The 69,250-nt window shown below is 47.6% G+C and overlaps 4 protein-coding genes across 6 annotated transcripts; 2 read left to right on the top strand and 2 right to left on the bottom strand.

Moving 5' to 3' along the window:
- Positions 1–18,609: 18,609 nt before the first annotated feature.
- NSDHL (NAD(P) dependent steroid dehydrogenase-like) lies at positions 18,610–30,723 on the bottom strand. 2 transcript variants are annotated; one of them, XM_068408852.1, is made up of 8 exons: positions 30,687–30,723; positions 28,909–28,959; positions 26,443–26,604; positions 25,380–25,526; positions 23,856–23,984; positions 22,503–22,645; positions 20,864–20,966; positions 18,610–19,671 (listed from the first exon to the last, which is right to left on the bottom strand). In XM_068408852.1, exons 2-8 carry the CDS (start codon positions 28,927–28,929, stop codon positions 19,336–19,338), a joined length of 1,041 nt encoding a protein of 346 aa, XP_068264953.1. In that variant the 5' UTR covers positions 28,930–28,959; positions 30,687–30,723; the 3' UTR covers positions 18,610–19,335. The 2 variants fall into 2 exon arrangements, with proteins under 2 accessions (XP_068264953.1, XP_068264954.1); XM_068408853.1 differs by lacking the exon at positions 30,687–30,723 and adding an exon at positions 30,603–30,661.
- Positions 30,724–31,092: 369 nt separating this feature from the next.
- Positions 31,093–36,958, top strand: LOC137667777 (centrin-1). Of its 2 annotated transcripts, XM_068408856.1 has the most exons (6): positions 31,093–31,149; positions 31,399–31,557; positions 33,075–33,203; positions 33,897–34,034; positions 34,551–34,682; positions 36,878–36,958. In XM_068408856.1, exons 1-5 carry the CDS (start codon positions 31,147–31,149, stop codon positions 34,638–34,640), a joined length of 519 nt encoding a protein of 172 aa, XP_068264957.1. In that variant the 5' UTR covers positions 31,093–31,146; the 3' UTR covers positions 34,641–34,682; positions 36,878–36,958. The 2 variants fall into 2 exon arrangements, with proteins under 2 accessions (XP_068264957.1, XP_068264956.1); XM_068408855.1 differs by lacking the exon at positions 36,878–36,958 and having other exon boundaries at positions 34,551–34,722.
- On the bottom strand, positions 36,309–41,665 carry LOC137667776 (glutamine amidotransferase-like class 1 domain-containing protein 3, mitochondrial). The gene is made up of 4 exons (XM_068408854.1): positions 41,431–41,665; positions 39,240–39,411; positions 38,266–38,467; positions 36,309–37,021 (listed from the first exon to the last, which is right to left on the bottom strand). Exons 1-4 carry the CDS (start codon positions 41,536–41,538, stop codon positions 36,829–36,831), a joined length of 675 nt encoding a protein of 224 aa, XP_068264955.1. The 5' UTR covers positions 41,539–41,665; the 3' UTR covers positions 36,309–36,828.
- A 3,215-nt stretch (positions 41,666–44,880) lies between these two features.
- On the top strand, positions 44,881–52,274 carry LOC137668086 (uncharacterized). Its single transcript, XM_068409381.1, has 9 exons — positions 44,881–44,941; positions 45,701–45,814; positions 46,247–47,932; positions 48,523–48,622; positions 49,306–49,454; positions 49,626–49,738; positions 50,509–50,598; positions 51,172–51,294; positions 52,080–52,274. The coding sequence occupies exons 1-9, from the start codon at positions 44,881–44,883 to the stop codon at positions 52,272–52,274; spliced, it is 2,631 nt and encodes an 876-aa protein (XP_068265482.1).
- Positions 52,275–69,250: the final 16,976 nt, after the last annotated feature.

The raw sequence follows: 69,250 nt of genomic DNA, 5'->3' as shown, positions 1-69,250 counted from the left end.
GAGGAGCAAACCCCAAACGTGGTGAGCAAATGCACCCAACTGCAAAAGACCTCTCATGGGCTGAATCAAACCGGCTGCTGAATTTCTGAAGAAATAGCTCCACAAAAGCCCGTCTGTGTAACAAGGTTTAATGGAAGGTAACAGACTCAAAGGGATGCTGTTTCCCAGGATAAATGCCTACAGGAGTTTTCATCTTCTGATCCTTAAAACCCCCAGGGTCCTGTGGACAGCTTACAAGAACAAGCCCTTACTGAAATAAGTCTGGAAAAGCTACAGCAGGATGTTTAGGCCCCAAGCAGTAAAGGTGAACCCAAAGGAAATGCAGTCTGCAGACTGGAAAAAGCTGGGAAAAATAAAAAACAACCCAGAGGTTCACTCTGTAATGAAGGGAAGAGCCCTGAGCCATTCAACGAGTGACTGGGAGCCTGTTACAACAGGGGTTAACTCCAGACTGCCTTAGATTGAGGAAAGGAAAACCAAGTCCCCAGGTGCCACCTGAGTCTATTTAATAAAGAAGATAAAAGAAGAGGCCCAACAGGCTACCCTGTGCCCAAAGAGAACACCTGCCTCTTTGCTGAGGGGGGGGACATGTCCTGCACAAAAGCCACCTTTCGGGGTCTTCAATCATGCCCCACTGCTGGCATGTAGGGAGGGGGCATTCGTGTGTCCCCCCACCATAATCTGCTTTTTCAGTGTAGCAGAGCAATGTGAAGAGGCGTGGGAAATTAGTGGGTTATGGGCTTACTCATTTCTCAGGCATCATCAGGAACAGGCAAAAAATGGAGGATTTTTTATTGGCTGATTGTTTCCAGCGTAGAAAAAGGTTGTTCTGGTTCGACGTGAGAACAGCTTTCAGGAAACGGAAAAACTCAGACAAGATGATGACAAATCAGCCAAAGGATTTAGTTACATGTTATGCTGCTCTATAGGTTTTAAACAAAATTAAATTCAAATTGAAACTGCCATAAATGCCTTGGTCCTACGTGGGGGAGTAGTGGCACGCTGGCCGCTGGACAGAGCAATTTTTAAATTCATCTCCTCTCCCCATGTTCTCACAAGCCCTCTGTGAGTCAGGATCTGACCAGGTTCCAGGCAATTAAACCCACACTGCCTCTCCCCCATAGCAGGTCTCAGGTATGTAGCACGGGTGGAGCTCCACGCTGGTACACTGGAGAAGGTGAGGTTGATCATCTGAGTGATATTACCGGGAGAACCTCTGTTGATAAGCCAGGTTTCCTTCTCCATCAGCTACGCAGGGCTGATTTCAGGGAGTAGCAGGGAGGAATTTGGCCTGATTGTGACAGCTTACAATCTCCTTAGCTCTGCAGAACAAGCCAGTGTCACCTCCAGGCCTGCCCCCCTCACCCCCTCCTGCTTCTCTCTCCAGCCCTTCCCTGTAAGCACCATCAAGATATAGGAAACTGGATGCCCATCCCTGGGCAAGATGAATACACGACAGCTGGATACTCTTCCTGATATTTGAAATCATCTGCGATGTACAGTCCAGCTCAGCCTCACGTTTCTAGTACAATATGGCCAAAACACTCTCACTGCAAGTCCCTCAACATATCTGCTGGCTGGTTGCAACTAGTGCTCAGCTTTCAACCACCAGCCTCTGGGATATAACACTGGGATGTCCCAGGCAACAGGAGACCCATAAAAATGGGTGTTACGATGGCTAAATTCCTCCTGACAAAGCATCCAACATGAGCACCTCAGCACAAAAATAAATGTTCTGCCTGCACAGGACTGAAATCCTATTAGACCATGTCCTGAGACCACGTGCTTCAAATGGAGCTGCTAGCTAAGCCCGTGCTAACTACTTACCCAAAAGCCCTGATTTCCAAAGGCACGGAGCACCACCAGCACCCCCTGAGCAAGCACGGTCCTCAAAATCACACACAGGTTACGTCCAGCTCTGGGAAGCCCTGGGGTGCACAAGCAGCTTTGCTACAGGGCTGGCCAGGCGGAGAGCCCTCACCTTGGCGTCCGTCTGCTGACTGCAGGCAGGGCACGGTGCCTGCCAATACGCTGCCTCCCACTGAAGACACTAACTCTGAAGATCCTCATCACGTGAATGAAAGCAATTACAAGCTATTTAATAAGGAAAGGGGAGCTGAAACCTTGTTTAGATTTTAATCTCCAGGGCGCGTTCGTGTGCAGGCAGCCAGCGAGCTCAGCGATCCCTCTGCACCCTGGGTGCTCGGCGGTCCCTGCCTTGAGTATTTCAGTGTGCTTTGAGTTTTTAAAGTAGCTTCAAGGTACACCACCGCTGCTAACAGGATACTCTCTGCCTCTCAGCAGCGCTTCAGAGAGTCCCTGCTCTTGTCTGTCCCCCATGGCCACCGCTCTCCCCCAGGCTACAGAGGCTGCAGCTGGCAGAGGGTGATCTGTCCTTGCCCACTCACCCAGTCCTCTGCGAAGGAGCTGATGTACCCCCAGACCAGCACCCTTTGCTAATAAATCCTTCAAGTGCCTGAAATCAGCAGCCCGTCGCTTAATTGGGAACGATTCTGCTTTCCACGTAAGCCACTTAAAAAGCTGTAATTATACCCCAGGAGATGAAACACTTAGGATTCTTTAAAAGCTGACTGCAGCTCCTATTACCTGCAAACACACAGAAGGAAAACCTGCCAGCCACCCTCCTTTTTGATGGCTCAACTGCGACTTTAAAATGTTAATAACAATTTTTTAGCCTGCTGTCGTCAGGAGTATGTGGGGCGCTTGCGGTAATAGCCGCCTTGCCCTCCGTGCATCTCAGGGATGAGCTGGATCCGACGTTGGACCTAGTTCTGAGGACTAAATGAATGCCCTGGGAAAGGAAGCAGAGCTGCTTTGATCCTGTAAATACAGCCTTCCTGGAGAGGGCCACAGGGTGCCTCTAGCCTCGCGAGCTGTCCGCGCAGCCCAGGCCAGCCGCCAAGTTCATGTTACAGCACTGCTGTTCCCAGTGCCTCGCTCCCCGCTCCCAGGACGGGGTGGCCCTTTGATGTCCGGGCCACCAGGCTCGCTTTACTGTGCTGGGCCCTGCAAGAGCTGCACGGTGAGATGCTCTGCGCCAGAAAGTGCTGGATCAGTCAGACCCTTTCTGGACAGGTACCCCACGGCTGCCCCATGCACTGAGTCACAGAATCAGTCAGGTTGGAAGAGCCCTCTGGGATCATCGAGTCCAACCATTGCCCTGACACCACCATGGCAACTAGACCAGGGCACTAAGGGCCATGTCCAGGCTTTTCTTAAACACCTCCAGAGATGGTGACTCCACCACCTCCCTGGGAAGCCCCTTCCAATGGCTAATGACCCTTGCTGAGAAGAAATGCTTCCTAATGTCCAACCTGACCCTCCCCTGGCGAAGCTTGAGGCTGTGTCCTCTTGTCCTAGCGCTGGTTGCCTGGGAGAAGAGGCCGACTCCCGCTGCGCTACAACCTCCCTTCAGGTAGTTGTAGACTGCACTAAGGTCACCTCGGAGCCTCCTCTTCTCCAGGCTAAACACCCCCAGCTCCCTCAGCCGTTCCTCGTAGGTCACTGCTGCCTTCCCTAGTCCATGCAAAGGGGAGTTCAACTCTCGGTGCCTCAATAAAAAGGTCACTAACAGACGACAAACTGTGTCCTAAACCAGCGTTACTTTCCTTCAGCCCAAAGCCCAGGCGACATCACTTATGCAACCAACTGCAAAGCAATCCTGTCCCACCTACAGCGATCCAGGACCTGCACCCGTGCTGTCACGCTGCTGTCCAAGGAGCTCTCGTGTTCCTCCTGTTCCTGGGCAGATGCACAAAACTCATTGCACCAGCTAGGAACTCGTGTACTAATGGAGGACTTGGCCAGCGACCTAAATGCTGGCCCTCAACCGCAAACAGGACTGAGGTCAGTCAGGAGGAAAAATATCCTGGTTTAATGATAATTGATGCCTATTCTGACCTTCACGGTCCTCAAATTAATATGTATTTAAAGCTTGCAAAAGGTTTGAACCTTCTTCATTTGAACCTCCTAAAATCTGCTGAAAATTTTGTCATCTAGCCCTAAATCAGGGCCCAAGTCCCTACTCTCCAGCCCATATGGTGAAAGGTAAGATCTTGGTTTAACACTCAGCAGACCAAACCCAATTTTGACAAACCCCCAGGAAGGAAAGCCAGGGAGAGAAAGCTTCTCCACGTAGGTTACGTGCAGCCACGAGCCACCCTGCCCCAGTATCCAGGCTGCAGGATTGCTAATCCAGATCTGCGCTGTCAGGCTGCCCTCCAGTGATCTGGGTTAGGCGTGGGCACATACTTGCATTTCTCTTGCATTAGCCAGAGCACACAATGCAAACTTTGTGCCAGTGTTATGCTTTTATGTCAGCTGTTACCTGATCTGCTGTGAAGTGCGAGCAGCGTGGATGGACTGTACCTGATCTAGCACAAACCCTGCCAGAACAAAGTTAACCCTGGAAATTCATTTCAGCAAGTTTGAACCTGTAAAGGAAGTTTATGCTGGATTAGCACTTCGTGCCCAGTAGCTGTGACATTTTTGAGGCAGCATTCTTAAAACTAGATGTATTTCACCTTTGAACTCCAATCTGAATGACGTCCTGTGCCTGGGAAGGGTGGACGCTGCCGTCCCACTGTCTGCACTTGGGGAAACGAGTGGCAACAGGAATTACACTTCAGGCTTCACACCGTGCCCTCACAACCTGCGATTTAGGATCTCATCCCACCTCATGCACGCAGGTGGCTGAACGTGTTGGAAGTGGGAGGTTGTCAGTCAGTCCCTGGAAGTCCAGACTCACAGCCTGAGGCACGCTCCAGGACTTGGACTGCGCCTCGATGGCAAAGCACACGTAGTGTCCCGCTGTTGCCCCGGTATTAGGAGGAACTGGATGGCTGTGGGCTTTCAAATGGAGAGAAACTCCCACATAACCACCTCTGGACAGCAGCAAGGCTTATAACGCTAAACCCCAGCTGGATGGTCACGGTGATGGGTCCTCACACTTTAGACAATGCTTCGCTTCTCTGAAAGACCAGCTTTGTCCTCTTGCCTTCCCCCTTTTCCACGCAGTGACTATTAACACTGACACTGTTCCATACACACTTGGTGGCATTTAAGAAGCACTAGGAGGTTTCTAAAGTCAAGCTTGTGAATGATCAGGAATGACACAGCTGAAGCAGGCCAGGCAACCTTAAATCAACCCTTCTAGGCTCGTGCAACACAATAGCTCATCGCTACAGCGTTCGGCGCACGCAGAGATGCTCTAAGGAGAAGCCAGGCTACAAGAGGAGGCTCTTTTCTGCAGGAACCACTGCTCGAGGTGTTGGAGGTGTCAGCTGGAGAGTATGATGGTTACTCTGCTGCAGGTGACATTTTATGCCTCTGCCACAGTTCTTCCATGATGCTAGTCAATTTAAACTGCATCACAGTCATCAAAGAACATGCCCACCTCTTTCAGGGTGTCTGACATGACCCTGAGTACGAATCACAGAAGCACCAAGCACTTGCAGCTGCAGCAGAGCCTGGCTGGCTGTGCAGGGCCTCTGTGAAGAGCCTCAGCCCAGCACCACAGTGGTTCCTCAGGGTCTTGGTCACCGCTGCCTGGGGACAGCGAACGCCTCTTCCTCCCCGAGCATGGGGAAAACAGAGATGAAAACCTGCAATCACCTGCACTGAACTCATTAACCCGAGCAACGCAGACACGTTCCAGCTGTGTTCAAGACAACAGCTGTAAAGCTACAAATGCCCAATTATAATTTCTTTTCATTCACTTGCAACCACATACCCCACAAAAAAAAAAAACAACTCGCTCCGACCAGAAGAAGTTGGCAAAGATGGGAGCTATTGAAGTCAGGAAAGTGTGGCATAAACTTAATTAGAGCAGCACACAAACCTGCCTATGCCAAGGGATCGTCTCGGGGCCCTGTTGTGGTAGGAGCTGTACAGACCTACACAGCACGACCACCCCCAAACCCAAAAACTCGCTGCTGTTACTGCCAAAATGTACTAGATCCTTTTTCACTATACTGGGTATACAGATTCATTAGTCTAATTACAAGGCATTAATTCCTAATTGCTCAACTAATTTCTGTATTTGAAAAGGAAGGAGGATGTAAAGGATGTTTACCTCACCCACATGCCATTGACCTTAAGCCTTGATGTCTGCAGATGAAAGGAAGAAGGAAGGAAAAGTTTGTTTTGCTCTCAAAGGCAGAGCTTTGCATTTGTGTCACAGACCCACCAACAGGACAGGACAGAAAATCTCACTGAAGCTTCATGACATCGCAGAGACGGTGTTTTCCCAAGAACAAACAATGTTTTTGCAAAAGAAAACTAAAATCTGTCATTTGTGGAAATTGGGGCTTCCAATTGAAATATGATCGATTTTGGGGAACAAATTTAATGCTTTTTCTTTGGCTGGATGAATAAAATAAACTGGCCTAAGTACAATATCCTGATCAATGTGATGAGGGAGGACATCTCTGCTCCCTAGCTCACCGTGGAGCAACCTGAATCCAGCTCAACCCCCTGTTAGGGGTTTGTCCTGGAGCAGCCAAGGGCTGAGCAGAGGAGTGGGGACAGGGAAATGGAGAAGACATTCACCAAGCTTGGAGGTAGGATGAAGCAAGGACTGAGGGAGGTGCTCGTGTCCTCTGTACCAGCTTTACCACTCCCATCCCTTTCTTTCCAGGGTGCTGATTTCATACTAATTCAGAGAGAAACAAAACAAGGCAGAGCTGGAGAGAGAGAAAAATATCTGCACGCCCCTGCATCCCACACAAGGGTCCTGGGGAGGTGGGGTGGGAAAGGCAGATAGTGGTGCAGCTTACCCCAAGCCTCTCAAGAGGTTGTCAAGGGTCACAGGCTCAAACTTTACCAGCGTTGTCCAGACTCTGCTCACTCCTGCCCACACACAGACTTTTCCCGAGCTCGCTCACTGCCGTGCCCTCTGCTCTACCTAGTAAATTAAGAGGGGGACAGATTTTAGAAAGATGTGGGGCGATGGGCAGGGAGGGAACTCAGTGATCAGACATGGGCAAGCAACAAAGACCCATACCCAAACCTCCCCTCTGCTGCCTCATTCACGTACTTGTTCTAACACCATCCCTGCAGTACTCAAGTACCATTTTAGATCCACACTTTGGTCCAACACACTACAGAAAAGAGCTTAATTTTCCCACGCAGGAGAAGGATTTAAGGTATCAGTCCAAGTCTCCCTCATCCCTGCACCAGCAGGTTAGGAAAGGACAGCCCTCCTCTTCCTCCCCCTCCCCAGGCAGAGAGCACAGGTGAAGCAGGGAGGGAAGCAGCACCCCAGCTGCCCTCTGCAAGGCTCAGAGGAGCAGCCTCCCTGCCCAGCCCTACCTGCGGAGGCTCCTCAGTTGTGGTTTCCCCCCAAAAGGCCGATGCAGAGCAGTCTGCAAGCAATCTCCCGGCACTTTCTCCCCCCAAGGGCTCGCAGCAGGTATCTCCGATCCTCCCTGGCAGCAAAGGTGGCTGTGGGTGAGGCTGAGCACTTACCTGCCGGGCGGACCGAGGGGGCTGGCTCTTGGAAGCCAAGCCTTGTTTTGAGGAGGAGACTTGGGTGTGTTTTGCCCTTCAGGGGAATCAAACAGGTTTCTCCATTCAGACGCAAGGTCTCCCCTCCCTGTAAGCTCTCCTCTACATTCCTCACATTCTCCAGCAAATGCCGTGTTCCCCAGCCCTGTGCTGCAATGGGTCAGCAGAGAGCAGCCCCCCAGCTCTCTCCCCACTGAACTGCTCCCCAAGCCCAGCATTGCCAAGCCAGGCTCGCCCCCCAGGAAGGGGGAGCAGGCACCCCACTGCTACTCAGGTACAGGCAAGCCCTTGAGTCCCAGAGCCGCTTACAGCAGCGGAACCCAGGTAGCATCAGGGACCAGCACTGTAATTAGCACTCAACAGTGACTGTCTAGTTCTAACTAATTAAATGAGGTACACAGGTGTGATTATCGCTATTCACTGCAGAGGAAATTGCCAGGTACTCACTCTCACCTTCCCCAGTTTATTCCCCCTTCTAATTGCTGTGGTCACCGCAAGATGCCCAAGGCCCAGCTTTGGTGAGTCTCTGAGTGGACACAGCAAGACCCTTGGATACACTTTTTGCCAATTCCTAATGACCAGTGGTTGGGGATGTGAGTTTAGAGCACTTCTGAGATGTCAGGGCTTCAGCCCGGGACTGCCACACATTGGTAAGTAGAAGATGCCAACCAGGCATCTGTTGGGACCTCTCCCCACCTCTGTACCCACCAGCACACACTTTCCCCTGCCCCTACAAACAGATCAGAAGTAACACAGGGTCTGTAGCAGATGAGCTGCTGGAGGGAAGAGATCTGCTGTAGGATGGTGGGCAAACCACCAGAGGGCTGGGCTGGGCTATAACAGGGCTAATAACCCATCCCTGGCTCCCAGCAGCACAGCGAAGATAAGGTCTGAAAAGCCCTGATGTCAACGCTGTTACTCCAACCCCAGATCTTTCTCGCTGATCTACTCATGCTGCAACACCAGCAGCAGCGCAGGCTCAGCTGAGCTTTCTTCCCCAGAGGCTGCTGGTGATCCCAGCTGAGATAAGCACAGGAGAGAAGAGGTAACACTCACAAAGCCGTACCCTGAGCTCAGAGTGGGCACAGAGGGGTGTCCAAGTCAGGAAAATTTAGAATGTTTAAAGTGGGCTGTTTAAAACACAGCCTGGTCCCTACCTCAGTAAAGCATCCTCTGCTTCAGGGCTCCAGCTGACAGTGCAGCTTTATTTCAGTAACCCCTGAGTCATCCCAGTGTTTGCTGAAGGTTCGTTCAGGTTCTTTCCTGAAATAATAGTGACTAATAGCCTGGCCAGCCTTTCAGGTACAGTAGGTCCTCTGCCAAGCAAGCAGAAGGGACACCCCAGGGTCTAAGGACTAGGCTTTTTTTTCCAGCGTGAACACACTGTTCCAAAATGAATGTTCAAAAAAAAAAAGCACCTATTTATGAGCACCTTAGTATGAAACACCAAAAGAAATGGATAGGGAGATCCTAAAACAATACTCACAAGCTGAGTGTTGTTTTACTAGACGCAGACAACTATTTTGTTGAACTGGCACATACACAGGCTAAAACATTAGCTGCCTATCAGCATTGCTCTCTTCCTCAGGAGAAAGGAACACAGCAAAGAATTGCTTTTCTAATTAACTAAGAGGAGATAAGGGCAGTATTAAGTAACATTTTGTTATTAGCTTGAAAATACAGGTTCAAGCATATGTACAAAACATCCAAAGACAGGTCTTAAAGTCAGGGGTGTGGTGACGAGGTAGAGCAGCAGAGAATGTACTTCTGAGCTGGCAGCTCCATCACAACTTGGGTGCACAAGCTGTTAGTGCTGCACAGCACGTAGCCTAGCGAGATACACAGAAATGCCACGCAAGACACTTCTCCTCCACAGCATGAACCGTTCAAGCCCTGTCAAACTCGACTTTGGTGGTGTCAGGGCAATGGTTGGACTCGATGATCCCAGAGGTCTCTTCCAACCTGGTTGATTCTGTGACTCTAAACTCCCCTCTATCTTCAGCCTCTGTGTTCAACCTCCTGATGCTACCCAAAGCCCCACTGATTCAGCACTGACCTTACACAGCCTTCCTCCACTTCAGGAGCTGACCCCCTCGCTACTCCAGTCTGAAACACGTCTCAGTCCCACACAGGGTTCTCCACGCTGTGCTAATCCTGCAGAAATGCTCCTGAGAGAAGGGACAAAAGGAGACATTTTATTTCACTTAATTTAGCCATGGTTTGCTGGTGCAAACACTACCTGTGTAATTTCAGCTGCTGGCTGACACAGTTGTGAGACGTAAGGCTCCCAGCAGCCCCTGTTGAGTGAAGGAGAGCATTTGCCTACTCACTGCTGTACATCACACTGCCCACACACAGCTTCTTGAGAGCAAAGCAAGAGGAGAGTTACAGCTTGTCTGGGAAAGCCAAGGGAGAACTATGATACTGCTACAACTGCCACACGTGGACAGCCTACGTCAGAATAAAAGGGATTTTTATTTACTCCCCCTTTCAGCTAATTTCCCATTTAAACGGGCTACAATTTCATTTTATTTAAGAAGCCACAATTTACTTGTGAACTGCAGTCCTGGGGAGGCGCAGGAGCACACTGCTGCTCCTCCCCCTTCTGTCCATGGTCCCTCCATGCTGAGGTACCCACGTCTCCTGCAAGTGCGTTGCTCCACTATGGCAACTCCCGTGGTATGAAAGGTACTGGCTTATCATGGTGATTAAACCTGAGGCCTATCCAGCAGCTCCAGTCGTCTCTCTCCCATCTGTTTTGAAGCAATGAAGCCCTTCAGGGGAGTTGCTTTCATATGCAGTAACGTAATTGCAAGGAGAATCAAGCTCGTGCATTTGAGAGACTCAAGGCCTGCACAGGAGGATCACCAAGGGTACCATCACGTCCCTAAAACACTGCACCCTCATCACCAGTTAGCACATGGCTGCCAAACGCCACGTTCTGCAGAAAGAGTAAAGCAAGGAAACTCTTGTAGCCATGGCTGTTGCTAACGAGGAGCAGAGAAGTGGATGCTCCAAGGACAGCATGAACGTCACAGACCTCTCACAGAATCAATCAGGTTGGAAGAGCCCTCTGGGATCATCGAGTCCAACCATTGCCCTGACACCACCATGGCAACTAGACCAGGGCACTAAGTGCCATGTCCAGGCTTTTCTTAAACACCTCCAGAGATGGTGACTCCCCCACCTCCCTGGGCAGCCCCTTCCAATGGCTAATGACCCTTGCTGAGAAGAAATGCTTCCTAATGTCCAACCTGAACCTCCCCTGGCCAAGCTTGAGGCTGTGTCCTCTTGTCCTGTCGCTAGTTGCCTGGGAGAAGAGGCCGACTCCCACTGCGCTACAACCTCCCTTCAGCTAGCTGTAACCTGCACTAAGGTCACCTCTGAGCCTCCTCTTCTCCAGGCTAAACACCCCCAGCTCCCTCAGCTGTTCCTCATAGGTCAGACCCTCCAGACCCTTCCCCAGCTTGGTCGCCCTCCTCTGCACTCGCTCCAGCACCTCAACATCTTTCTTGAAGTGCGGGGCCCAGAACTGGACACAGGATTCAAGGTGCGGCCTCACCAGTGCCGAGCACAGAGGGAAGATCACTTCCCTAGACCGGCTGGCCACACTAGTCCTAATAGAGGCCAGGATGCCATTGGCCTTCTCGGCCACCTGGGCACACTGCTGGCTCATGTTTATCCGGCTGTCGATCAGCACCCCCAGGTCTCTTCCCAAGTCTTTTTCTTCTCAGGGAGTGGGTTTCCCAATTAACAGCAAGAAATAGAGAGAGCACTTTAAAAAGTCTGCAAAGAAGGAAGTCTCAAGAACAGGTGTCTTCCAGGACTGGCAGAACATGGAAAGGGACCTTCTCTCTTTCTCACATGGGCCAGGACCACACCAGAGGGTACAGACATTAGATACCACAGGAAATGTAGTACATAGGTATATACATGTTACTACACAAAGTACACTAATGTAACTACAGCTTTGTCTTTTATTTCCCAGTAAGGAGAGTAGGATAGGAACACACTTTTTATTTTTCTTTTTAGTCCCTGTAGAAAAGGCTTTTCAGACTCTTTGTTCAGCTGAAAATAACCACGGCTAACCATGCAGGCAGCTTGCCTTCAACTGGAGATGTCCAGCGCTGTGGTGTCACCACAGTTCACAGCACTCCCATACTGCACACAAAGCTTAGCGAGTACCTCTGTGGCGCTCAGCAGCTCCAACAGCCAGGGACAATCAGTCCCAACCAAGTCTTTGTGGTTTTATCCCAATTAAGCTCTTAGATAAACCAATCTTTCCAAAGTATAGCTGGATGGCACTCACACCAGCAGGCACAGAAACCCTGATGGGTGTTTTTCTTCCTCATAATTACAGGAGCACATTCAGGTTTTAATGACATGGCATTTCAAAATCACAGCAGTGGCCAGAGGCAGAAGGTTTTTTGCCAGTGAGTGGCAGACCTGTGACATCTGGAAGAGCACCACGCCACAGGGCCGCTGAAATGCAGCACCACCACATCACTCCAGACCACAGGCTAAAAGACTGTCCAGCAAGTCTGTAGGGGAAGTCAATTTACTTCACTTTAGGCACTTAACTGAGACAATCACATCAGGAGCATCATCTCTCTAGCTTCTAGAAGAGCCTTAAGGATAAACCTTAGGGTCTGACCTACGAGGAATGGCTGAGGGAGCTGGGGTTGTTTAGCCTGGAGAAGAGGAGGCTCAGAGGTGACCTTATTATAGTCTACAACTACCTGAAGGGAGGTTGTAGCGCAGTGGGAGTCGGCCTCTTCTCCCAGGCAACCAGCGACAGGACAAGAGGACACAGCCTCAAGCTTCGCCAGGGGAGGGTCAGGTTGGACATTAGGAAGCATTTCTTCTCAGCAAGGGTCATTAGCCATTGGAAGGGGCTGCCCAGGGAGGTGGTGGAGCCACCATCTCTGGAGGGGTTTAAGAAAAGCCTGGACATGGCTCTTAGTGCCCTGGTCTAGTTGACAGGGTGGTGTCAGGGCAATGGTTGGACTTGATGATCCCAGAGGGCTCTTCCAACCTAATTGATTCTGTGATTCTGTGATAAAGACTCCAGATTTATGTTAGGAATCCATTCAATATGTAGCGTGTGTGTGCGCACATGTATGTGTGTGGGGGGGAGTAAAACTGGGTCTTTTTGCTAATATCTATAGCAACAACCACAGGCCGACACTACTTTGAAGCCAGCAAAACTCTGACTCTTACCACTGCAAGACGTAGCGGCTTTTCCAAGCCAGCAGCTACAGGTTAAATAGTGACAAATTCATGATGCTTCAGGAGAAAGCCTCCAGTCTCACTGGCAAGACCAGCCTCATCTGGAAACAGCACAGTAACCCTGCCCACCTCTGGCACAAACCCTGCAGGTACTGAAGTCAACCACAAAAAGTCCCTTATCTTCATCAGTCCAGGAGCAGAATCCGAGAGGGGCATTTTTTCCACGTTAAAACCAAGAGGGGCTGGCTTGAACCTCCCCGACCCTGCTGCAGATCGGGACTCCCTCCTCGCCACGAGCCAAAGGTGCAGCTAAGGCCACCATCCAGGTGTGGCGGAGAAGCCAGCCCAGCCCAAAGCAGGAGGAACGTCCTGTCGCTCTGTTTCAACCCCACAACCTTCTCCAGGGACACACACACGCTCCTGCGGCAGGGGAGGAGGGAGGAGCAGGGTGGAAGCGCCTTGTTTCCCCATCTCCAGTTAGGAAACATTATTTTTCTGTAAAAACCATAGGTAAATTTCAACCTGGAGTACCTGACTTTACAAGGAAATGGGTTCTCCCCGAATCTCCTTTACGAGAAAAGCACAAGCACCTCTCATAAAGATGTTTCACAGTTAGCACTGGCTGATGCTTGTTTCACTGCTGTTTATCTGCCTCCTTTATATTCTTAGTGCACTGCAAAGCAGATCATTTGTGATCAGCAAGACATGAGAATTACATCACACAAGGAAGCTGCAGCCACAGAAACCACTCACGGGCTGGATAGACACCTAACAGCAAAAAGATTTAAAGGACTCGGACTGTTCAGGTAAAAAAAAAATTAAAAATAATTTCAAAAAAAATAAGCAGAAGTGACTTGACCATAGTGTAAGAGAACTATCCAGGAGAGAAGATGGCAAGTATGAAGGGCACTTGCATCCAAGAAATAAAAACAGAAAGATGAAGGACTGAGCTGCAAACTAGATGCTTTCTAAGGAGGTTTTTTGTTTGGGGGTGGGCTGGTTTTGGGTCTTTTTTGGAAGAGCAATGAGCATTAAGCACTGCCAGTGCTCTGAAACATCAACAGATGAGCTCTGCATCTCTTGAAGTCCAGAAGCTGTCCCCGAGGGGATCCCTTAGCCAAACGGCAGCAGATGAGCCATACAGAGGCAAGTGCAGGAAAGCCCAGAGCCAGCATTGTAGAAGGTCTGGCTAGCAGGTTTGGCTGGCTGGCAACTGCAGTTACACCTACACTGCAGCCTCTTCTTGCTAGGGTACATCAGCCTGCTCTGAGCTCTCTTCTGCCATGGGCACACTGCTACCACTTCCAGAAACAGTTTAAAAACCAGTTTCCATAACTCTACAGCACATTCCTTTCCAGAGGTGCTTTACACATACCTTTAGAAACAGGGATGTCTGCGAGGTAGGAACCTGCTCAACTCTCGAAATCCAGGCGGCCAATCTTAGGGGAAGGTGGTTGTGCTGGGTAGCACAGCAATTCTTGTCATTCTGTCACAGCAACGGACCTCTGCCCAGAGGCATGCAGCCTCCCTGACCAGTCCAGCTTGTATTTGAACAGTTGCTACAATATATTCTTAAAAATTTTAGAGTATTTTCTAGTCATGAAAAGTTAGTCAACACCACTCCAGAGCACTGAACTCCATTGGAACATCTCCTGGTTTTTTAATAACACTTTCTCCTGTCGAACCCCCTGGCCCCCATCCTCGCACTGAAGGTGGAAGGAAGGTGACTAACCCATCAATCCTTTGGGCCTTTGCCAAGTTGACAGAAAACCAAAGCCTCAGTAGAGACTGAGCAGAGCTGTGATGAGTAGAAGGGTGTAAAACCACTACACCCATTTTTTACAAGGGAATCAAACTGGTTTTTCGTGAGGTGTCATTACAAAGCACTGCCAAAATGCCAGACCTCACCTTCCTAATAGCAGGTAGGAGAACAGAATCGTAGATCCTTGACTACTTAGTGCTAGAATACAATAATCTCACTCATGGACATGAAGACACACCTGCAGAGGGGGCCAGAAGCTCTCAGTGCTGAGACAAAATGATCTTGTTAGCAAATGCAGGGCAAAAGAGAGGCTGGGGCTAAGTGCCAGCCTGGTGGCATTGCTAAGGCAGGAAAACATGTGCCATCTGGTAGCAGAAACACCTCAAACACGCTCTGTTGCAAGTAGGGAGATGCCTGTTTATTTCTCATCGCCAGCTCAGCAAGCTTCCTCTGGGCTCTGAGGCAAACAAGTCGCTTTCCTCCTCCCATAACAAGCACCAAGTTGCAACATCACTTATATCCGTGGAGCTGGCACTTTCCAAGGGCTTGCACAAGCATCAACGAAACTTGGTAAACAATTCTGTCAAGGAGCAGAGTCCAGCCCCCTCGTGCCATGTTTGGCTCTACCGTGCTAAAAGGCGTGGAAACTCATGCTACTGCTTGGTGGCCACTAGCATCAGCAGGTTTGAATCACACACACAAGGATCTACTGAGTCAAAAGCTGGGGTTGTTTAGCCTGGAGAAGAGGAGGCTCAGGGGTGACCTTATTGCAGTCTACAACTACCTGAAGGGAGGTTGTAGCGCAGTGGGAGTCGGTCTCTTCTCCCGGGCAACTAGCGATAGGACAAGAGGACACAGCCTCAAGCTTGGCCAGGGGAGGTCCAGGTTGGACATTAGGAAGCATTTCTTCTCAGCAAGGGTCATTAGCCATTGGAAGGGGCTGCCCAGGGAGGTGGTGGAGTCACCATCTCTGCAGGGGTTTAAGACAAGACTGGACATGGCACTTAGTGCCCTGGTCTAGTTGCCATGGTGGTGTCAGGGCAATGGTTGGACTCCATGATCCCAGAGGTCTCTTCCAACTTGGTTGATTCTGTGATTCTGTAAAAGGTCTCCCTGTCACCGTTTCACAAAAGGCTGCACTCGAGCATCACAAATGCATTGGAGGTGCCTGTATTGACAAGTCCCTGAAGGTACTGGCCTTCCACAGTGGTAACCACATGCTTGCGTGATGCAAACGTTATCCTCCACCTGAAACTTCCTACATACCCACCTCAGGCTTGACTTAAGTTTGCCTCCATGCCTTTTTGCTCACTGGATATGCAAGATGATTTCTGACCTCCTTTTTCATCAATTGCTCCTCTTATCTGTTTCAAGTAATTACAACCAAGCCACCCCTTTTCCTTTTTGGCACAGAGGTGTGTCTGGGCAAGAGCTTCCCCCATACTCTACAGGCAAGACTGAAAGGTATTTCTTAGACTGTAACACTCCTCCTGGGCATACGTCCCCTTTGCAATCTCTCTGTAAGAGGGGAAATGGGGTTCTTGGTCACCTTAACTCCACCTAGAAAAGCACTTTTACACCTCTCTCGCTTTCCCTCCCTCTCCTGTCTCTAGGGTAAGCCACAGAAGAGATCTCCTTTATCTCTCCCACTGCTTGTCAAACAAAAAAGTCTCAGGTCAGCAAAATTAGGAGCTGCAACAAGAAAAAGCCAGGAAAGCAAAGTGAGAGAGATAAGGAGCTTGACAAGAGTGCTATAGGAAAGCCTTTGAAGTCTTTAGCAGCTCCTGTTGAGCATCACTAAGAACGACAGAGTACAACTGCGTGTGACCCCAGATATTTGGAAGGAAGCTTTGATAATGGCAGTTTTGCTTGGTAGCCTCCTGCTTGCTTGCTGACACACACACACACAAGATACAGGTTGCACAGAGGTGGCATGACAAACAAAATCACAGGTGGGAAAGTGCAGAAGGATCTCCTTGGCTTGCCCAGAAAACACAAGATGGGACTTACACAGGTGCGTAGTAGGATGAGAAAATGTGTTGAGAGGAGGCGGCTTGATCAGGGATAGACGAGGCTATGGATAAAGCAAGGTTCCTCCTCTGTTGTGGCCAGGGGTATAGGCACAGCACTGTCAGGCTCCGCCACAGCCACAACGCTTGTTTACTTGTTTTGGAAAACAGAAGCTAGTCAGCCTGCCAGAAGAAATGCTGGGAACTGACCTAATTATATAGGGAGCACCAAGTCAAACCAACTTCAGCATGATGCAATGCTTCTTTCCATGCCCAGCTCTGGGAAACTGCTCACCCCCACACAAGCAAACCTCTGGTTTACCCTCCTGTATTAACCCTATCGCCTGCTGCTTTTATTCCAGCAAACTTGAACTTCCAGCACCTCTTGTTTCTGCAGTACCTTCTGGTTACCTTCACCTCTTACCTTGACAGTCCTCCAAAGACGCAGCGAGATGAGTAACCCTGCACTGGAACTGTGTCCAAGGACTGAGAGACAGCATTTTTGGGACTGACTGAAGCTGCAAGGCAGATCTAGCTGGGAAATGCCATCTAGAGGCCAAAATCTGCTTTTACCTATTTTTTAGGTTTGACTTCAAGTAACTGTAGTGCTTCCTCCTTTCTCTTCAGTTCCATCTATTCTCTCACCACCTCTCGGTGTGAAGGCAGGGTTATCCCTGCTTCACAGATGAGGAGCCCAAGTTCTCTGCTGTGCTGCACCTGAGTCCCCAAAGCAGCACCACCTTTTCTGTGCAGCACAGCATCTGAACTAGAACACGCTGTCCCTGGGGCTTTCTGTACTCACCAGCTTGGGTGAGCAGCCACCTCTACTGCTAGAGGTCCATCTGCGTTGTCCACTTTCACAAAGGCCATTCTCCTAGTAACGAGCTATGAGTTTAGCGTCAGTTGAGTACATTACAACGACTAGAAGTGGGCCCAGCTTTACGGAAAGGAGCAAGGAACAAACATACTCCAGGCCTTCCTCCCCCCTTAAAGCAGGTGAGATGCCTGGCCTTTTACATAACCTTGGGAATAAAGCCATGTCTCCGAGCCAGGTGTGGTTTCACCATGAGTGTTGGTTTTATATGTCACAATTTTTGTTTTTATATAGATGAGGCACTGGTACACACTTAAAGAGACAGCAAGGGAAGAAAACGTCTTTCCTTTAACACTGAATTTGTGCCAGCACGTTGATGTATCACATGGAGGCTAACACAGCTCAGGTCTTTGAGAGCAGCACCTGCCTCCCACTGAAATGGGATGTGGGACAACACAAGCAGATTCCAGAAAACCTAGGAACCACAAGGCTTTATTTTTTGAACAACACGCTGCTGAAGAATTGCACTCTAGAGTTCAAGCTTTAGACATTTAACCCTACAGGCTGGAAAAAGAAAAAGAAAAAAAGGCCAAGGTGGCTGACTGGTGCAAACCAGAACTGTGTGAACTGGCCCAAGCGACTGGCTAGGATTTACTTCAAGATCAAGCAAAGCAGAGGTTGGTACAACTAGCTAGCTGTTAAAGCAGCAAATAAAAATTTCCAGGAAAAAAAAAGCCCAACATTAAACTCTCCAGAAAACAGCCAGAAGTTAAAGTAAAACTAAGTTCTGTAGGATTCTAGCAGCATATGGAGCTCCCAGATGAGGTTAAGGCTCACTGAGTGAGGCACTTCCCCTGCTTCTGAAATTTGAAACACCAAAACTCCTGGGGAGCTGGCAACTGGCACGGAGGGAAGTTCTTAACTCTAACTTAAACTCTTCATTTAAAAACAAAACAGAACTGAAGTACTTAGATTATAGGGTAAAGTACACTTAATATAAATGTCAAACTAAACAGCTTGGTGAACACAGTATCATGATAACCATTTTCTTGTGGAAAAGTTTTTTTCATGTACTAAGTGGTCAAAGTAACAATCACCATTACCAGCAATAACATGTCAGACAAGATGAGAGCTTTGTGCAGTAGGACCTTCCAACCAGTGTAGCTCTTAGGGGAAGCAAGTGAGCTGTGGTAAAATAATGTGTGCTGACTGACAACAGCCACAGCAAAGACTTCTCCCCCCACAAAGGGAGTGATTAAAATCCTGTTTATGCTGAGATATTCAGAATGGGATCTGCCTTTTCAAAGATGGAACACAAAATTAGGAAGTCATCTTTTCTTCATTTATTTGAGTTATTTTTGAATAGACTCCTGCAGAAACAAAGGCACATGCTTCCTTACAAAGAGAGGCCTAGCGTGCCTTTTCTCAGGTTTCCTTCTGATGCCTCAGTAAGAAGCCAAATCACCCACCAATCACAGATGGAATAACAAAATTAGCTTCAATGATTTAAGAGATGGTGGTAGAACAACTTTTTGGCATGAGTCTCTCCTTCATTGCTCTTGTATAGAAAAAAGCCAAACCACAGAGAGGAACCAGTCATGAGAAGTGTTTCATTAACCAGTCTGCAGCTCTGAGAAGAGGCGGCTGTTATCACCAGAGCACCAAAACAGAGGACAAGGGTGGAGAGAGAAGGCGAAGGAATGCCAGTGTGCTGGGCTGGGATTGAAGAGGGCACAGCAGGGTGTTTATTCATAGTCCATAGGGTTCAGCAGCTGTTTCAAAACAAGAAGTCACATCAAAGAAAAGAACTGTTAGCACAGCTCCTACATGAGTTTTTTTCAACCCAGAAAAAGCATCTTGATAATGGTGAGAAGGAGGAGGGACTTCAGGAAAACCCCTTGTTCCAGAGAATTAGTGAAATTTGCTTCAGTGTTCACATTAAGATGTCCAAGCAATTACAAAAAGCAAGTAGAAAAAAATCCATCTAGGACTTCTCAGGCCTTAGCCCGGCGTAGATGGGGGTAGCTCTGCAGAGTCCTGTCTATTGCTTCATCCAAGCTCACCACTGGTTTGTAGCCCATGTCTCTTTTGGCCCGTTCACAGCTATAGTAGTGAAACGTTCCAGCTAACGCTACCCGCATGGGGGTAAAAGTGGGCTTGATGGTGACCAGTGGACTTAGCAGCCACAGCACCAGAGACAGGAACAGGGCCAGGTAATATGCCAGCCAATAGGGAATACGGTACTTGGGCGGATCGTAGTTCAAGCCAGTCAAGATACGGGACATGAAAGCCCAGAAAGGAACTGGTTCATCATTTGTGATATGAAATGCCTGAAAGAGAGGAAGATAAAAAGCCAGATGATAAAATCATTATGGTTTTCACAAATGTGTGTGATGGTCCATCTCACAGAATCACAGAGTGTTGGGGATTGGAAGGGACCTCGAAAGATCATCTAGTCCAATCCCCCTGCCGGGGCAGGATTGCCTAGACCATATCACACAGGAACGCGTCCAGGCGGGTTTTGAATGTCTCCAGAGAAGGAGACTCCACAACCTCTCTGGGCAGCCTGTGCCAGTGTTCGGTCACCCTCACCGTAAAGAAGTTTTTCCTCACATTTATGTGGAACCTCCTGTGTTCCAGCTTGCACCCGTTGCCCCTTGTCCTGTCAATGAATGTCACTGAGAAGAGCCTGGCTCCATCCTCATGACACTTGCCCTTTACATATTTATAAACATTAATGAGGTCACCCCTCAGTCTCCTCTTCTCTAAGCTAAAGAGACCCAGCTCCCTCAGCCTCCCCTCATAAGGGAGATGTTCCACCCCCTTAATCATCTTCGTGGCTCTGCGCTGGACTCTCTCTAGCAGTTCCCTGTCCTTCTTGAACTGAGGGGCCCAGAACTGGACACGATATTCCAGATGAACAGATCTCATGTTCATGCTGAGGAGACTGACATCCCTGACTTGCCTGAGAACACATCTTCATGAGAAACTGCTTTGTACTAACCACCTCTGTCTTAAAAAGCCAGCTGCTTTCAACACTCCACAGGGTAAGACTACTCATAAATGGTCAAACAATGACACAACACAACGCAGACACATTACAGCATCCTACCTGTATGCACAGTGGTGCCATGAAAATCTATAAAAGTTTTTTCTGTTCTGAACTCTGCTGTAAAAGCTAAATAACTATGTTGCTGAGGTACGCATCTTGGCTGCCCACAATTCTGCCTGGATTTCCTTTCACAAGGAGTTTTATAGCATGAAGTTCAAGTACATTCATACATCTTAGCCCATGTGGCTGCACACAATGGCCACCAGATGAGCAACCATTTATTATACCCACAGACAGAAAAAAATTGACCTATTTGCATGTGCTGCTTCCACTCATCTCCAAGATGAATGTTCAGTACAGACAAAAATCAGCATGAACTACAGAGCAGACACATGAAGCCAAGCGAGGCTCGCAGATGAAGTTCAGCTAGGGGACACCCACTCCCCTCCCTTCCCTAGGTCCTTCCTTACCTTCCCACACAGGGGAGAGTCCTTCTGAAGGTTTTCTGCAGCTAGGATGTGTCCGTGGACCACGTTTTCCACATAGGTGAAATCTACCAAGTTCTTTCCATCCCTGCACAGACAAAAGGAAGAAGTTTAGCCCTGAGGCAAGTTACGCTGACAACCTGCTTGTGGCAAAAGGAAGGACTTGCACACAAGGTATATTTATTCCAAGTTTCTTCTTCTCTCACTCTCTTGTGCTGCGACTTCAGGCTATACCCTGTCAGAGAGATGAAATCGCTACGTGTTATTCTGGAGACACAGGAAAGGCTGTTGTTGTCTCAGCTATTGCCAAAGCCCTCAAAGTTTACATTCCTGGAACAGTACTATTTTTAAACCTCACAAGTTACCAAGTTTCTAGGTGTTGCACATCCTACAGGTCTCAGAATCAGCAGAGTGATCCACAGAGGCAGAAGAAATAGAAACAGAGTGATGACTAGCACAAAGACAGTCACTTAAGGACAAGCTTTCAGTTATGAATGTCTTGGCTCATGAAATTCTAACTTACTCCCTCAATAAGCCAACTCCACCCCTAGCTGAAACAGATTAAACCCACTGTGTTAAATCTATTTCTACACAGGTACAGAAGATGAAAATGAATCTGCATTATCACTTCAAGAGTCCAGTTAAATCAAACAAACGCTTTGTTACAAAACCATCACCACACTCATTTGGCCATAAAAACAGTATTGCTGTGACCCAACGTTCTGAGAAAGAATAAATTCCATTTCCTGTGTTCATGGATGAATGGCTATTTTATTTGCTTTCTTGGAAGGGACATACAGATCTCTGTAGCGGTAGGAAAACTCAAATGAGGGATGCAGGTCTGAGCTGGAAGAGAATGCGGACTTCCACAAAGTGGAAACCTTGAGTTTGTGTAGGTTTGCTGCTCACAGATCAGTTTGAGAGATCAATTCAGAAGTGAACTGTAAGGAAAAACAAAAAAAAAAAACCAAACCCCAACACCAGAAAACCCACAGTCCTAGTCCCTTTCTTGCTTCTACCCCAAACATGTATTTACATGTGCACATATACACACAAACCAGCTCCTTGCATGTAATTAAAATCTATTATAAATTAAAGAGCACATCTCTTTTCAAGGGCATAATATAATCAATAAAAATATCCTTAGTAGTAACTTGAACTATTTCTTGCTCTAAAATTTCAGTGGTCCACTAGAAGCTCTGCAAGGCTCAATAACAAGGTAAATATCTTTGATCTTATAATCAGAAATGTTAAAACACTGCCATATAGGCTTTTTAATTACAAGAACCTCAAATTATAAACTAAATTAATTAAATTAACAGCAACTAATCTGAGCTCTCATATTTAAAAGGACAGCTCTTCAGACAATGCAAACAGCTCAAGCTATGTCAGCTTTCCCCACTTTCTTTTTGCATTATGAACACTTACCATCCGAGTTCATGAGTCCCTGACACAGAAGGATTTTTAAAAAAAGAAGCCTGTATCAGAAGTGAAAAATTAAAGAAACATACTTTTTTCCATGCCATGACAACACTACTGATTTAATATTATTCCCTTCCAAAAGGGCTTTGGAGGTTCAGCACCAATTTTAATAAAAGCTATAAAATGACTGAGCCTTGCTCACCCAATTATGAACTTCATTTTGCCGCTCTTAGCTGCTTGGATGAGGATGGGAACCAGCTGAGGGTCTCTAGGACCAAATATTCCATGGGGACGAATAGCAGTAGTGAAGAAATTGTTGCCTGGGTCATTTGCACTGAGCACTTCCTGTAGGGGGGAAAAAAAAAAAAAAGAGAACCAAATCAGGAGAGAAATGCTGTGAAGGAAAATATGGCTTAGTGATATATTCCAAGATCATCACTAAAGGGGGTGGGTGCTGCCCCTTGTCCTTGGGAAGACATCAGTGGAAGAGTTACTGTCCACCTGTATCTTTACAGATGGTCTTGCCTTTGTTCCCATCTCTCTGTAATGAGAAAAACAGCCAAAAATCTGTTTTCATTATGGAACACTTAATGAATTGACAGGCAAAGGAAAGGAACTCTTCGCCTCTCTCATTTAACACCAGAGAAGCTTTGAAAGTTCCTTCACTCCACGAGTTCTTTATGGACATGTTGGAGAAAGGAAGGGCACTAAGCAATTCAACCTCTGTGTCTCTCATCAGTCAGCAGATTTCCATCACAGGCCTTCTCGATTGCATTCAGAAGGGGTGTGATCCCATCTTCCCAGCAGCACCAAGTGTTAAGCAGATTTAGCAAGGCATCTCTGAAGAAGATTTAATTCTATTGGGAGTTTCCAAACATGTTCTACTAATTTTTAACAGCTGCTGGATTTTCTGGAAAAAAAAAATCCAACAACTCATACAAATAAACACTGAATACTTTCACTGTTTCACCACCTCTGTAGCATAACACACTATTTCATTCAACTTCCCTGGTAATTTATGTCACAGCTTTATTTTATTCTCTTTTTATTAAGTGAATACACTACTTAGGAGATTCAATAGCCAAGGAATACATAACTGGGTGCTTATGTATTTAAACTGGTAGCCAGCTGCTAGGGAAGCATCCCCTGGCCCAGCCCATCAGCATGCCTAGGGAAAAGGATGTGGGTCGCCTGTGAAAGGCAGCAGCCACCTGCCATACTTCTCTATCACAGCAGAGATGAATCCACAGCTCACCAGCCTCCACGCTGAGAATAAGAGGGCTAAAATCTGTCAGATTTGTCTAAAAGAAGGAAATTTTCTATTTCAGTTATAGTCTGAAAACTCTGGCAGGCATTGCTACGTATGCATGATCCTGCGCAGATTTTCTTTGCAGCTGTAAGAATGAGAGACTTCGTTTGAAAGAGAGATTCTGGAGGACAAGAGCGAGCTGTTCAGTCTTGAAGAGTCTGTTGTGTCCCTTAGGGCATGCCCTACTTTTAGAAGGGCAGATTTAAGCATCAAAAATAACAATGTTAACCATATGATGACAAATACCTTCTCCTGTAGGATCTTCGTCTCTGTGTAATAGTCGATAGGTTTTTTTGCATAAGGGAGGTCTTCTGATCCATTTTTTATGTCTGTGCCTTCAAAAACGACACTGGCACTGCTAGTTAACACCAGTTTCTGCAACATGTGAAAGAAAACAGTTGCTCAAAGCCTAAGACAAAAGGGTCATTATTTACAGAGGCTGAATAAAGACAATAATAATGTTTAATCAACTGATTCTACAGATAATAAACTGAGTCTGGAAGAACATGGGCTGACAGAAGATGATCTGAAACTGCAGGTAAGAAAACTCTCACTCTTTTAATTGACTCTCTCACGTTATTTAGCGCTACCTAAAGGAGATTAAACATTTCAACAAACATCCAAGGGGAAAACAGCTCCAGGAAAATCAGAGTGCCCACTTGGCTTGGCACATTTTAGCACTTAACACACAATGAGTGTTTTTAAGATACATTTGCTCATCTTGACGACAACAATATCACGGTAGATTAAACCAAAGAAGAATTCTTATCTTGGATGTTTTTGTTGGATAAAAACGTACCCTAGTGTATCCAAACCAGCAGTGATGTCTTTGAGTAATCAGAAACATGAGGTTTTAAACAAGATCTACATTGTAATATAAAGATGACTAGATCCAACAAGTTCCAACAAGACTTAACTCCTTGCTCTGACAGAATCCAGACTAAGCCTGAAGGTAAACACCGTGTGGCCCATTTCCTACAACAGCTTATTACACGAGAGGGAGGAAAAAACCCAACAAACTGTGAGGCTGGGAGTCCTATGTGATAGACATCACTCAATCCTAAACATTCTCACTTCCTTATTTGTACATGGACACTGTGCAAAATGCATGCTTTGGAGGCAACACCTCTGCCCAGAATAAGTAAGAGATCTTCACATGCATTGCACTCGAAAATTTGCTAAGAATTTAAATGAAAACTCATGTCATATCAAAATTACATAAGGAGGAGAAAAAAAAAAAAGCATAACCTTGCCTGAAGAGCAGCCTGGTTTCCTCTGGCTCTTTCTTTTGTGGGCCAATGACTTTCTAAACCAAATTACACTGAGATTGTGGCACAAGTGTGTTCCTTCTCATTATATGTCAACGAATTCACATAGGTAAGAGATGCCATGAATACTTCCACTACTGGAAAAGCTATCTTTAGAGCTGTCCCCTTACTAAAGCAAGAAAGAACCCACTTGTCAGTCCTGGTTCTCCCGTAGGTGATTCCCAGATGTCTAGTAGGGCAAATTTTAATGGATGCTTTTCCTGCAGTCAGGAAGATTGCAGTGTGTAGGTTTTCTGTGGCAAACATGGATTGAGCTTACACCAGACCTAAGTGGGAGACCAACAGAGTGTCTCTTTTCCACTAATTTTCACAGAACCAGTAGGAATTCAGAATCTCAGAGACCTTTGCCCTTCAATCAAACTAGACTGAAATTGGTCCATGTTGCACTTGTTATAAAGTCACGTCAGCGTCTTGTACTCTCCATGTGCTTTTCTACCCTTACCTGCACTCCAGCTTCTCTGCAGGCTTCAATGACTGCTTTGGTTCCCATAAAATTCACCTTATAAAACAGTTCCCTGTTGTCACTTGCAGGTGCTGGCGATGCACAATGAAATGCCACTGACACACCTTGCAAAGCTGGGAGCAAAGCCTAGAAGATACATCGCATGAGACAGCAATGAAGCAACAGGAATAATGCCTACTCAGAAAAAAAGAAAAGGAAGGAAATAAACCACAGTTCTTCTCATGGAAACAAAACAGCTAAATTTTAAGGCATGTTCCTTCCATAAAGGTGAGCAGCTGGAACAGGATTGACATCCAGGATCTCCACGATGTCCTCTCCTTCTTGCTAGGCAAAGCAGCATTACACCATCTTTTCTTTCCAGAGAAGAACCTGGGAACTTTCTGAGACCTGGAGGCTATCTAGACTTAACTACCTGCAGTAGTCTCAAGTGTAGGCAGGAGACTCAAAATTACCTGGAGATGGGAATTAGAAAACTCAGCAAGCAGCAGGTTTAACAGCCAGCAGTACTGTCTGTGAGATGACTGTCATAAAGCTCTGAGACGTGATACTTTATACTGGTGGGGAGACGTCTCTTCACATTGCACACACATGTTTTTGCCAAGGCTCACACACATGACTGAGTTAAGCCAAGAGGTCTCAGTGGGCCTTAACTGTGAGGACTAATGCATTCTGCCGTTCTCACACGGCTGAGGTTAACGAGGAGAGGGCCCACGTGCAATTACCAGCAGGGGCTGTAATTAGACTGTATATCTGAGCTAACAGTAATGCAAATCACAACACAGAAACAAGTTCTGTTCTTTTCAGCTTCAAGGAGACACCAAGTATATTTCTTCAGATGTTCTAGATGAGGGTTCCACAGAAAATTGTTTAGGCTACTGACTTCCCAGGGAAAGGCTGGGGGCCATACCTGCCATACCCTTCTACAACCCATACAATGCCTTCGGGTGTTTAGTGCTTCAGGCAAGGCTCAGTACGCGGTTTGAACAACATTTATTTAGACAGACGTCCTTTCTATCTACCCATGCCTGTCGTTAGTCTGTACCTCTTTGTCGCAGAGGTCTCCCAGGAAGAACTGCACTCTGTCATTGTCAAATCTCTTCTGAATATCAAACACGTTGACCACGTAACCCTTCTCCAGGAGCTGCTCCACCATGTGCTGCCCTAAGAATCCTGACCCGCCGATCACTGTGCATTTCTTACCAGCCTGCAGAGACAGGGATAGAAGCACTTTGGCAAGCAGACATACACCAAACTGCACAAGTCAACCAATTTGAACTCCCTGAGATCTTAATGTCCTGGAATTTTGCACAACTAGTCAGTAGCTAGCTTAATTAGAGTCTAAATTCAGATATCAAAACACTTCAATATGTCTGTGCTATCACAGTAACTTAAAAGTTCAGACATGCTGATGGCCCACAGGGCTCACGTGCTGGTTTGTATTTGGCAGGACTCTGCCCCATAACCAGGTGGCTCACGTAGTAGGGAAGAAAGAGAGGACTGGCTCCAACAAACTCTGCCCTGATGGTAAAGCAAACAGAATTTGCCTCAGCCACAGGGCACAGATAATTCAGAATACTAAAACTGGCACCATCAGCAAGGACCAACCTATTTTCAGCGCACGTGAAACTTGAGCTTCTCCAAACCAAGCAAGCAATCAGGTAAATGCAAGACTTATCCTTTTTAGTTAGTCATTACTTCTTCCTTTCTTATTTCAAGCTTTTTAAAATCAATGGCTAGAGTCACTAATTAACAGATTCTGGTCTAATCACTCGTTTAACCGGACTGAGATTGAAGACCTTACCACCAACACAGAACATACGAGTCTGAGGAAGCTTTTGTACAAAGAACGCTCTGTCCTGGTTGGAAATAGATTTGCTCCTTATTGTTGCTAGACAAAACCCCACCTCTGAAGTTATACTATTGAGCTGAAGGGAATTTTAACCCCATGAAACCACACAAAGATGACAATTGTTCAGAAGTTTCTAAGTACTACATCCTTAAAGGTTCTACAGCACAAATGAGACAGTCCAGGTTTTTATGTTTTTTCTTTTTCTGTGTGGTGTTTTTTTTTTCCTCCTCTGTTTTCCACTCACCCAAGTATAAGGACAGTATTCTAACTGGTGATAAGAAGCAGTTTTAAATTATTTTAAAACTTAAATTATTTAAATTATTATTTAAATAATTTTTAGTGCACATTTATAATATGCAATACAATCTAGAACACACATCTCTTGGGAAAGTACTAAATGAACCAATTCAACGACCACAATGAGTATAACTGCAGCTAACAGTGCTGCACCTGGATTAATCAGCTGGTTTTAAGAATGCAGGTAGAAAGACAGGGTACTCATGATCATATTGATTTTAGGATATGAATTACAACCTATCTAGTGTTGTGCTGTGAAGGTACCTTGGTTTATTTTTGGTTTCTTTGTGTCTTTGTTTAGCCCACACCCAGGGCTAAACAATAACCAGTTGTTCTATCACCCAACACCCCTCCCCAGCCAAGAAAGGGAATGTGGAAAAGGAGGGAGACTCGTGGGTTAAAATTTAAACAGATTTAATAAAATAAGAAAACCAATATCAATGCTAATACAAAACACATCAAATTATACTTAGCCTACAGAGTGGTAGCAAGTTGCTCCAGGGATAGCAATCATTGAGAAGGAGGAAAAAATGAGGGGAGAGCAGAGCAAAAAGAGCCCCACCCCTCCCCAACAAGCTTTCCCATTTATAGTAAACCTGACCTTAATGTCCCAGCACACACCTGTGGGCCAGCCTGGGGCAGCTGCCCTGGGTTTAATTGCTGATGGCCTCAATCACCATCCCACAGCTGGCCACAAACTGAAACCAAACATCACAGAAACTTGATTCTATAAATTTTATCACCACAAAACCAAGACACTTTGTTTCCCAAACATCTGAATTTCACTGGTCTCCCATAAATTTCAAAGGAAATAATGAGGAAATAGTCCAGAAGGTAGAAATTTCTGTATAAACCAGAACCACAGGTAATGCGAGAGAACAACTTAATAAATTGTGCTCCTAAGAGTAATGTCCAACCATCTCTCTGAGCCAAGCAAAATGTTACTCTTCCCATATTCTAACCTCCTGCATTCAATGCAGTAATCACAGAACGAGGTTACAATGGTCTAGTAGATCTTTGGGACCGCAGCTGGGCCCCTCTCTGCACTACCACACAGAATAACGTTATAAGGCACATAGAAATTATCCTGGAGTAATTAAATCTCCAGACCAATTGATTTGGCAGCAACGACAAAGCCACTGGTGTTCTTGGGGGGTTGGAGCATTCCTGGATCTCTCGGGAACTATAACAGCAGCAAACTATTCCTTGGTAAATCACATTTCCCCCAGCAATATCTCTGGAGTAGGCATTAAGGCAGAAAGAGTCTCATGTCTTCTCTAGCAATGTTCAGAAGAAATATCTATGAAACTATGTTTCTGCAAGACAAACCTTCATAAAGCATCACTGAAGTCCTCAACTTACCGATCTGAGGCGTGGGGCCATTTCTCAGATGACTCACTACCAAGTTGATTCCTTTAAAAAAGGAGAATATTATTTTATTCACAATACTTAAGCATGCCATTACCATAAGCCAAACTTTTTTTTTTAACCAGGTTTCTAGTTATAGAAATCAAGGTTTGAAGCCATTATGCTGAAGCAGAAGGATGGAAAGTGAACTAATCCTCCCTGCCCTGCTGAACAAATAAGCAGTACAAGAGTAACAGTGACATCAAATAGCTTTCTCAAAGGCATAATTTTAACATAATAAAATATTGATAACAAAGGCACCGTCTTGTTTTAGCTAGTATTATCTTCACGTACATCCTTTAAGTCTGAATATTTATGCTCCAAATAACATGAACACAACTGCAGGTTTTGGCAACGTCCTCTGCAAAAATAGAGCTGCTCAGGGGTGTTGGGAACAACAAAATAAAACTGAAATTCAAGCATATCAGCAGCCCCATGCCTGCCTGTTCCACAGGAGCAGACACAGCACGGGAGAAAGGCCAGCACTCACTGGTGCCCATCGGTGAAGAGAGGGGAGCCAGTGGTGAGATTTTCCAAGTTTTCACATCACAGGCTGTTGATGACCCCAGTCTCATTAAAATATGCTCTTCCTCCCAGCAACAGCAACCAAAATTCCCAGCTCAGCTGGGATCCCACTGTGTGGGGCATAATTGAAAGCCAGAAAAAGACAACATGCCTATTTAGAACTGTTTCCAACATAAAGACAAGCTGCACACAAAGACTTCTGATGGCTTTATGGTCACTTTAGACCATCACTGTGAAAAACTACTGCTTTAGAGGCTGATTTGATTCTCCTTATTCCCAGTCAGTGCCTCCCACTACTCCTGCACTGAGATGGATCAAGGCTATGACTAGCTGAAAATTAATCACTTTCTGCCTGGGCTGTTTTTCAGCCAGAGCAGCTCTCTGACCCCTCTCACTTCATGAACACTAGTGCCAACACAACTAGGTGAGATCCAGGAACAGCTACAAAATATATATTTTGTGCTATTATATGTGCTATAAAATTATCACAGTACCATGCCTCACGCAAGCAAATATATCTGTTGGACTGGCTCACTCTGCAAGCTACACAGCTTAGCACTCTTTGGTTTTTATTTTTCTGAAAAAACCCTTGAAATGGCAAGGAAAAAGCCAAAAAAAAAGCAGGATGGGTGCCTGTCAGCCAGGAACACCAAGCTGGTTTGGAAGTGTGGGCACAGAGTGATCCTCTCTCCAATTAACCCCTCTTCTACCGCGACACCTCCCTTAACACAGGCCTCACCCCTCTCCAAAATGCGATTTATGAACTGCTCTGTCTCCAGCTTCCCTCCAGCTTTCAGCCCCCCATCCCAGAGCCCCCCATCCTCCTCCCACCCCTTCAGCCACTCCGCACACCCCCCCAGTTTCTCCCACCACCAGCTTTCCCCACACCCCTCCACAGCCTGCCCTTCCTCACGCCCCTGCAGCCCCCGCTACCCCCAGCACCTCAGACCCCAGCTGCCCCCTCCACACCCCCCACGTCCCCTCACACCGCCCCCCACCCTGCCCCTCCACACCCCCCACCGCCTTCCCCACACCCCAGCCCTCCTCACAGCCCTCAGGCGCCCCCAGCTCCTCTCCCCACACACCCCACAACCTACCCCATGTTCCCCCACACCCCCCCTCACCTCCTAAGCTCCCCAGCCCTCCTCACAGCCCTGCAGGCTCCGCAGGCCCCCTCGCCCCCCTCACCCCGACCCCTCCCCACTCACCGCACCCGCGCCGCCCTCAGCCCCCCGCAGCCCGCCCTCACCCCCGGCCCGGCTCCGCCCCCGCCGCCAGCCCCTCCCTCCCGCCCACCAATCGGCGCCGTCGCTTCCAGCAAGCCCCGCCCACTCCGCCGGCGCCCGCCGCTTCTCCTCCCGCGCGCCCTGGGCTGAGCATCGCGCCAGCCGGATATCGCTCGCTGATTGGCCCGCGGCCTCCCTCCTTTGGCCAATCGCGTTGATGGAAGGCGGAGAGGTTCTTCTTCCCGGTCAGTCGCCTCTTGGATCCGCCCCAGCCACGTGTTGGCCAATAGCTATCCCCCCAGCGCCTCCCGCGCCCGGCTCGCCACCCAATAGGAGTGAGGGTTGCCATAGCAGCGGCGTAGGGGCATTAGCCAATGAGAGAGGGCGGCATTGAGGCTCGGCCTGACAGGACTGAAGCCGCCCCAGGGCACCGGCCGCCGGGATGGTGAGTGAGGCCTCGGCCCGGCCCGGTGCGGCGGGGCGCGGCGCCTCCCTCACCGGCCGCGGCCCCGGGCCCTGCGCTGCTCCGCTCCGCCTTCCCGGTCGCGGGGCTGCGGAGGAGGCCCCTGTCAGCCCGGAGCGGCCCCGGGGCGCGGTGTGGGCTGGGGGCTGAGGCGGCCGCTGTCCCCGGGGCGGCGCGTCGCGGCGGCGGCGGCGGCCTGACCCTCCTTTGCTCTTGTGTTGCTGTGCCAAGGCCTCCAGCTTTAAGAAGCCCTCGTCAGCAGCCGCGCCCCAGAGGAAGAAAGCGAGTCCCAAGCCGGAGCTCTCTGAGGAGCAGAAGCAGGAGATCCGGGAGGCTTTCGACCTGTTTGACACCGAAGGCACCGGGAACATAGATGTTAAGGAGCTAAAAGTAAGAATTTTCCTTGCGCTAAAAGCACGGTTCTGCTGAGATTATAAAGTAGTAGGGACATAAACGCTTAAATGACCTTAAACAGGAAAGGAGAGATTTTTTTTTTCCCCCCAGCATAAAACGTTGTTGTCAACAGGTACATTTTTCTCTTTAATTATAGCTCTTTACTGCTGTGTCAGATGTCTTTAGGGCCAGGCTGGCCAAATTCCATTGATAGTTCTGTATTTTCTGTACTGTCTCCTTCTCTGTTAGTAAAACATCAAAAAGGGTTTGTGCATATTAACAAGGTGGGGTTTCCCCCCCTTACATGTCGTTGAGGATTGCATGCTTTCTAAATTAGGTTATCCAAGCTATGGAATACACCAGTGTTATTAATTTTCATGCTTTTATTTATTGCAAAACATTTTTGGTGCCTCCCCACCCCTAATTTGGGAAAAATAGTAATCAGTACATTAGGACTTATTTTATTTTCAGAATTTGCCCTTCCTATTTGCTAGCTGGGTGTCCATGTTGCTTAAGACCACAGGGAGGAGAACTGATTTCAAATTTCCACTTGTACCTCTATCAAAGGAGGAAAAAGTGAAGTATGCAGGTGTGCATGGTGTGTCTGCAAGTGAAGGCATCCTCGGATATGCTGCTTACAGGAGCGATGTCAAAGGCACACAAAGTGTTTGAATTGTGTTTTCCCAACGTTCGTTGAAAAAGATTTTTGTCACTAGAATGAAAAATGAACTCGTTTAAGTTCCCTGTCATCTGCCAGCTTAAGACCTTCCGTATTTGTGCCATCAGATCAGGCGGTTAGAGTTTGGTAGAGCTGCAGGTATGATGGAAACGTCTTTCATGGAGTCACTTGTCTTGAAGTTATTTTCTTGAGACATTTCTGGGTCTTCCATTTAGCCATCTTGCTTCCAACAGGGCCTGAAATAAGCTTTATTATTATTATTATTATTATTCAGTGTCTTGGTTCTCATTGCAAAGGGAATACTAGTGGCAATTCCCTTGGCAGGAATGGAATAACATTCAATTTTCCAGTAGCCTTGGAAATTGCTATTTACAGCACTGAGACAATTGGGGATTTTTCCTTCAAAATATGGACTGGGACTCTTCTATGCTCTGAGTGCCCCTCACAAGAATTTAAAGAAGTATAGACCAAAAGAGGTATATAAATAGCCAGATTGTCGAAGGGGAAACTTTTCTCCCAAGACTCTGTTGTTTATTTAGCTTTACCCTCCAAATTCTTGCCAGTTCTGAGCTGGGGGTGGTGGATGCAACAGTAAGAATGTGTTTAGGAAACTTCTAAATTAACTGAAGGACAACTCCAGGGTATGAACAGTTGCATATCTGTTCTCTGCATCTTGGTGTGCCCTTCTGCATGGAGAAGCATTGCTCTAAGTCTGCCCCTTGAGACACAGAAAGTATGTTTTAACATGATACAGCGTGAAGTTCAAGTTTTCTCCTCCCCCCCGTAGTTTTTTTTATAGTATAGTATGATTTATACATTTTTTTTGTCCTTACAGGTGGCCATGAGAGCACTAGGGTTTGAACCTAAAAAAGAAGAGATCAAGAAAATGATATCAGATATCGATAAGGAAGGAACAGGAAAAATCAGCTTCAATGACTTCTTGGCAGTGATGACGCAGAAAATGGTATGTAAATTTTAAAGGTCAAAGTGAAAGCAAGCAGTTTTGGAAATGGCTGAGTGCCTTCCATCTCCTTTTGGTTTTAGTGGGAGATGAAAGACTATTTTAATCTTAACAACAAAATAAGTAAAAGTTAGAATTGCAAGACAGGGACTACCCTATCTCATTTTTCAAGGTAAGGCTGGAATAATTATGTCATTAACCAGTTTCTTTAAAAATCAGTTTTGTGTGTGAGAAAAGGGAAAAAGTGAAATCAAGATTTTTATCACAGATTAAAACCAGCTCTGGCCTGGAGAAAGCTGTCGGGAGTGTTGACATGTGACATGGGTGACTGTGTAGCAGTGCACTGTATTTTCTTTTCTTGAGTTTTAAGACACTTACACATGAAATCCATGGTTTTAAAAATCTCAAAACATGTTGAGTAAAACCAGCTATTTAACAGTGGAAGAGCCTGATGCTGAAATCCCAAAGACGTCTGGCCAGCTATGAAAGAAAATTCCCCGCAAGCCTGAGGTTGAGGAAGCATCGCTGTGTCTCTGTCTGCCTTCAGCTTTTGTACATCTGCTGGCTGGGCTGCTTCGAATTTGCTCTTAAGAGAGTTTCTCAGTCTTTCTAATGCTTGTCTTTTATAATTTTGAGTGTTACCTACAACATAACCACTACATTTTTTTTCCTTAAACTTATGCTTACTTCTTTAAGGCTGAAAAAGATTCCAAAGAGGAGATTCTCAAAGCTTTCAAACTCTTTGATGATGATGAAACTGGCAAAATCTCTTTCAAAAACCTCAAACGTGTTGCCAAAGAACTGGGGGAAAATATCACAGATGAAGAGCTGCAGGTTTGTACCTGGTATATGAAACTGTATCATACACAAACACTCACTGTGGGATCCCACTCATGTCCTGTGGGATCTTTACACTTGAACTGTGAGGGAAATCTGCCCCCTCTCTCCTGGCAGAAATGGAAGAGCTTCTGCCAATTTGTGATTGGGAAATGGATTCTGAGGTCAAAGACAGGTTAAGCATACGTGGCTGTCGAAATTGTGTCAGTAGAATTGCAGTTTTTTGGCGTTACAGTGATGTAAAAGGAACAACTCTGCTCCAAGCACTGTGTTTCTTCCAGGACAGTTCCTATAATGCAACATTTTCTACACAGATTTTTGTATAAATATATACATTAAAAAAAATATTGGTGCCTCATTTAGTAAATATTTGTAGCATAGTAGGTCTGACGTTGAGCTAACACTGCCCCCTCCACTACAATTTACTAAAAGGTGGTTCTAATTCTGAATTAATCTAATAATTCTAGTCCTAGTCTAATCTGCATCTAATTTCTGAATGAAAATATCTTTCAGGAAATGATCGATGAAGCAGATAGAGATGGGGATGGGGAAGTGAACGAGCAAGAATTCTTGCGGATCATGAAGAAGACCAACCTTTACTGAAACAGAATGTTATTTATTTTTGCACATGTGTGTATACGTTTGGTAGGTGCCTCACTTTTTTACAGTCTTTTCGAGACAGCAGAAAATATAGGTCAATATTTTTTTTTTTAAGTGCATGATCTTAAACTTGTGTTTGTGAACAGCTACCAACTGCCAACCTGTTTATATGTAGCAACCTGGTTGCTTGTTTGTGCTCCTGAGAGGTTTACACTCGTCGTTTTCAATACACAAATGACATTTTTCAGTGACGGTATCCAGATCTCTGACTAAAAAACGTGTCAAATGATTATGTCTTGGTAAAGAGAGGACTCAAACCCAGGTGGTGTAAATCTATTTCCCAGCAGTTGAAGTTTTTGGTTTAATGTCTTGGTTTGGGCCCAGCTGTGGTGAACTCTTTATACAACGTATTTGCAGGGATCAGCTGTTTATATTCTGTCTCGCAGTGATTATCCCCTCCCCCTTTTTTAGTATGTTCTTTAAACTGAAAAAAAAAGGTAAGTGAGTAAGTAGACTGCTGCAACTTAACTTAATGCCGTTCAGTTCACACGTTTGAAGATGAAATGGGTAGATTTCGTCCCACTCTGGCCACCAGTGTAGTACTAAAGGATCTTGCTGTGTTCATGAGAGTACAAAAATAGGCTGGTGTTTTGAAAAGGATGTGAAAAGCCTGAAGAGTTTGCTGAGAAGAGCCTCAGAAAATAGTTGCTGGCTTAGAAAAAAGTCTTACACTGAGAGAATTAAACAGCTCAGTCTGTAATGACTTTATGATACTACCTGTATAATAAGAACCTATATAAGAACATACCAGCTACCATCTAAAAAGCTCCTGAACCTAATGGAGGCAAACCTGTCAGCATCCAGGGGCTGGAAGTAAGCTCTTCAGCTATAGGAGAGCAATAAAGCATGGCTTATCTGAAATGGCATTGGGTAACTATGAGAATGAGCTATCGAGTACTGCGGCAGTGTCTTCAGGTCAAGACTGAGTCCTCGCAGCAGGTTTGCTTCAGCCCAGGGTAAGTTGCTGTGCTCTTTACAGCTCCTGTGGGGCCATCAGATTACACAGACAAATGGTTCCCTCTGGCCTTAAAAACCCGTGCCTGGGCTGGTACCTGAACAGCCGTGCTGCTGTGATACTGGGTTATTTTTAGTGCCTTCTGCTGGCCAGATTTTGCTGTCGCCCAGCCAGTTCACAGCTTGCTGTTCAGGTTTCGGCTAGATGGGTATCATCTTGTCTGTCCCTCAGTGCAGAATTGTTGCTTCCAGGTTGTTTCCAGGAATTTTCCTGGAGACTGGAAGGGACTGGAAATTGCACTGCTTTCTCTGGACCTTACCCTGGGCTCTTTCTGCCTAGGAGCAGTATGGAAGGCTGCTTCCAAAATACTCCATGCTATCATAGCAGGTCTTCTGTTAATACAAGGGAAGAATTTAACCTCTTCCCATGAGACCTGGATGCTAACATTGGTTTGATTCTGCTTTCGCCCGTGTCATATTCATGCCCAATTCTGGGTTCTGACAAATCCTACCAAAGCAAGTGGGGTTTGTTACTGGTGACTTCCTCCTGTATCGTTTTCCCCACTCATTGGCCAACCAGTAGCACTAAAAGCATGTCCTAATCCAGAGTAAAAAGCAAAAAATGAAAGCAGAATTCAGCCCATGTAAAAAGCATCAGGTTTTATTCATTAGCAGAACTGTGTTCCTTCATTTTGCCACTAATTCATCTTGTTCTATGAGGTGGAGGTACACGGGGAGCTTTGAAGTACTGGCAAAGATGGATGTGTAAGGAACCCCAGAAAGGGAGCAGTTCCTGTTGACACGATAAGCGTGTGTCTGGTCAACCCAGTCACGGCCGACATGACCCAGGCAGCTCCTCAGCCACTCAGAACCAAATACAGCGGCTGTATTTGAGCCCTGTGGAAACCTGGCTTCTGCATGTCTGCTCCATGCGTGCCCACACTCCAGTTACTGCCAGTTTGCTGTGAGTAAGTGCTGTCTCCTTGGCAGAATACGACAACACTTCCATTGCTCCCGAGTTCTCCCTCCTCAGCAGCCACCAGTGGTGTGGTGGGGGGGAAGAACTCCCTCTGAGTGGCAGTTTGCCTGTTGACGTGTCGGTGTAGAAGGGGAAGAATGTTATCCAAGGCTCAGTGCCTGCACTCCAGAGGAGATGGATCCTGTGGCTTTGTGGCATTCAGGCAAGTCTGACCACTTCTCTGACCATTTTTCCGATGCCATCGTAGATCTCGTGAATGGGGGCATTGCACATGAAGGCGCTGGTGGTCACCAGCTTGTTCTTCACATCCACGTGAATTTCGGTGACGTGTTTGTTCACATGCTTGCAACCAAGCTCCTTCATGGTCTCAGCAGTCTTTGCATAAGGCCATCTACAAGAAGAAGAGAGAATAAACCCTTTGTGGGAAGCCGTCATTACACAGGGTGATTTGACGAAGGCCTAGAGTGAGAAGTCTGTTGATTACAGAGATGGATGGTCCCCACAGAAAACGTGCTCAATAAGATTCAAATCTTTTCCTATCAGAGGAGTTTCTCTGGGACTTTAGAGCCAGAAAAACCTCCTGATTACAGTGAGTTAAAAATCTGAAGTAAAGCCAAAATAACACCTTGATGTTCCACTATAGATGTTCCACTACTTCACTCTGCCCACTCCAGACCTTGTGTTTAGGTTTGGTTGCTTTTTTCATCAGCTTCCTACAAGTGACATTACTTCCTAGCCCTTCCTAGCAAGAGCCATCCTAGTTCCTTCCCTGCCATTGGGAGAATTCAGTCACAGCTTTCCCGTGTGAGTAAGCACAGTTTAAGTAACTCCCTCCCTCTCTTAACACTACCAAGTCTTGTGCAACCATCCTGTTCCTACCTAGGATCTGCTTAACTTCATGAGTCAGTGGTCTGGTGTCTTTCCTACCCTGAGACCAAGAGGTGCATGAGGCAGGGTGCTATGTACATTGGGGAGGCAAATATAAGATTGTATTTAAAATAAAGTGTCTTATTTTAAGTCATTAGAGTTGTGGAAGGAAGTATACAAACATACAAACGTCTGCTGGTACAGCATGCCCTCTGATCTGCTGACATAATAAAACAATTCTTCCAGGTACTTGAAGAGTTTCAACTGTTAAGTCTTCAAAAGGGCCCTAGGTACTAAATGCTTCGCTCTAGAGGCAGCAGCTACAGCAGGGTCTGTCTCTGAAGTGTTTTGAAGTGTCTTTGAAGATTCCTCCTTTCCAGAAATCTGAACGTCGTCCTAACTCAAAATCTAACCTAGTCCTTTGCGATTCTTGCAGTCTCTTGTGCCCCCGTATGGTCAGTACCACCTTTACAGAGAACTGCAAAAAGTAAAATCCGATTTCTAATTTTACCACGAGACACACATAGAGGAATATGTAAGTGACAAGGGGTACATCAAAAAATCCGATTATTTAATTTATCAGCCAGTGTTAATTTAATAAATGCATGATGTGGTTCGTTCATTCTCAGAAATAACGTTCGACTCAACACAAGACTTCAGGTATGCGGGCAGGGTAGTTGGGACAGGGTGCTGCGTACACTGGGGAGGCAGTGCTGGTGCTGGGATGTTCGTGGTGTGATTTCACAGCAGCACTCCAGGGTTACTTACTTCTCACACTCTGTGTCATGACCCACAGTCAGCTCGCAGCCCGGGAAGAGTTTGGCTGCCAGCACAGGGGAAATGCAGCACAGGCCAATGGGCTTTTTGGCAGCGTGGAAAGCCTTCAGGACGTCCTCCACCTCTTTGGAGATGATGCAGTTCTTGCCTTGGGTAGCCCAAGTGCTCAAGTTTTTAGCCACTCCAAAGCCACCTGAGAAAAAAGAGAAACACATTAGACCGGGAGATTAGTACTCCAGGGGAGGATTTTTTCTGGTGTTACTTAGTAGGATGCTAAAATGGATCTGGTGGATGGCAGTGTTTGTCCAGTGTTGAACTAAAAACAGACAAGCTGAACCTTTGTGAGCTGACTGCCAGGAGGTGAGACATCAAAGCACCTTCCTTGCTTCCATGCAGAACTGAAGCGGAGAGGTGTCAGTGCTCTGTTGGGTCCTGTGTTTCACCTGTGAGCTCTTTTCTGAATTACGGTGGAACACGCTGAGAAGTTTTCACTTGTCTCTTAATCCTTGCTCCAGGCCTAATCCATCCCCACTGAAATCACGTGGTCATACTTTCACTAAAGATGAACTGCCAGACTGACCAAGCTTCCCACTTTTGAGTCTCCCCCTCTCTGTCCCAGCCTCTTCTTCTCCTGATGAGGAGACAGGCGTGTTGCTGAGGGAGGGGATAGTTTCACACCCAGTAAAAACCAGCTCAGTAGATGGTACAGAGGATAATTCAGTTATCTGCCCTCTCCTCTTGGGATAAGCTTCTGCATTGCCATGTTCTCTTTTAATGTAAGTCCAAGCTAGCATGCCAGTGCCAGCACAGATGGAAGGTGTCTGTCCTTCCAGTCCCTGCTCCCAGCTTCCCCAGTGGCTCTGCCCAGTTCCTCTCCAGCCCATGACACCCATGTCATTCAAGGCTTATGGCATATTTAAGCTGTTCCCAAGAGTTTGGGCATGCAGACCCATATGCCACCCTACCTGGTATGATTAGGGCGTCCAGCCCCTTGACGTCCAGCTTAGCTAGGTCCTTGATGTTGCCCCTGGCTATTCTGGCACTCTCAACTAGCACGTTGCGCTTCTCCTGAGTTGGCTGTCCTTTCACGTGGTCCACCACATGCATCTGGTCAACATCGGGAGCATAAACCTCTGCCTGGGGAGGGAGGGGAGAGGTCTGTTATCCTTCACTCATGTATCCTAAGCGTGTTAAAGATCATAGGTAGTGAATGAAGAGAGGGAGCAGTGACTCCTTTCCTTCCTAGGAAAACGAGGTGTCCCAAGAGCCTTTGGTGAGGCCATTTCTTAGAGGTTTCCATCTGCATCCCAAGCAATCCCCTCCACTGGGGCAGCCCCAGCCCTGCCCCAGCTGCCCCCGCCAAGCCAGTCATCCCCTCAGGGTGCTGACTACCCAGCAAGCTGCTGTCAAACCACATGCCTCCCTCAAAGACAAGACTTTGAGTTTCTTCTGCCCAGCCACTGTTTTCCCAAAGCCAGAGTATTTCTTTTTCTGGAAAATGCCTCCCCCTTCCTTCAGAGCTGTTTCAAGCTCACATGCAGAAATTAAGAGTGAGGGATGGCAAACAGATGGGCAATAGATTTTGGGACTGTACAAGCTTTGCAGTTCTGGGCCCCACAATTTAAGAAGGATGTGAAGGTACTCGAAGGCGTCCAGAGGAGGGCAACAAAGCTGGTGAAAGGGCTGGAAGGCATGTCACAGAATCACAGAATCAATGAGGTTGGAAGAGACCTCTGGGATCATCGAGTCCAACCATTGCCCTGACACCACCATGGCAACTAGACCATGTCCTCCGAGGAGTGGCTGGGCACTTTGGGTCTGTCTAGTGTGGAGAAAAGGAGGCTGAGGGGCAACCTCGTTGCCCTCTACAGCTTCCTGAGGAGGGGATGTGGAGAGGGAGGTGCTGAGCTCTTCTCCCTGGGATCCAGTGATAGGACGCGTGGCAATGGTTCAAAGCTGCACCACGGGAGGTTTAGACTGGACATCAGGAAGCATTTCTTTACTGAGACGGTGGTCAAACAATGGAACAGGCTTCCTAGAGAGGCCCCAAGCCTGTCAGTGTTTAAGAGGCACTTGGACAATGCCCTTAATAACATGCTTTAACTTGGTCAGCCCTGAATTGGTCAGGCAGTTGGAGTAGGTGATCGTTGCAGGTCCCTTCCAACTGAAATAGTCTAGTCTAGTCTAGTCTGCGCTGTGCTATTCTTTGTTTCTTTAAGCAAGAATGGTGAAAAAATAAGAGGGGTGAAGTAACACCTGGGTGTCCTCCACTAGAGGCCCCTGCCGATCAAGGGATGAGCACAGGACGGTGCTCCCAGCCTGCTGATGGGGTATGGCAGGAGGGAAGCGACTGCAGCAGCTCCAGGAGAGAAGAGGCAAAATTACAGACAGTGGAGAAAAGTCTCAGCTTTAGCCCAAGGGAGACTGCCCACTTTGAAGGCTTTGGCATTGGGTGGGCTGGCTCTGCAGCACATGTCCATCACCGCTGTGCCTTTGTATTTAATAGAGCAATTCCAAATCCCAGGAGAACGGCTCCGACCCAGGTTTGTGGGTGGCTCAGAGCTGGGGGTAAGGGTACATAGGGCTTCTCTCCCTCCTCTTCCACTCTCACAGCGTGGCTATTGTGACTAGTGGCATATTAGAGCGGCTGCTTGAGGGTCGCCTTTTTTACCCCTATTCAAGTTCAACTCACAAGAACTTTGTCTGTTTTCAGTTCTAATCTTTGGGGGTTTAAATAGATGAATTTCAAACAGCCAAAACCAATAGCAGTCTTTTAAACAGAAATAGCGGAGCAGAAGAGGGGAAGTGCAAGCCAAAAAGAACAGAGAATGCATTTGGGAGAGTTTGTTTCAGAGTTTGGATACGCTCAACACAGAGCACCAAGCCAGTTCCTTCGTCCAGCAAAGCTGGGAGAGCAAAGCAGAGAGCAGGGAGTTCTCCACGCTCGCTGCAGCAGCTCCACCACTGCGCCGTTCGCTTTGACTCCAGTCACTTGTGCTTTGCGATTACCCTGGCAGCAACGGGAACTGGTGATTTGTCCAGCAAGCTGCAAAGCTCCTTAGAGACAAGTACCCGCTGCAAGAGAGGGAGATTGAAAAGCAGAGCGGGGCAAAAGGAGCCAGAGATGGGGCAGGAGCCTGCCAGGGTGCCTCTTACCTCTGCCCCCTCCCTGCTGAGATGCACCAGCACGGCAGAAGACTCATGGATCTCACTCCCGTCGTACACCCCGCAGCCAGCCAGCACGACAGCCACTCTCTTCCCCATGGTCACAACCAGAGCAGGAGGATTCCCTGGAGAGCCCCAAATTGCTGTGCCTTTCTGTTCGCTGCCTGGAGGCTTTTATAGCACGATCCCTCCTCCAGGAGCAGGTGGGGCCAGGAGGGTTGGGCTGAATTTCTTACTGGCAAAAAGGTTTTATTTCCAGTGCCACAGGCAGGGCATGTAAATATTATTTGTTTCCTCAACCGACTGCTCCCTTGCAAATCTTCCCAGTGCGTTGTCTCCAAAGCATCCCCAGCTGACGTGACCTGCTCAACAGAGCAGCTGTGTTTTTCCTTCTCAGCTGTTGATTTTCCGTTCTATTTCAGACTAAAGTACCAAAGTCTTTGCACATAAGATGGTACCAAAGGGAGCCTGCCCAGAGCAAGTATTCAAGCCAGTGCCTTCCTCTCTGTGCCCCATTTTTTTAAACCCTACGCTGCATAGGCAGCCTCAGTCTTTTAACACCAAGATTTCATTTTTTGACCTTAAATGTTCTTATCCTCCTATCCCATCTCTCAAGAGCAGACATTTTGCACTCAGCTGTAGTTGTACCCTGGCCTTTGGGTCCTAAGGTTAGAAATTAATAACTTGATTCTTCAGCAGCAGCAGCAGCACCATCTCTCCATTTGCCAGGCAAGTGGTACCAGGAATTGGCAGAGCCGTGACCTCTGTAGGGGCACATGGCAGCAAGATTCACAGCATGTGATGGGGAAGCTCCCTTGCTCATGCAGAGGCTTGTTCTTCCTTGTCCTTGATACACTCACACCTGAGATGATTATGTACCTCTCTGTTTCAGCTTTGCACTGTTGAAATAACTGTGGCCTGTTGAGGCTGTCTTGTCATTATTCAGAGAACAAAAAACTTCATGCAACATGGCTGAAGAATGTTTTTCAGGGATTATTTATAAGACATTTTCCTTGGGTGTCTATCAGATTTGGAAAAGACATGAAGTACATCCTGTGTATAATGAAATAGTGTTTTGGCAAGTTTTCGTTAGTCGTAGCAGGCATGAGGAAGATACTCATTGCTAACGTGTGTGACTTCATTTATTGCATGCATCTCTTAAAACTAGCGATACGAGGCACCACATACTCCTAGGTGCTACCTATACAAGCCGGAACAAAAAGCACGTGAGAAGGGACTTGCAGTACAGGTAATCTAACACAGGCTTTTCCTTTCCATTGCTTTTATTACCCAGAATAGGAATTAAACTGAGAGATCTATGTGTGGAAAACATCCAAAGCCTTTTCACTGCAGTTTGTTCTGGTCTCTAAGGTATTCTAACTGTGGTTTAGAAATGTATTCTTTCCTCTTGCATGAAAAAACAGCTGATTCATGCTGCAACTTGAACAGATAGTTTCTTCCTCCTTCAGCTGGTTAGAGAGCAGTCCCGTTAATGATGGAACAAAGATAGCCAGAGGCTGATGATTTAAACAAACTTTCTGCTTGCTGCAAACCACATCATTTAGCTCTGTCTGTTGCAAACTGACTGAGCTGGTTCCTCTTACTGATGTAATTGGTTAGGTGTAACTGGACAAATCAGGCTTGTTCCAGTGCTTGCTTTCTCGTGTAATAAGATCTATCTCAGTAGACATATTGAACCTAAAGATCTATCTGCAATAACCGTATTCTTGATAAATAAAACTTTTCAGCTGAGTTATTCCATTCTTTGTGGGAATGTCTGCACACATTTATTACAGTAGAGACATTGGGCTTTGATATTAACACCTTGCTTTAATCTGCATTAATATTCTAGTGATGATGTTGCCTCAAACCTCTTCTACAAGGGTGAACACAGTTAAAGATAGCTGTCCTCCAAAGCACTGAAGAAACCAGGAAAGTTTGGAAGCCATTATAGGGATCCAGCTGCACAATGGAAGCATCATGCTCCAACTGGTTTAGAGAGCAGGAGGAGAAGAGTCCTGGGGACCCTGACAGTCTGGGGTGGTTCTGATTGCTGCTATGGATCTAATGCCTCTTGGATGATCCTGGAGGCCTGTCTTTGAGCTCCAGTCTGTGCAGCTCTAAGTGCCATTTCCAACAGCTTTTCTGTCCTCCAGCCCTGGCTGGGGAGCATGACTTATGGGGGAACACAGAGCAGGATCTGCCAAGAGGAACATCACAGCCTGCTGCTGTAGGGCCTCTGCAGAGTCATCCTTGACCAGCCCAGTAATATTAGTGTGAAGCTCTTTACACTGTTCTGCATCTTTTATCTTGTCAGGAGGCTGAGATTAGAATTTGCTTTAACTGGGGCTGATGGGAACAGGAGCTGAGTCCTTCACAGGAATAGGCCCTACACTGGTCCCTTGCACACAAACAAAACAGTGGAGGAATGTACATAAGTGCAGGCAAGTGTTGCCCCCGTTTTCCGTCAAAGCTCTGTTAGCTCTCACAGAACAGTTCTCTGCCTAATTCCCACTTGATGTGTGACCCAACATGACCCCGAGGCCAGTGGCCAGTGCTTTCTGCAGCCTCTCCTCCATTGGTAAAGACCTTCGTGCCCTGATCACATATTCTCCATGGGAAGCAGTAGGAAGCTGTGAACAGGTCCTTCATGTTGCCTTTGGGATACAGCAGCGATCATGGCAGTGACTGGTAGTCGCTCACTGCCTGCACAGTTCTCCTGGAAAGCCAGCGAGGCTCCTCTAGATTTATCCTCACACCGATGATCTCCAGACTGCACGCTTGCATTGACACCTTGCTCATGAAGACCACTGAGGAGGAGTTCCCTGTGAGTGTGCACAGAGAGGCTGGTTAGGGAGATGTGGAGTGACACACGGACAGAAGACACCTTTAAAGGAGTGGCACTGAATCTGCCCTGGGTTTGCCCAGTGCAGGACAGTGGTGCCAGGCATTCATAGCTGTGACAGGGACAAACAGCAGGACCATGGCCAGTGTTAGGAGAAATAACTGGTCCCCAAGGAGCTCCTGGGCTTGTGAAGTACTTGTTTGCTCCAACAAGATGGATTCTTTAAAAAACCTTAATTTTAACCAGTGTAATTTCCTCACTGGCAGTAGCAAAAAGGCAGTAAGAGTAATAAACCTTCAGCATTATTTTTCAAGTGTCTTTTTTAACAAGGGTTAATCAACAGTAAAATTAACAGGCCCCTGGAGGGAGCTACCAGCAGTCCCTGCTGACTCACAGACTGAAATTTATTGCAGCAAGGAACTCGTTTGCATTTCCTCCGGCATGCAGCAAGGAACACTAACAGAAGATGTTTGTAGGGAAAAGGGGTGGAGAGCAGGGAGGAACGCAGGCCAGTGGAGTTGGTTTGGTTATAAAGACCTAGGGAGGAAAGAGAGGCAGCACTTCAGCCCGCAGCTGGGTCTTCAGCGGACTCTGCGATGGCAGACAGAAAAGCTGAGTCACTGCATTCCTCCATAGGGCTCTTGGGCGTTTCCGCAGGTAGGGATCGAGTCTTGGCATGGGAGGATGGGGTTGGGACTAGCTTTCGTGGACAACCCCCTTTTCAAAGGGGGCTAAAGAGTCTGTTTATTCTAAATCTTCTCTGCCTGGGTAAAGCTTTTAGATCTAGCGATCCCTGTGCCTGTTTCAGCAGCCAACAAAATATTTGTCTTGGCTTTCAAGTGCTGGCCTGGACTTTTGTGCTTGATCCATCCTGGGTGGGAAGCAAATCAAAACTTTTTGGTCATCGTTTTCATAAATGATCTTTATTTGGATGCACTTTCCTCTCTTTTCCTTTTCTAACCATTTTCCCTGCAGCTCTGTTTTCTGTGTTCACTCCTTTTCATTTGCTCCTTCTTTGCATTTCATCTTTCTGAGTGCTGCCTCTTTTCATTTTTAGACTAGTTTTCTGTAGGCACAAGGCTCATGTGGTCATCCGTAGAGTGCGTGTGCATCTGTCTGCCTTTTGTGTAATTGGAATCAGAGAGCTGATTTTTACCTTTATCTGACAACAGGGGAGCACTTTCAAACATAAGATTAAGTTCAAGTTTCTTAAAACCAGGCACCCAGAAAGAGGTGAGAACTTGGACACAAACCAACTTACAATTCCCCCCCCCAGCTCCTTAGATTTCATTATTTTCAGAACTTGTACTGCTATTTTTTCTCTGTTCCCTGCTCATGCCACTCTGCTTCTCTCCTGTTTTTTTGGGCGAAGTTTACAAGCTCTTTCTTTTTTTCCACCTCCCTTGTCACACGCAGGATCCCTCTTACTGGCAGTGCATTTCTACAGTTTACCCAGAGCAGCCCCTCTGATCCCCAGCACAGCTCTAGGAGTCCTTCTGTTGATTTTATCATCTCTTTTGGCATATGCAGGTAAGACTCGGAGGATGGCCAGCTCCAAGGCCTCCCCCTTCTATAGCTTTGCATGTATTTGGGCTGCTTTGCCAACAGGTTTATACAAACCATGGCAGCCTTGCCAGGCCCCTGATTCATTCTCCTGGAGCAGTATGTCAGCACAGCAGTTTTTTCCTATATAGGCAACCAAAGAAATCAATGTTAGTTTTGAACAAATGCTTTACCAGGATTGTGTTGTGCTGTCATGTCTACACGGTGTCATGCAGACCTACCCAAACTCATGATAGCTCTGTCTAGCATCACGCAGGACCTGTGCAGCTCCATGCTAGCACAGTGATCATGCTTCCAGCACACCACGTGCCTACAGCACAGCTGCCTGTCCCAACAACCCTATCCATAACGTACTCTCTCAAAATCACAGTTCTGTCTCCATTGTCATTTGTTTCACAGGAATTCGGAGAAGCCTAAGAAATGCCTCCCTGTTCTTGTCTCTCTGCCTGACCATCTCAGTGTTCTGGTGCAGCTATGGAGTGGTCTTCATCCTGGGAGGGCAAGGAGTTTTGAATGACCCTGGTGATTTCCGCAATGCCTTGGTGCCTGGCCTGGTCACGTTTACTTTGGCACTACTCATTATTGCAGTGGTGGGCTTCCTTTGCAGAGAGGTCATCCTAGCTATGATTGCTTCTGCTGTCTCACTTGCCAGTGCTCATGAGGTTGCCATGCATTACAGCACGGCTTTCAGTTCCTCTGCTGTGGCTTGCAATTATATGATTGTCTGCTTGATTGGTGGTTATTTTGCTCTGGGAAGGATTCTCTATTTCCTAACCAAAGAGAAAATTGCCCTTCCTGGCACAGATCTGGCCAAGAAAAAGACCCGTGAACGGATCCGATCCACCGGTGGCAGCATGAATCATTTTGCAGTCACCGGTCTGATCCTGAACATGCTGTCTGCCAGCGTCTTTGGCTGTAGGCTCCTAGGCGTCACTGGCAAACTATTTATCGGTCAAGTGCCCTGGCTGTGGGCAGCTGGGGTCTACCAGATTGGCGTCTGCATTTTATCATACCGTGCAATGGATGTGCTAATGGCTACGTTCTTTGGTTTCACTTCCATCCTGAAATTTGCTGGAGGCTATTGCCTTCTGTACCCAGTCTGGCAACTGGAGGAGCCATCTTTCCCTACTCCATTCCTCGTGGTTTTCTCAATTCTTTTTGTTGTCTTGGCTCTTTTTCTCGCTCTTAAGAGCCCAGTGGATGGCCTGTATTTGCTGGTTTATGTGGCCTACTGCATTGCATTAGCTTGCCGTCCCAAGGGATTTTTTGAAGGTGGACCCCAAGGTGTGGATGTGGCCATCTTTGTGGCTTCAGCCGTGATGACTCTAATTCACCTGTACAATGTGAAAGCAAGTGCCAAGATCCCAACAGGGAAGCGTGCTGTGAAGGCCCTACTTGCTCGCAGCAGTTTTCTGAAGCTTCGTGAAGGGGCAGACCTTCACACTCCCTACTTAGGGTATTCCAAGTATGCGGACGCAGAAATACTTGGCTATGCATGCAGCGTCCTCGCTTCTTTTGCTATAACAACGACAGGGGACCCACAGGCTCCACTGGCTACTGTTGTAATTCCATGGGTAGTGGTAGCTGGTGGGATCCTTAAGCTTCTGGGTGGCTCAGTGGCCTTTGCCCGAGGTAAAACCTTGGAGAGCAGTGCCTTCATTCTCTATGCTGTCATGTGGATCATCTGGGGCTTGACAAGATATGGTTGCCTCTATAGTACTACCAGAAGCTTCCACGCAGCAGCAGGCATCATCGCGTTCATGCTCTTCAATGGCTTCATTGTCTTCTGCACACTCTTCTTAAACATCGCCTGGTTCTTCTACTCCCTCACTTTCTTGCTCATCGCTGTCAGCTTCTTGCTGGATGCCATCCATGCTCTTCCAGCTGGCTATGACATTGCTGCCACTCTCATCTTTGGTCTGGTCAGCTTTTACTGCTTCCTGTCTGCCCTTTTCAACAGGACCTTTGAGGGTTCCTGCTTACCAATGGGTAGGCCCCTTGTGCAGCTTAGTGGTGTGGGGGGAGGAATGACCAAGTGCCTTCACCTGCCTGCCAGGAAAGCTTCCTCAGTCAAGAGAATTGCAGGTAAGGGAAATACATCGGGTGTGATGTGGGGATGGAGGGTAAATTCTGGGAGGTTTTGTAGCAGAACATTATTAAAAGAACATTTTTCCAATCCAAATGTGGAAACCATGATAATCTGATGATATTTTGATCAAGTGGACCAAGTTACAAGAGTCGTTAGAAGCTAAATACACTGTGGGGGAAATGGGACCAGTTCCTTGATAGGAGCTGGGTTTAGCAGTGAATTTGCTGCTGTCTTTCCTGTGTCATATCCCTGTCTGCTCATCCAGTCTGAGATACCTGAATCCTGCAGGGTGAGGCCACCACTGAAAGCTTTGTACAGAGAAAGCAGCGCAAATGCGTGGTGCTTGCTCTCTCCACGGGCCTGAATGACTTCTGGCCCTGATGAACATGGCCCAGAACCCCCCTCAATGCCAGATCTCCTCTTGGATGAATGCTAGAAAATGCACTGTGAGAGGAAATGCTTTGATAGTTGGGAAAAGGAGATGAGAGCACCAAACTGACTGTTTTGTCTGTGACAGCTCTTCTATGAATTACAGCCCCTCACTTCTAGTCACTCAAGGGGTTCTGCCCTGTTCACATGCCAACAGATATCCTGAAGGACGGAGGGACTTGCGGCATCCCCACAGATACTGTGTATGTGCTTGTGGCAGCCTGTAATCGGCCTGATGCTGTGGAGAAAGCTCACCAGTAAGTATTTGTCTTGCTGCCCCAGTGAGGGCTTCCTTGGCTAGTCTGAAGAAGCCTGTAGGACTTACAGCTGCTACTGAGTACTTGCTACAGCAGCCATCAAGAGCAATGAGACACATAGCTCAGCCTTCATGGGAGCAGCAAGGGGATGAGCCTGGGGGAGATCTGAATGAGGAAAGGAGACAGTTGAGCTGGAATTGTCTTCTAGGATATTGAAGACTCCAGGCAGGTGATGGAGCCACGTAGCTTGGATATCACAAGGAAACATGAAGAAGTGACAAATGGGGCAGGGGATTATTGTACATATTTGTAGGTACATACTGGCACAAGCAAAACGCCTCTCGTGGCTAACAGATGCCTCTAGCTGTACTTTTGTAAGCAGCTGGGACACCTCATGTTGGTGGGGTTTCCTCAGAACTTGGGCAATTGGGACTTCTACCCATCACTACGCAAGAAGCTAAAACTTTGGTTTGGAGTAGACATTCCTGATTGGGAATAGTCATTAATGTCCCTTCCTGTCAGGTCATCTGTTGAACAGTCCTACTTTTACTACAGACTGGTGACCTAGGGCAGAGACTATGCACCTTGTCTTAACTCTACTCCTCGCCAACACAATTTCCTTTTCAGCTTGAAAATAAATCCCCATCCTACCTCCAGGCTCATTTTTCTTGCCTCCTTTCCAGCTCCAAGCGCCAGGCTCAGGATCGCCCCATGTCACTCTGGATTTCTAGCCTAAAGCAACTGGAACCTGCAAAGCATTTGTTCACTCCTCTCCTCTGGGACTTCATGGAGGCTGCCTGGCCATCTCCTATTAGCTTGGTGGTACCCAGAGGTGAGGAAATTCTGTTAGTTCCAAGCTCTCTGGAGAGCTTTGGCTTTGAAACTCCAACTTCAAGTCATGCATCCCTGCAACACCACATGCTCCATGGTGATATTTCTGGTAAGATCGTTGTGTTCGGACTGATGTACATCTGTAAGTGCCATGTGACTTTTCCATGTGCAGGTGAATGGGTGGACTTCCTGGGAATGAAGGACTCTGCTAAATACGTCGGTACCCCTCAGAGCATTGCCATCCGCATCCCCGACTGCTCTGTCACCACACACCTCATCGACTTGGTGAGTGGCCAGAGCACACTCGTCCCAGCAGCACTGGTGACCAGACCTTGCCATTCCACTGTCTAGGGAGCAGGCTTGGTGCCAGTCACTAGCACCCAGGTCCTCTGGCCTGCTGGTGGGGAGGAGGATAGTGAGAGGTTGCAGCACTCTGTCAGCCCTTTTGGCATGTCACCTCTCCTCTCTTTTTTCCTTTCTCAATGAAGTGAGGATCCTAGCATGTTCAGACAGGTTTGGGGAGTCAAAAGTGCTAAAAGAGTAACTCCCGCAAGAAAAATACCATTAAGAATGGGTGGAGTATGCAGGCAGCTAGTAGCTGATGTTATTGCAGGAGAGGGTGAAAGGAATAACCACCAGGTCAGAAAGCCAGAAGAGATGTAATTAAGAGACACTTTGTCTGATTTCGTACATAGAACACTTCTCTCAAGCACGAGGTCATCTGAAGCCAGAATAACTTCAGAAGGTCCAGAATGTGGCTAGAGGAACTGTGATACCCTGCATGTTCTGCTCGTTTCTAGGAGAGACATTGTAGGTCTTTGGCAATTGCTGTTGCTGGAACACAAAACGTTCTTTCCTCATCCACATCAGTAAACCCAATTCAGCAGGGTGTTAGTCACTCGTACACAGATTTGGTGGGACTCTAATTGCCTACAGAGCAGGTGTCCCTACCTGGGTGAGTCACAGAGACTCACGAGTGAACTTCAGAGTTCAAGTAATCTATTTTGTACAGCAAAACCTGGTCAGAGCTTTTATTCCTATTTTTCTGTCACCAGGTTGGCCCCATTGTGGTCACATCAGCTAACCCAACGGGAGAGGCAGACACAACACACCACAACCAAGTGTATGCCAAGCTGGGAGATAAGGTAATTGGGGCTCTGTGTCTTTTCATTCTAGCTGGTCCCAAAAGATGGGGGGATGGAAGAACGCAATCACTTTGTTTCCAGTAGGTAAATCAATAGTTGATATCAAGAATCTGGGCAAGCATCTCACGGACACTCCTCATGTTGGTGTCATAGTGAAAGAACAGTGTAAAATACAGAACTTGGTGGGAAACCAAAATTATTCTGATTTATACAGTATAGTTATAGTTTGGCAACGTGAGTTAGTTCATCTTCCAACACAGAATGATATGAGCAACAAAAAAATGCTTCTTTACGTACAAGCTATAAAGCCACTGATGCCTGAATGTGACAGGGCTCCAGCTGGCATTGAGCTGTCAGAACACAGGGGATTCCCATCTCAAGCTGAAGCTGGTGCCAAAGCTCTAAAATATTTCTGGCTTTTAGAACTTTCATAAGTTCTATAATTACAGTAGTCATGGCCATTCAAATGCCTGTCTTTGATAATAATTACCTGCTGTTGAAAGGAGGAGACTGGCCTGTCTTTTCCCAAGCGCCTGAGGGAAACTTGGCATGAACATCTCTGTTGCTTTTCAGGTGGATGCAGTTCTTTGTGATGGGCCTTCTCCGGAGAACATTGCCTCTACTGTTGTGGACTGCACCAAAATCGACAGTGGAAACATAGGATTCTTCAGAGTCGGTCTCATCCCCAAGTCTCAGGTAAAATTAATCTTGATTTTATTTCTGCTCCCTTTCTCCATCTCCATTAAGTGGGTTTCAGACTAGGGGTTTCCTAGTTCCATAAGGAGATGAAGAAATCTGTGGTAGCATGAGGAGTTATCATAGGGTGGTGTGAAAGAGCAGAAAAAGAGAGCTCCATGTTAGAATCGTGGAATTGTTTGGGTTGGAAAGGACCTTTAAGATCATCAAGCCCAACTGTTAACCCAGCACTGCCAAGCCCACCACTAAACAATATCCCTCAGCATCACATCTACATGTCTTTTAAATCCCCCCAGGGATGGGGACTCCACCACTGCCCTGGGCAGCCTGTTCCAGTGCTTGACAACCCTTTCAGTGAAGAAATTTCTCCTGATAGCCAATCTAAACCTCCCCTGGCACAACTTGAGGCTGTTTCCTCTCGTCCCGTCACTTGTTACTTGGGAAAAGAGACTCAAGTTCTCTCATGTTGCCTGTGTCCTGATCCTGCCTCTGGATCACCATTGCACCTCTCTGTGCTAAGCATGTTGCTGGGGAGTGTGCGAGGTGAGACTGATTCATTCATGGAAACACCTCTGAGATCCAAGGTCATGGACCTCCACGGGGCAGACTCTCCATTTACACCTGTCCCAGAGACTTCTGAGCAGACAGAAATGCTTAGTGTAACGCCAAGGCTGAGCCCAGACACGTAGTTTGAAACAGAACAGGGCATGATTCAACAGCCGGAGAAGCAATTAGTGCTTTCCCCTAATTACTAACCTACTCACAGCTATGTTTACTAATTCCAGGTGCTGCAGATACTGGAGCAGGTGCAGAAGAAACACACGTTGGTTCCTACCAGTGGCACTTGCACCACAAAAGGCCAGGAAGAACACGTGAATCATAGCCACGCTGTGCACAACGGGGTGGGCATGGCTGCCTCGGAAGACACCGCGCCGGAGCAGCCCACCGACAACGGCTGCGAGAATCACACTCGCCTCTGACTCCCGGGCAGGTCCAGCAGTTACGTGCTCACTAGGAAGGTGTCTGCTGGAAAATGACTTATAGGTCAAAGTGGGGAATGGGAGAGGTTTCCCAGCTGCAGGGGTGACTTACAAACCACTGTCACTCAGAAGTAAAATTTTCACTTACAGACTGCCAGCTTTCACTGAAGATTGGACATGACCAAGGGAAGTGTATCGGTGGCAGGCTGGCCCCAGAATAACAGAGCTTTTTTCCTTTCACTTGGAGTTAATACCTTTGGTTTGGGGCACAGAGTAACGTGAGGTGTTTCATAATTACATGTTGGGGGAAAAACACTGCGTGAAACTTGAAGTGGGAGAGGGAGAAGGGAAGATGTATTCAGGTGCTGCGCTGGTGAATACAGTGGACTTTCTAAAATAGGTGAGGCAAAGCATGGTCTCGGGAGCTGGGGCTACCTTCAAACATGTCTTCTCAAAAAGGAGGTCACAGAACTCAACACCAAAAAGAAATGCCATTATCTGAGGTGCCATTTTCTGTATTTCACAGTCAGTGTGAGGGTGGAATTACCATCTGATGACTCCAATAATATCTCCTTACAAGTGCTGGAGCATTATGGAAGACCCTCCCTTCCCATGTTATCTTCTGCAGAGTATGAATTGCAGGAGAATCATCTGCCCTGCATTTGAGGGTGCTAGAAGCTGGTCTCTTGCCGTATAGCATAACTGTGCACATCTCATGGTGCGTTTCCTCCAGAGTGCAGATTTAGTGCAGAGTGGTAGCTGCTGACCGGGAGGAGGTGAAGTTTCAAACCAAGGTGAGGAGTTTTCCTTGGCAACGACTGCACGGCTGTGCAGTTTGTGCCTTGTTTAGCCTCTGAAAACTGTTGATCTTATTCTTACCTGACTCAGGTGCAAGGTGCTGATCAAACTCCAGCTGAAACCAATGGATTGATTCATTGCTTTCACCTGAAGTTCTGCTGGAACTTAGGCATAAATGCTGTGCAGTCAGAGGAGCTCAACCTCTATGGACTACAGCAAACCCAGGTCATCTCAGCTTGTTCTTACAGAACTGGCTCTCTTCCTGCAGAGGAAGAAAATGCCAGGTCACTGAGTTTGTTAAATAATTTTGCTGGTCTACTTACTGTATCTCTTTGGAGTTTATTAAAACTGATTTTTAGAAAGCAATAAAATATTTTCAATAAACAGTCATATGCCACGTGGGGCTGTGCTGTCATCTGCAGCAAGTACCTGGAAAAAACCTTGTGGGTCAAAGGGTTCTGGATCTCAGCACGTCAGGGGTCCGGGCCATGCACGAAGGATCTGACGAGGGAACCAAATTGCGTCATTTTTCAGGGTGGGGAAGAGAAGGGAAAGAGAAGGTAACTCTTAACATCAACCCCGTGGTGCCAGCTCCCTTGCTGAGGAGTGTTAATGAGCTCATAAACAGTGGGGCTGAATTTTGCTCCTTTCCTTAACTCAGTTAAAAAAAAAAAACATAAACACTGAAATCGGAGAGGGTGTGGTAAGAAGCGTTAATCTGGAGAAGTGCTGAAGCATCACAAAGCCTTTTGCTGTGGGAAAACAGCCCTGGCTTAAATACACCAGGGGTGCTGCTGCCTTGTGCTGCAAATAATGGTGTGTTTTAGTGTGCCACGAGTTAGAAGTGGTTTAAAAAGCCGGATTCTGCACAAGATGCCTCGCCTGGGTCCGTTTTCCCTCTTTCACTCTCTCTCCATGGTGCTTGTTTCTTACAGAAAGTTTAGATCGCAGGATCAGGACACTGGGAGGAACCATTTCTCACTTTGCCGAGCGAGGTGCAAGACAGGGAGGTCAAGCTCAGTCCTTAAGTTCAGCCCCACCTGAAGCCCTCCTGTGTACAAGCAAACTGGAAAGAAATAGTTTAGGGAGGAGGAGATTTAAATGGGATGTGTCAGTTTAATCAAGGCAAAAAAATCTCTAATATCTCCAGAGGTTTCTCAACATTCAAGGTGAAGAAAAACACTTCTAAAGAGAAGTGGAGAGAGAGGAAAAGCCACTGTTTTAAGTGGCAAATCCAAAACACTTCAGTGGGAAACTAGAGACAAACATTTGAACTTTTTTCAGCATATTTGCTGAAAAATCACAGATCAAATCCATTGTGAGGTGTTGACAAGAATTTATCAAATATTTTCATCACTCTAAAAGTGAAGGTTTTGGTCAAAAATGGTTGCCCAGCCCTCCTCGGAGCTGAGCCCTTCTGGTGCTGCTCCTCTCCCGTCCTGCTTTATGGGAAGGAGTTGCTGAGTTGTGGTGTCCCAGATGAGAGGGACACAAGGGGACGTGGGGTCCTCAGATCTGAGGAAAATCAGGGAGTTCTGCGAAAGGCCGATTTTGGTTGCATTGTCAATGCCTCGGGGGCCTTTAGGCCTGAAATGTCACCCTGGGAGACCAAATCATCTCATGAATGGGCCTCTTTGTGAAATAGCCAACACTTTAATCCCACTGGGGCTGGAAACAACCCAGGAAGAAGGGCTGTCCCACCTTGATTTTGCCCTTTGTGGAGTCCAGACATCCGTGTCAATGGAAAGAAAAAAAAGAAAAAGAATGGAAAATAAAGAAGTGTGTTTTCCAGTCGCAGGAAAAAAACAGCTCACCCTTCTGAGAATAGAGCTGTGCCATAGGAACAGGAACTGACTCAGCGGCACCTTCGAGGGTGCGTGTTGGTATAGTGGGTGGACGTGATACTAGGGTGGGTAGAGCGGTTCAGAGAGGAAGGGCGGCATCACAACCACCTCTGGAGTGTGACCAGCCCAGCAGAAGCCTTGAGACATGGGCAGAGCCGTGAATGGCCCTTGACCACCTCCAGCTTAAAGAAACTCCAGGAACTGGGAGCTCTGTGGGGACAGAGCCTGTGAGGTATTGGGTCTGACCTCCAAGGAACGGCTGAGGGAGCTGGGGATGTTTAGCTGGAGAAGAGGAGGCTCAGAGGTGACCTTAGTGCAGTCTACAACTACCTGAAGGGAGGTTGTAGCACAGTGGGAGTCGGCCTCTTCTCCCAGGCAACCAGCGATAGGACAAGAGGACACAGCCTCAAGCTTCGCCAGGGGAGGTTCAGGTTGGACATTAGGAAGCATTTCTTGTCAGCAAGGGTCATTAGCCATTGGAAGGGGCTGCCCAGGGAGGTGGTGGAGTCACCATCTCTGGATGTGTTTAAGAAGAGACTGGACATGGCACTTAGTGCCATGGTATAGTTGACAGGGTGGTGTCGGGGCAATGGTTGGACTCGATGATCCCGGAGGGCTCTTCCAACCTCGTTGATTCTGGGATTCTGTGATTCTGTGTGACAGAGCCCTCTCCTCTTTGGTCTCTGGAAACTCTTTCCTGTGAGGGTGGTGAGACCCTGGCCCAGGTTGCCTAGAGAAGCTGTGGCTGCCCCCTCCCTGGCAGTGTTCAAGGCCAGATTGGATGGGGCTTGGAGCAACCTGGTCTGGTGGAAGGTGTCCGTGCCTGTGGCAGGGAGGTTGGAACTAGATGATCTTTAAGGTCCCTTCCAACCCAAACCATTCTATGATTCTGCTCCTGAAATACGAACATCAAAGTCTGCCTGTAGCTTGGGATGGGACATGAGGTGGAGGAAAAGGCAGAAGCAAAGTCCTGCTTAACTGGGTAATAATCAGTCAAAACAAACCCCTTTGGTCTTGGCACTGTTGAGGGCACAGCGCCTGAAAACACAACACGCCGCGATTTTATGTCCTACTCACCTTGCTGCATTCTTCCTGGTACTCCTCCCTACACCACCAAGGGCCTGGGGTTGTTACTACAAAATGACCAGATAATCTGGTTTGTCGCTTTTTGGGGAAATACCAAAAGAGAACGACGCAGAAACAGCATATTGCAAAATCCTGGGCCAGATCTTCAGCTGCTCCTCAAAACACAGCTTGGGTTTACATACCTGAGAGCTGAGCTGCGGTGCCCAGCCAAGAGCCGGACAACCTCAACTGGTCTAGAGCCATCTGGGAGTCCCGCGGCTTGTGCCAGCTCTAATACTGAATTTATGGAGCAGCTCTGAGCCGAGGCTCAGAACAAGTCAGAACAGAGATAGCCGGGCACGCAACCAAAGCAGAAAATAACTCTGTTAAGGTTGTCTTTTGCTGCATGTCTTCTTCGTTGTAATTCACGGCACACCTGAAGTCATCTGGTGTGGAACAGCAGTAAAGAATTTATCTACCTAGTGAATAAAATCAATTGTGTAAAAAATATTGTGGGAAAAAGCAGCGGTCTGGAAATTGAGCTTCTTGAGTCGTAACAAGAATTAATGGGGTTGACTTCCAGTTGTGACTCCATCACGTTCTTCCTTTCTGCCCCAGCTAGAAAAGCGTCTGATGGCTCCGAGACTTTCCTCTCCTCTTTATGCACGGCTCTGCCATAGCTGGGGCTGAGGAAGGACAGGCTCTGTAGTAGCTGCATGCTTGGGCAGGGCCGGGTGGGTTTATCAGAGCGCTGTATTCCCCTGCCCCATTTCCACGGTCGCTGGCATCTCGCTGCCCACAGAGCTCAGTTAATAACCCACCATGTGTGTGAGGGCTTGTGTGCAGTGTGCCCAGGTGGCCAAGAAGGCCAATGGCATCCTGGCCTCTATTAGGAATAGTGTGGCCAGCCAGTCTAAGGAAGTGATCGTCCCTCTGTACTCGGCACTGGTGAGGCCGCCCCTCGAATACTGTGTCCGGTTCTGGGCCCCGCACTTCAAGAAAGGTGTTGAGGTGTTGGAGCGAGTCCAGAGGAGGGCGACCAAGCTGGTGAAGGGTCTGGAGGGTCTGACCTCCGAGGAACGGCTGAGGGAGCTGGGGGTGTTTAGCCTGGAGAAGAGGAGGCTCAGAGGTGACCTTAGTGCAGTCTACAACTACCTGAAGGGAGGTTGTAGTGCAGTGGGAGTCGGCCTCTTCTGCCAGGCAACTAGTGATAGGACAAGAGGACACAGCCTCAAGCTTTGCCAGGGGAGGTTCAGGTTGGACATTAGGAAGCATTTCTTCTCAGCAAGGGTCATTAGCCATTGGAAGGGGCTGCCCAGGGAGGTGGTGGAGTCACCATCTCTGGAGGTGTTTAAGACAAGCCTGGACATGGCACTTAGTGCCATGGTCTAGTTGACATGGTGGTGTCAGGGCAATGGTTGGACTCGATGATCCCAGAGGGCTCTTCCAGCCTCATTGAGTCTGTGATTCTGTGATTCTGTGATTCTGTGTTCAGCTCGGTGACTCTCTGGTGTTTGTCTGTGGCCTCTGCTGGAGGCAATCCTGCACCTCCAGCTCTGTTGGTGTCAATGCCCCTCCCAGCAGCTCTCCATGTAGATCCAGCACACATCGGTGGGGCATGAAGGTGCACAAAGACACTCGGGCACAGGATCCAGCCCTCTGCAGTGGCTCCTGTCTCAGTACTCCAGGGATCCCACCGCAGCACTGCCGTAGGTCCCCCATTTCACAGCCCCAGGGACTGGAGGGGGGAAGACAGGCAGAAAGCGCTGCAGAGCGGTCAGTGCAAGGGGTCGTGTCGGGGGGCTGGATGGGGAGGTCTGTCCTGTACATCCAGTTCAGCACGGCCTCTGGCCATGGTTCAGCCGCCGTAATAAATACCACAACTGAAAAGCCCATGTTCAGAGGCTCAGAAGTGTTCTTGTGAGAATCACCTTCTCATTCCTTCCTGGAAAACACAAAGAGAAGATCTTACTTGTGTTATTATCTCTTTCTAGATACCAAAAAAGCAGGAATTTCAACAAATTCTTCTGCTCTGGCCATGAGACGGGTGTCAGGGTTCAGGCAGTTATCCTGAGATAGATGTGACTGTCTCAGCAGCTGCGGAGCAGAGACGCTGCCGTCCCGCAGGACCAGCCATGCCCAGGCACCTTTGAGGAACCTCACATTCTCCACATGCTGCTGCAGAAGCAGAAAGCTCTTCCACCATCTTGCAAGGCAGCCTTGGCTCTGTGCAGCTCTCAGAGGAGCAAGGGTTGTAGGATCACATCCTGAATTCAGAGACATCCTCCACCTGAGCACCTCCATTCTCAGACCCTATTTTTCATCTCATCCACCCAGCAGGAAGGAACATGGGCCTTTCATAATGAGGTGCTTATTGCCAAGTTTCAGTAAATAGCCAGCTCTGAATTCCTTCTCTGACATAACGCCAATCACCAGAGATACTACAGCAACCTTCCTCCTCTGACCTGGCTGCTGATTCACACCAAACAATTGCTCTCATATTAGTGAGAGATGCATATAACCAGTTTCTCACTGTTATGGGTTCCACCATCACCTTGCGCAGTCAGTGACAACACCTTAAATTACCAGGACGTGCCCAGATTTCCTTTCAATGCGCTGTTCTGAAGAACCTGGAGGATGGGTAGGTACCAGCAGCACTGACTCTGCCCCTGACCAAGCTCACCTTATCTCCTCCAAACTCCCATAAGTCCCCTAACCGCCTCGGGCATCCTTTCCCCTGTAGCCTTGCTAAGGACCGTGTCCTCCCACACTAGGTTATCAGATCTTACGTGACCCAAGGGGTACCACAACCCTCATCCTCCTTCGTACCACCCCCCTACAATTGCTCCAGGCCCTCCTTGCCTGTGGCTGCCAGCAGCTGCGTTCACTTGCAAAATAAACCAAGTCCTAATTGGTAATGCAAGAGTCTCTGGTGGGCAGTAGAAATAGCAGTAGAGGTGGAGGAGGAGTAATGAAGGACCAGACGTAGCAGCTTGCTACAGGTCCAGGCATGAAGAAGAAACCAAACCCAGTAGGCAGCAATGACCATGACCACTGAGACACAGGGTTCCAGTGGTCCACAGGCTTGCTTCTCCTTGGCCACAGAAAGAGCTGAGGTGGGGTTTCCATGAACATAATTAATGCTGATTATGTTCTCCATCTCAGTTCCAAGCTCTAGCTCTCCAAAGACACAACAAAGCGTGACTCAAAGGAAGCTGAAGGCCTTGTCCATGTCTCCTCATAGCTAAACTGATATGAAACAAAGCAGCTTTGAGGAGGTTCATAACTGAAGACCGGCTTTACACAGCAGCTGTTGGATCCCTTGAGGTTGCCTTGTCTGTGATGCTGCAGGTTTTGGTGACTTTTTGAACTTCTTGGACATGCTTTGAGCAGAACGGTACAATTCATTCCATCTCTTGAGGAAGTGAGTCCCACCAGATCTCTGGCGGAAGGGTGTCAGGTAGGAGGGTGCATGCATGTGTACAACAAATGCTGGAGACTGGTCATTTTTTCCTGCTACTCTGCACAAAATTATGTTTAAAATGTGCATTGATAAAGTGCAAATTCATGGAGTTATGACCTCACTGCCTCCAGGAAGATGCCTTTTCCTGACTCATGAAATCATCTGACAGATAAAATGAAATAATCAATCCGTGAAAAAACAAGAAGAAGGAAGAAGATGGGTATGGGCAGAGAAGAACCGAAACCAGAGAGCACAACCCTGGGCATGGGTCAGCCCCAGGAAGGGAGTAACCAACTCATGGGACCTGCTCTCCTGGCTTAGGAATGACTGTTTCTTATATTCAGATTAAACCATGATTGGTGAAATCTGCCAGCTGAGAGTCCAGGAGAGTGGACAAGTTGGCTTTCTGTGCTGAGACAGAGATGGAAATTCAGTGCTCTGGGAAGCTGAACTGACCAAATCTTGCTTTCCTGAGAGAGGAGGCTCTGCAGAGGCGTTGGAGGCTTGGTGGTGCGTGCACATGTGCTGTCACCCTCCAGGTCACAGAACGGGCCTGTCCATGGAGGGCCAGATGGTCATGCCCTAATGTTCCTTTCACCAGGCTCCAGCATCTCTCCTGGAACAGAGGTGTGATGCTCTTCACCACCAGTGACATTTAGTGCCATTTCCCTCCTTGGGGATGTGAGCAGACGTTCAATTTTGCAACAACATTTTGCACCGATGTTTCTTTTAATAAAATAATGACTTTCTGTCCCCTTGCCTAGAACTTCCTCTCCCATCCCAGCCTCTACAGCTCTTTCCCTCTCCCATCTGATTAGTGGGCTGCTCGTCTCTGCCAGACCTGGTGCCCCATCCTTGAAAATGATTTCGTTAGAGCTCAGCTCACTTCTGAGCAAACACTGGGATGAGAAGGGGGGAAATGAAGAAACCCATCCATGGGAGAGATTTGGGGACAAATATGACATGGTTTACAGCCTTTACTCCAGCTCTGTTAGGGGTATTATATGTTATTCGTTTGGAAATGAGCCTTCAGCAATATAGAGCGTCTCGTAACAGAAAACACAGCAGAAGGCATTAAATATTAGCAATAGCCCTAATGAAAGGACCTTGTGTTCAGGGAGCTTGAATGAAGGAACTGAAGGCTCCCGTTGTTGGTCTAAGGGATCAGTTAGTTTCCCTCTAGCCTTGCAGAAACGCTGGCAGGGGCAGTCCCCACCTGGGGAGTTTGCTGTGAGTCCCTGGGAAGAATTGTGGGTACGTGACCACGCAGACGTCACTCCAGCTCCCAACCTTCTTGTGCCGAGTTTACGGGCACCAGAGACCTGTTGTGTTCATGGAGTCTCGACCTGGTGCTGCTCACTCATGCGGGGGTTGGTGACTAAGGACAGCACGGTGCGGGCAGCAAGGAGGAGGGACGGCACTTTGTGGAAGGGACGGGGACGCGCTGCCCACTGACAGCAAGAGGAGGGGGACGATGTTAACCTCCGGGGAGGAGCAGGGGCTCTTGACACATAGTCTGGCGTCCTGGTTTCGTGGGGATAAAATTTATAGGGTCACTTTTCTGTTCCGTGCTGTTCCAGTGTGTGGCCAGCTGTGGGATGGTGATTGAGGCCATCAGCAGCTAAACCCAGGGCAGCTGCCCCAGGCTGCCCACAGGTGTGTGCTGGGACATTAACCTCAGGGGCACTATAAATGGGAGGGCTTGTGGGGATGGGGGCTCTTTGCTCTGGTCTTCTGTTCTACCACTCAATGGTTGCCATCCGTGGAGAGTTTCACCACCACTCTATGAGCTAAGTATAATTTTGTGTCTTTTATATTATCATTGATATTGGTTTGCTTATTTTATCAAATCTGTCTAAATTTAACCCATGAGTCTCCCTGCTTTTCCCAATTCCCTTTCTTGGTTGGGGAGGGGATAGAATGACTGGTTATTGTTTAGCCCCAGGTGTGGGCTGAACAAAGACAAAGGCGCTGCCCTGGCCGACGGCTCAGCGGAGCAGAACACACGCCTGTGTGTGAGAGAAGGGCCCAGTGTGTGTGCAGGCTTGTTGAGCTGTTGTAAGGCATGTGCAGGGAGGAGAGCGTGACTCAATCCCACTTACAGATGCTGGCACAGGCTGGGAAACCACGGAAGGCTGGGAACACCCGGAGCGAACAGTGGCTGCCCTCAGCCCCGGGGCGGAGGGTGCGAGTGGGTTTGCGGGGTCAGGAGGCAGCAGGGTGAAGGGGAGCCTGTGTCCAGACCTGAGGAACAGCTGCCAAGGGTTTGTGATCAGGAGGTTGGGGAGCTGCTTGAATGACACCTGGAGCCAGAGTAAAAGCTGCTATTTATGGTGACTTGAGTGCAAACTAAATAGCAGGCTGTGGAGGGACAACAACCCCAGTGCCAAAGCAAGCTGAGCACGGTTAAAACTGGAGTCCCTGTTTACGTGTTAGTAACGAAGCGTGGGAGGAATCCGGCCCCAGAAGCTCCCAGGTTTGGCTGCTCCGATCCCAGAGTGGTGTTGGGTGAGGAGGGAGGGAGCGAGCTCCTGCCCGGGGATGTAGCTTGAGGGAGAAGTCCATGAGCAAGACAGAAAGATGCTCTAAAAAAATGACAAGGAAGAGAAGGTGCTTGTCCCTTGCGTGGTGGGAGGTGGCACTGTGGCTGTGCCAAGGGAAGAATCTCCCTGCCCAGAGCAGGAGGGAGGAGAGGGAACAACTGTGGGGAGCTGGCAGAGATCTGCCCCTTGGACACGGCCTCCCGTACAGGAAAAAACATTACAGAAACCCTCCAAATCTGTAATGCACATCGCAGTGTTTTGCAGCCAGTCTCCTGCCTTTGGGCCCTAATTCATCGCTTCCTTGGTTGAGGTTTGCCTTTATTAAGAGTGAGTTTCCCTCATCACTGACTTATTTGCTGTGGGGGAAAGTTCTGTTCTCTGCTGTTGGCAGAGAGCTCCCTCCACACCACGTAAAGCAGGTCCATGTGCTTGGGGACTGGTGTGAGGCAGAGCAGCCAAGGGCCACCCGACCCTCTGCAGGTCCCAGCTCAGCCACGGACCCACATCACAGAAGGACGGGGGGGAGTTACTTTCTGTAAGCCCTCTCTCAGAATTGTGCCTTGCAATATTTATTCCTTCCTCTAGTGTTTAGCCGCGGAGCCTTGCAATTTTTGGAGGACGAAGAGCTCTGTGGAAATCAAATGAAACTCAAAGCCTTTTCCTTAAGTTCCAAAAAGAGGATTTATTTAGTGGGTTTTAGCAGTTTAAAATACACAGATCTGAGTGTTGTGGAAGGGGATATACAAGCGGGCGTGACGTTCACAGTTCAGGGCGTTTAGGAAACGGGCGCTCTGGGAATTCCTGCAATAAAGCATCAGCTCTTGATGCTGCTGGCGCTCTGGGCAGGTCTCCCGGCGGTTTCGGGCACTTACTGGAGATAAACAATAAATAGCCGCAGAAAGCTCCCAGGAGAGATGCGGGGTGGGGAAGTGCTGCTCTTTCCCAAGGAGGTAAGTGCTTGATTAGAGAAGGTATGGCCTTCACAAGGCCGTGTGCTCCAGTGAGGCATGGGATGCCTCATGTCTTTTTAGTGAGACCAGAAGCTGTTCCTTTGCTCAGGGAAAGTTTCCTTCAGTTTCAGACTGCTCTGTTCTTCACACTTTCAAATATCTGCATCACCTTGCCTGCTGGTATGCAGCCTTCTCTCACGATGGTGATGCCACCTTCCCAGAGGAAGAATAAGAAGGTTAGGATAATCCCCAAAGGGTGAAAGAAAGGGATGGGGATATAAAGGAACATCTTGGACCAGTAAAGCCTTCCAAATGCTCAGGACATCCAAATAATAAAGTCGTGTAGCAAGAGGACCAGAAACTTTGTCAGTAAACAAAAACACCCGCCAACACTGACCCTGCACTTTGTCCAAGAGTTTAGTTTTCCACTAGAGAATCCCACTCAAATGACAACCCAGATCCAGCTGACCACACCTCAGCTTGTGCTGCTACGTCATTGTGGATGAGCTCCCATAACACCTTCATTCTGGTGGTCTACAAGGAGTATACACCCTTCCTTTCAGAAGCATCCATCCTCCCACTTGAACCATTTTTGCTCTTATAAGGCAGATCTTGCTTGCACAACTGTGTTTCTCCTCACTGCCTTGTTCTCTGTCAACACAGAGGTCCTCCAAGGACATCTTTTGTTTGTCCCTCTTCATCAACATGTTTGCAAACATCCAGGCACTCAAGAACTGTTACTCTTGGAGCACATTGTGCTGCCAGATTGATACTATTGAAAGGAATGGAAACATCCCAGGAAAATGCAATTGCTGACATAGAAAGGGTGGTTCTTACACTCACCTTCATCAATCTTTGTGCAGTTGACCACAGTCGATGCCACCACCTCATCAGATTCTCCATCACAGAGAACACCCTCCAGTTTATGGCCAAGACGCCTGCAGGAAAAAAAGACCAACAAAACTACACAGTACTTCATGTTACCTTGTGCTGAAGTTCCCCTCAATGCAGGGCATCAAATTGTGATCTATACCCCACTTAAACTTGCTGGCCACCCACCTGACAGGCAGTTTGCACTGCAATAGAAATGCCAGTGAAGAGGGTACTCACGAGATGACCATGTCATGGTGTGTGCTGTCAACCTCTCCACTAGGATTCGCAGATGTGATTGCCAAGGGGCCTGTCATGTCAATGAGGTGCACCAGGACAGTCAGGTCAGGCACCCTGATCATGATACTGTCTTGAGTTCCCACTCTGCTGTAGCCTGCTCCAACCCCTTGAAAGACAGACAGAGGATGTTGGCAGAGGCAAGACTGGCACAATACCTGGCATGGCGTCAGCGGGAGACCTCCTGCTTTCTTTGCAAGTGACCCTGAGTGTGAATCATGCTGCTGCTCACTGTGTTTTGACTTTGTCCGTATGGTGGAAAGGAAGGGGCAATGAGAAGGGATGCCCATAGGAACCCTGTCCCCAGAGGACCTCTCATCTGTCTTTGGTGCTCCACCCAGGAGTTGCTCATTCCTAGCTAACAGCTGTGGGCTTGAAAGAGGTGAGGTGACCCTCCCAGGCTGATGAGCCTCCCTTCCTTGAGTCTGACTGGGTTAAAGAAATCACCATGCTGGCTCACACAGTTAATGAGTCATTCCAGCTCATTAACATCCTCTGCTAAGCATTTACCAAGGGTTGTAAGAGCTCCAGAGATGATTTCTCAGGATAAAATGAACAGAATCTCTCCCCGTTGACATCCAAAAGGGTGTATGGATTATGGACTTGCTGTGTTGAAAACGTGAAAGAGGGAGAGAAGGGTTGTCCTGTGCATCTCACCTAACTTCTTCAGCCACTCTCCTTTCTTGATAATGCAGCCGATGCCACCAGGGTAAACCTTTTCCATGAATTCCCAAAGCAGTGGGCTGATGGGGGGAGCAGCTGCTCGCAGCTGGTCCAGATTTGAAATAAAGATGCAGATGGGCTTCTCTTGAGGCCTGTCCTGCAAAAGCCAGGAAGAGAGGAAGGGAAAAAATAGATGAAGAGAGAAAGTCTGTGTTGAGAAGATTGAAGCCCACTGGAATCCTAGTTTATGTGCTTCCCAGGGACCAGGAGTGGATTTGCACATGTGCAGCATGCTCTAGATGAACCTGCTTTGGCAGCGGGTTGGACTAGATGATCTCCAGAGGTCCCTTCCAACCCTTAACCATTCTGTGATTCTGAGAGGAACTCCAAGCGAGCAAGATGCTCTCTCTGCACACAATGCTGAGCGCAGGAGGGGACCGCATGCTGTGACTGATGCCATGGCTCAGATCTGCATGTGCAAATTGAAGAAGAGAGGGAACAGCCGTCTGCTCTTGGGATCTTGGTGGGATGCATCCAAATCCCCTGCTTTAGACACAGCCAACACAAGGATGGTGATGCTCTGCTCGTTATCGGTGCTTTAACATCTTATACACCGGGGGTCTGATTTTCTTCTCACTTATGCTGGTATAAATCAAGGGCAAACCCACCAATTTGTGACAGGATAACGGAAGGAGAACCTAACCCCCTGGAAACCAACATCTACGTGACCAGTTCTTCGGTGCTTTGAAATAAGATTTCTGTAAAACGAGCAGTGATATGGAGGGGAAATAAAAAGAGCTCACAAAGCGGTGTCATTTCAGTCCTCAACTGACATCAGTTTCAGTGGGGCCAAATGACTAAGGAACTGGGCATGTATTTACATTCTGTTTATATTATCTCATCGGCAGGGAAGGTTAGCATTGGCACCAAAGCAGGACAGAAAAGACTGCCTTTGTTGCTGATGTTCACACTAAGTGCCAGCTGAGATAGTCTGTTATGCTTATTTCTCCAGGCTAGCCAGGAAATTGCCTCATGGAGAACAGACGGGGCCAGGCTGCAAAAGTTGTATTGAAGGTGCAAACTTTGGGTCTGATTCCAGCACTGAATGTCTCCAAAAGTCTGGGGAAATTTAGACCCGGGATTCTGATTCAGCATTTCATAAGACAGAGAGGACAAATACAGGTTTGGACCCACTAGTGACAAGCGTCAGGGCTGTTCCAGTTTGGGTTTGTACTTTGCCCCCACAGTGAAAGGACAAGCTAATTCCCAGTGCCTGATGCCCAGAGCAGAGGGTGCTTTACCCCAGGTTGCTCAGCTCAGAAAATGGCCCATGATTTTTTGGTGTGGCTGCTCATAAGCTCTATCCACAGCCAAATGCTGAGTCTTGGGACAACTTGAAACAAGGGGCTCCCATTTCTGCTTCTGTGCATAACTCATCTACAGGATCCAAGTAACAAGGTGACAGCCTTGTATTCACACCTTGATTCTGTAGACCTTCTCGATGGCTTGAGGGTGTTTGCAGGAGGCTGCCAAAGCATACACAGTGTCTGTCGGGACCCCACAAACCGCCCCTGTGTTCAGCAAGTCAGCAATGGTCCTCAGGCCGCTCGTACAGTGGGACTTGGGGCAGATGCAGGGCGGAGGGTCTTCGGTGTCCTTCTCAGAGCTCTCAGCCTGGCAGTGATGAGGAGGCAACAAATCCATTACGGTGGGAATAAGCAAACATATGAAACAGAGGGTGGGATTCGGTTCACCCAAATGCAGGTATCTCACTGTGCCGTGCTCCCTTGATAGTCAAGGGCAGAGGCAGCACCTCTAGGGACCCTTCACCTAAAGCAGGTGAGATGAATTGCAAGGCAGAAGTGATTAGTTCTGTCCCAGCAATAGTCAAAGAGACTAGCTCAGGTGCGGACATTTGAACTGCTGATGCCTAAAATTACAGGAGACGAATCCCACCCAGCACAGTGATTGCTTCCTGGAGAAATAACTGCTCTCCAAAATGACCTAAGGGAATCTTAAATCCAGACAAACTTGAGTAAGATCAAGTTTCAAGTGCTTTCTCATGAGTTTCTGTGGTTAGAAACGCTGATTTAATGAAAATGTTTCTCTGCAGCAGGAATTAGAGCTGTCGGATCAATCAACCCAGAGAGGTAGAACTGCCTTGGTCAGACATACAAGACAGTAGGAAAAGTTTAAATTTAACAGATACAGTGGTGAGCTCTTGCTGTCCGCTTTGGGAAACTTTTAACTCCCTAATTCTCTGCCCCCCAAGGTTATGGCCTTTAAAACTTTGGTCTGTCAACAATTCTTGGGTTGGAGATGGCTGAGTCCACAGGACCATGGAGACAGGCATTTTGGAGAGAGGTAGGAGTTTTGTAAATGTCCCTGCCCTTTCTCCAAGTTTCCGTACGTGTTATTCATAGTGGAAGAGAGCTTGTTTTCAGCTCATAGCCCCCTGCACAAATGCTGTAACCGGGATTTCAAATGGCACTAAGGGACTTAAAGGAAGGACATTCAATGGAAATTTGAACTCCCCAAGGTAAGACTGAAGACCCCAAGATATCCCTCCTGACCAGGGAAGCTACGCCATCATGCAAAAAATCTCTTACTGTGAACAGAGGAGGTCCCATCATCATGAGATCCTTCCCAAACATGCTGTTTGCGAGTGATGCTGTTGCCCCATAGAAGCAGATGATGCTGAAGACGCTTAGCATCGCAACTGGAAAAAAAACCCAGAGAGTCAAAGGCAGGAAGGGTTATGACAGGTTTTTTTTTTCTTCTATGTCTCATGACTTCCCAGCATTGCAAACTTACTTCAGTCTTTCCTGTCATCCAACATTTGCAGTCCAGCATATTTGTGGGTCTAAAAATTCAAGGTGTTTCAGGCTTGCCTACCTGTGCGTCTTTTGCCATGTGGCTTTTTTTTATTTCCTAGTGGAAAAGCTTCTACAAAGCATCTCGCTAAAACACTCTATGTAATTACAAATAAAATTCTCACTTGCTGCAAAGCCAAATCTTCAACAGAACTACAGCCATTCTCACCAGCGGCATGTTTAGTTCATCCCGAAGCTTAGCTGACAGAACAACTACTAGAAAGTAGGACTGTACAGAACCTCGGGAGGTGGTCTTGATTCAGCAGTATCAGCCACACCTCAATGTTTATTAGAAAGCTCAAGGACCTGGGGATGATATGAGCAATGGTTTCCTCCTCCAGTCCTGGAGCCAGAAGGCTCCGCGTCCATAGCTTGCACACACACCGGTCTTCTAGGGAAAGATGACGCACTCTTCTGCTTGCTTTTTTCCACACTGAGCTTGTGCAGAACATTGGTCCCCCACCAGGGATCCACTCACTGCACTCTATGGGTGAAGGTTTGAGGACCAAGTTCACCTAAAACTTACTTTCAAATGGCAAAGGGAGGTTCTCCAATGTAAAGAGCAGAAAGCAAATGGTCAAGAGCTCCATTGCAAGGGCCATGCAGAGAAGCACCACGTTAAAAGAGGAAGCTGTGGAAAAAAATAGAAACAAGAGGGACTCACATCAGAGAATGGCCCATAAAAATCTATGTGAAACAGCAGAAGAGTTCCTAAATCAAGTTAAACTTATTTGATTAAACTGAGCAGTGCATGAGCTGACCTCCCTGTTCATGGAGGAACAGAGAGGTATGGCTATGGTTTGTTCAGCCCTCAGCTTTCAAGAGACAAGCTGCCAAACCCTTAATCTGCCAGTACACTGTGCTCACATGGAAAACACTTCTTGGGCAGCCAAGAGGATTCTGATTTACAGCAGCTGGGCTGGAGGGTGACTGTGGATATATGCCAGTGGCCCGGTCTGTCTAACACTTTCACCTTATTTGAACCTTTTATTTTCTTTGAAATGTTCTTCCGTTCCCTGATGACTGATTCTTCTAAGCCCAACTCAGCTTCTGTTCCTGGCTGTGGGCAAAACACTTCAGTTCTTGCTTAATCTTGACAGAGAGAGCTGAGACTCCCTCACTTGTTCATCTCCACCACAGAGTGACCACAGATGTGATTATTGATCTGACCCCAATTACCCCTCAATAAACAATCACATGTGGTACTGAGACTTACCTAATACAATTAAAAAAGCATTGAGCACCAAAAAGGCAATAGAACCAGCAGTGAATCCTTCACTATTCCCCGCACCGATGTGCACCAAGTGGCCTGAAATAGGAGCAGCAGATTTGGTTGTGAGCAAACCACGAAGTGCAGTGTAACAGAAGACAGACACATCTGCGGCTGGAATGACTAAAACTCAAACTAATTGATGGTGGCCCCTAGAAAGAACATCTACCACACTGAAACCTGCTGTTTCTGCAATGCAAAGCATTCGAGGCGTTAACTGAAGAACTGGTGGTGGTTATCCATAAAAGCTGATGATTTTACCTCCAGCTTGTAATAAATACGGTCTGGCTGAAAACATTAATAGCTTCTTGCCATACCTCTTAAGCAATAGCTTTAACTT

The sequence above is a fragment of the Nyctibius grandis genome, chromosome 10 (genome assembly GCF_013368605.1).
Source record: "Nyctibius grandis isolate bNycGra1 chromosome 10, bNycGra1.pri, whole genome shotgun sequence".
Classification (NCBI taxonomy): Eukaryota; Metazoa; Chordata; class Aves; order Nyctibiiformes; family Nyctibiidae; genus Nyctibius; species Nyctibius grandis.
This window is presented reverse-complemented; position numbering and strand designations above follow the sequence as displayed.

What these genes read in the sequence shown, in the direction of transcription:
- LOC137668086 (XM_068409381.1), top strand. Translation starts at nt 44,881, where the DNA reads ATGGCAGACAGAAAAGCTGAGTCACTGCATTCCTCCATAGGGCTCTTG. An exon ending in CTCAGTCAAGAGAATTGCAG is followed by an intron (nt 47,933 to 48,522) that starts GTAAGGGAAATA and finishes ACATGCCAACAG; the next exon opens with ATATCCTGAAGGACGGAGGG. An exon ending in GTCTCATCCCCAAGTCTCAG is followed by an intron (nt 51,295 to 52,079) that starts GTAAAATTAATC and finishes TACTAATTCCAG; the next exon opens with GTGCTGCAGATACTGGAGCA.
- LOC137667776 (XM_068408854.1), bottom strand. Translation starts at nt 41,538, where the DNA reads ATGGGGAAGAGAGTGGCTGTCGTGCTGGCTGGCTGCGGGGTGTACGAC. An exon ending in TCAGCAGGGAGGGGGCAGAG is followed by an intron (nt 39,412 to 41,430) that starts GTAAGAGGCACC and finishes CTCCCTCCCCAG; the next exon opens with GCAGAGGTTTATGCTCCCGA. An exon ending in CATGACACAGAGTGTGAGAA is followed by an intron (nt 37,022 to 38,265) that starts GTAAGTAACCCT and finishes TTCTTCTTGTAG; the next exon opens with ATGGCCTTATGCAAAGACTG.
- LOC137667777 (XM_068408856.1), top strand. An exon ending in TAGATGTTAAGGAGCTAAAA is followed by an intron (nt 31,558 to 33,074) that starts GTAAGAATTTTC and finishes TTGTCCTTACAG; the next exon opens with GTGGCCATGAGAGCACTAGG. An exon ending in CAGTGATGACGCAGAAAATG is followed by an intron (nt 33,204 to 33,896) that starts GTATGTAAATTT and finishes TACTTCTTTAAG; the next exon opens with GCTGAAAAAGATTCCAAAGA.
- NSDHL (XM_068408852.1), bottom strand. Translation starts at nt 28,929, where the DNA reads ATGGCCCCACGCCTCAGATCG. An exon ending in AAAATGAAGTTCATAATTGG is followed by an intron (nt 20,967 to 22,502) that starts GTGAGCAAGGCT and finishes TTGTCTGTGCAG; the next exon opens with GGATGGAAAGAACTTGGTAG. An exon ending in ACTCTCCCCTGTGTGGGAAG is followed by an intron (nt 19,672 to 20,863) that starts GTAAGGAAGGAC and finishes CCTCTCTTTCAG; the next exon opens with GCATTTCATATCACAAATGA.